Source organism: Hemiscyllium ocellatum, chromosome 4, assembly GCF_020745735.1.
Source record: "Hemiscyllium ocellatum isolate sHemOce1 chromosome 4, sHemOce1.pat.X.cur, whole genome shotgun sequence".
Taxonomy (NCBI): Eukaryota; Metazoa; Chordata; class Chondrichthyes; order Orectolobiformes; family Hemiscylliidae; genus Hemiscyllium; species Hemiscyllium ocellatum.
In genome coordinates this window covers 26,496,099-26,565,383 of record NC_083404.1, presented here as the reverse complement: position 1 = coordinate 26,565,383, position 69,285 = coordinate 26,496,099, and the positions used below count along the sequence as shown (strand labels likewise).

At 39.0% G+C, this 69,285-nt stretch overlaps 1 protein-coding gene across 1 annotated transcript; it reads right to left on the bottom strand.

Annotated features, from left to right (window-relative positions):
* Positions 1-28,153: 28,153 nt before the first annotated feature.
* LOC132811628 (BEN domain-containing protein 5-like) lies at positions 28,154-54,569 on the bottom strand. Its single transcript, XM_060822828.1, has 6 exons — positions 53,969-54,569; positions 50,530-50,669; positions 41,010-41,268; positions 33,177-33,469; positions 32,870-33,080; positions 28,154-29,127 (listed from the first exon to the last, which is right to left on the bottom strand). Exons 1-6 carry the CDS (start codon positions 54,201-54,203, stop codon positions 28,877-28,879), a joined length of 1,389 nt encoding a protein of 462 aa, XP_060678811.1. The 5' UTR covers positions 54,204-54,569; the 3' UTR covers positions 28,154-28,876.
* Between the last annotated feature and the right edge of the window lie 14,716 nt (positions 54,570-69,285).

The window sequence follows — 69,285 nt, the reverse complement described above, 5'->3', positions numbered from 1 at the left end:
CAAATGGACATTAGTGTGCAATTACGTCTTGTGGGTTTGTCCTTCTAATGGGACAGAGCATAACTAGGTATGATGATTGTAGCATCTGGCACTTTATCTCTAAGGTATAATTCAATGAGTATGATTATATCAGCTAGTTGCTTAACTAGTCTTGGGACACTTTTCTGATTTTGGCAGAAATTCCTAGGTGTTAGTGAGGAAGACCTTGCAGGGTCGACAGGGCTGGGTGTACCATTGCCATTTACTGTGCTTTAGTCCACTGCCCTATCTGTAACTGAAGAGTGAGCCTTTCTTTTGTGAGCAGTATGCCACTATGCTCTTCACCAAGTTATCAAGGGCACACTGTAAGGTAACTATTACACTCATCCCACTACTTGGCCTGTTTAAGAATCAGAAATATGCTTTAAACACCCTAATGATTGGGCCATCATGTCTAATATTTAATTCTCACACAGGTGCCAACTGCCTCCTGGATGAACAACTGTCTGTGCATGCACAGCTCCCCTTATAGTGCTACAAATGACACATGTATCCTGTACACGCTCTGGCCAAAGGATGGGGAATGTGTCATTGCATTTAGGAAGGGGGTAATATGAAATTGCTTCCACTTTCAGCCATGGGGCTTCAAGTAATGTACTTATTTTCTTTGCTTTGCATTCAGATGATTTGTGAGAGTGAAGAGCAAAGAATGCCGATTGATTGAGACACAACAATGTTTTCAGCTTCCTTACAAATGTACAAGTAGATGGGAGCCCTGAAATGAATTGCCATCAGACATTAATAGGAAAATTGTCCAGTAAAGTGAGCATGATATGAAAGCCAAAGGAAAAAAATAATACTCCAAGAACAATTTTCAGACTGCTGGGGTGAGACTCTTGGTTTCAGTTGTGCCCTTAGTGTCCTCCTGACATAAATCACGTCAATACCAAGTTACCAGTGTCATCAATTATTAGACTAAGTGGCTGAAGAAAAATAATGACATAATGGTAGAAAATTATTGATCTCCATTGACTGCAATGAAAGGCTGATGATGAGCTTGAGCTTTTTGTGGGTTAGGTCTGACTATCAACGAAGTGTCAAAAATTGCATTAGTAAATTATGGTTTGGTTCAATTAATGGCTAAATCACTTAACTCTTTTGTCTCCTAGATCTTTTTAAGCATTAATAATAGTGGATGCTGTTAATCCATAACTAGTATGGTGAAACCACCCAGCAAATATAGCTCTGTAAGGGTCAACAGTCCTCATCGAAAAACCCCTCTTGCTGGGATTAGGAATATGCAACTGTACTCATTTTAAATAGATGCCAACAACATTATCATCTAGAGCAGTAAGGTACCTATGGGAAGGGACCACATTGATTGAATACCTATGCCAGCTGTATTCTCTCAAAAATTCTTCTTTTGTTGTTTGCTATTACTTCTCAGTGAGTCTCAACCTGCCCAGCTGACGTGGAGGCAGCCTGTGTCTACTACAGCCTGTGGCCTGTGATAACTTTAGCCGGTGTCCTTTATGAGTTACGGGCCTGCAGGGCCTTGGTTGCTGAGTGACTCCAGCAAGTTTGGGAGCACCGCCTATGGTCTGACCTACTGGAGGTGATGGGATCACTGGCAGAGAGAAAGTGGAGGGGCAGGACTTTTATGAGATGGAGTCTCTGAGGTATCTGGCTAGCCCTCCTATTTGCTTTGCATGTCTGATGGCATCTCCCTGGCTCCTTGAGCATGAGGGACAACTGAAGGGAGGTCAAAGTGCCTTTTTGCCTCTGCACCAATGCTTATAGTGATGGAGGACAGACCTGATAACAAATCCAGCAACTCAAAGGCCTTTCCCACAGAGGCAGCTGAAGCACTCACATGGCAGAGTAATGACAGTGTACAGAATTTTGACAGACTCCTCCAACCTACAGTCTCATCTCCTCTTGCTTCTGATGTTCCCCTGTCTGTCTATGCATCTCCTGGCTAAGTACAGAGGCACAACATCTACATGGAGATCAGAAGGGGTCTGGTCTCTGGGTGTCCTCTGAGGGTCACAGTCCCCAGCTGTTGCTTCCTCCACTGGTTGTGAACCCGTGTCAGTGATGTGCTCACTAGGTTTTCTCTCAACCTAGTCCAGATAGTGTAAGCAGTCTGACATGAATAATGAAGGGTGCAGGCAGATGCTGCACCGGTGCTTCCTGTGAGGACTGGGAGACATCATTGTTAGAGGTACTGGTGAAACTGGACCATGAAGATCAGTTAAATATGGAACAGGGAGAAGGCTGCTTCCTTTTCTTTTTCTATATGTCTGGTCACTAGCACCTTAAACGGAGAAGAGGAAAAATTAGCTGCTTGTCAGCACACACCCTTATCTAAACAATCTGTCACACTGCCTACACATCTAACCACAGCAGATTGGAGGCATCCTGTGAAAATCCTAACCTTCTTTCTATGCAGGCAGGGTAACTGCCTGTTTAGTGACTTGAGCCCACCCTAGTAAGTGAGATTTACAGACACACTGTCCTACAAACAGAAGAACATTGACAGCAAGAGTTTGCTGCCCCCCCCATACATTGCACATACTTTATTAGGTGCCCAGGCTTAGATTTGACATTCTCTGAAATTCCTCCTCATCCAATAGTTAAACTGAGTGCCTGTGAATGTCAGTTTGCAATGAACAGATGATATGCCTTGCTCTTGAAGGCAGTTGTTTATCTTCTTCCCACCCTGGACTCTTGTGAGTACAAAAGCTCTAAGCTTCACTGTTACTTCCAACTGTTCTGCCTTGTTCAGACAAGATGGACTTCTGCTACCATCCCTGGGAAAAATAACCTACTGCATTTTCGGGATTGCTGAGACAACTTTCATCGAGGGCCCAATGAATCATGGGGCCAATGTCTGTCGGGCCTGCCACATCTCTAGAGGAGCTAGAGGTGTCCTACAGACTACGGAAGATCGTGTCTTGAGTGAGTGGAGAGTTGAACTGATACCCGTTAAATATGGTACTTTCTATCATTCACCCCCCCCAGCAGATAAAGGTGAAAACATCTGCCCAACAGCTGTACAAGATACAAGATTGCTGTTCTTGCTATGCATGTGTAGGTAATGAGCTAGGAATAATGTGATTGTGTTAGATTGTGACCCACCACAAACAGAAACTCTTACCACTTTCAGTTCCATGCCCAACACTAACCTAGACTTCATAGTGAAAAATTCTGCCTAAAGTAAGAGATGTCAGGAAGTCATAGACTGATTGGTGAAATGACAGGAATTGATACAACTGTTTAGGGGGAATGAAGAGAAGTAAGATGACTAAGTGAACAAGTTCAAAGCAGTCTGGTGTCAGGACAAACTGAGAAAATTGTTAGAAAAGTATGTGATAAGCATATTCTATGTGAATGTAAACAAAATTTACTAAAGCAAGCAAATTACATTAAGTCTTTACTAAATTTTAGTTAGATTTCAGTAGGAGGTTGTTTAATCCTGGGAACCATGTTGGAGGATATCAAAGCCTTAAAGGTCATGTAACAGTGTCATGTGCGTGATTATACGAGGAGACTGGAGAAGCTGGTAGTGTTCTCCTTAAAGTAAAGAATGTAATGAAGTTAATAATGGTGGGATGATTAAAATTGGAGATCCTCCAGGCCAGAATCAGATGAGAACAGATCCAACCAGTGATCAAATTCAGATGATTTAACATAGAATTTTAAGATCTGTGTTCCAGTTGTGGATTCACAGGAAGGAAGATCATCAATGAATTTCCAATGCTCTGGATTAGGCCAGAATTTTCAACGTGATAGAGAATTGCACTGATATAAATATATGTTTTATCTGCATCATGCAGGAACAGGAACAGGAAAAAAAAAAGAGGATTTCAAAGTTAAAACTACTGAGCCAGGAATGGGATGTTGGAGATCAGAATATTTCTGGTTGGGTGAGATTATGCTAGGCATCTCTTTATACTTGTACTGAGATGTCTTCAGGGAAAGTTTTAGATGGGTGAAGTACCAGTGTGAGCAACCTCCATATATGTTTGTATCCATTTCACCCAAACTAGTGCAGTTATCTACCAGGGATACAATGTTAAAAATCACACAACACCAGGTTATAGTCCAATAGATTTAATTGGAAGCACACTAGCTTTCAGAGTGACACTCCATCAGGTGATTTCAGGGACAATCACCTGATGCAGGAGCGTCGCTCCGAAATCAAGTATGCTTCCAATTAAACCTGTTGGTATATAACCTGGTGTTGTGTGATTTTTAACTTTGTACACCCCAGTCCAACACCAGCATCTCCAAATCAGGGATACAATGCATCAGTATGTCAGTGAGAGTGTACTGGCAAAACTTTGGAAAGCAGACATCTATCTTTAATTTCCAAATGTCCCTTGCATATGGTAAAGGTGCACAAAATATCAGCTTCTAATTGATTGGTTAGGGATTGAGGGGCTAGTTCTCAAGTGGTACCTGGAACCTACTAAAGTAGAACTCTGTGTTACTTTCAGCATCAACGTGAAGGAATGTGGAAACTGGGAATAAGTATCCCATTATTTCAGGGGCAAAATTTGTGCCATGACAAATGAGGAGAACATTCCTGCATGAATTTGTGTTCATTGTATTGTGCTCAGTTGGGCTGGTATCTATGACTGGGATATAGCAAATCATGCAATTTCCTCATGTTTTATAAAACTTTTTTGTACAATGTGATCATTTTTTTTAAAGATGGAAGCATTGATTTGTATGATGCTTGGTCTCAGAGCAAATGCAAACTGCTGTCTTGGAAATGCATTGCTTTAAGAATGGGCTCATGGTCTATTTGAATCTGCTCAGAACGTTTTGGAGTACTGGTCTTCCTTAACAATAGATTTCCAGACTACAGGAATTACAGTAAATTGGAATATTTTGAAAGAAAGAATTCAGAAAATCTAAAACTTTCTAGCCTGTTTCCTAATTTGTTCCAGGTCCTGCTCAGCCATTAACCTTGACCTACATTCGTTCCCAGTTCAGTGACACATCAATTGTAAACTCCTATCCTTGTTTTCAAATATTAATGTTTTAAATTTCCCTATCCAAGTTACGTCCTCCAGCTCTATAACAATCCAAGATCTCTGCCCACCAGCAATTTTGGATTCTTGCACGTCCATGTTTATTTTTTGCTTCATTCTTGATGACAGTGACTTTAGCTGTCAAGAACCTAAACTCTGAAATGTCCTTCCTAAACATCCTGGCCTTGCCATCTCTCTTTCATCTTTTAAGGCCTTCCTTTAAACCTTTACTTTTTGACCAAGCTTTTGTCCACCTGTCCTAATAGCACTTTATATGGCTCTGTGTCCAATTAAAATTAGTAACCATTCTTGTGAAGTGCTTTAAGGTGGTTTAACATGTTATGGCTGCGATATTAATGCAAACTGTCGCTGTTAATTTTGGCAATGAGAACCAAAACCCTTTTTTGAATGGAGATACTGAGGATAATAGACAATTCCAATGTTGCACGGCAATGCCATGTTTGCAAAAGAATATCCAAGTGTCAAAAATGTTTGAAGTGACGCTGTGCTTGAATTTAAACCTCTGACTTTCAGGAATAAGAGTTGGAAAATGCCATGGTTGAAAAGTGCAGTTGAAGCACTCAAAATACTGAACTATCAACAATATGATGGTTGTACTTTTGATAACTGAAAAGTTATCTGCAGGTACGATGCACAGCATATTAATTAATTTGGATAATTTAAAAAGACCTTTTAACGAAGTGGGGGTGGTTAAGCTCACGAAACTTTAACTTTAATAGAAGTAATATTGAGAATACTTTTGCTAGCATCTTTTTGGTTTTAATTGCTTTGACTAAATAAGTTATTAATTCAGCATCTTATGCCGATAAATAACTCTTTGAGTCCATTGCAGTTCTCATGTCAACACTGGGTACTGATGAAATTAATTTGTCAAAGCATTGTCTTTGAATAACCTACCTTTCAATTATTCATGGGAATTCTTTTGTTCCACTGCTACTCCTATTATTCTATCAGCTCAAGTGGTTGAACAGCCAGTTTGTGATACAGCGTACTATGAACAGCATGGGCTCAGTTCCTGCACCATCTGAAGTTACCATAAAGGACTCTTCTTCTCAACCTCTCCCCTTCCCTGAGGTTAAACCACCACCAGCTTTCCTCTCTAATCAGAGAACAGCAGTATGACCTAGTAGGACTATAGTGACATTATCTTTACCCTCATTATTGCCTTTAAAACAAAAGAAGTGTTGTACTAAGCCTTGTATTACTTGTAGTAATGTTTTTAACTTGTGCATGAAGAGTCATCTTTTATTTAATAATACAAGTGGATTTCTAAACACTGTTTCATGCTCGCTAAAATTCAAAGGCCACTGATTTGATCAACAGGCTCCAAAGGAGAGCATTCAGTGCAAAGTTTCACAATCACAGATCCATACTTTTAAATTCCAACACCACCTTGGAACAGAGAGTGATAATTCATAATTACATTTGAAGCCATTTACACAATGTAGCTCAAAGCATCGAGTTTCTACATCACATTGGTAAAACTCTCAGACCCATAAACCTGGGAGGATAGTGACAGAATTCAATAATACATTGGCTGGTGGAATTTAATGCAGAAACGTGGTGCATTTTGGTACGAATGATAACAGGCAGTATAAGGAACATAACTGTCATGGATGCTAGAATAGAGATGTCCATGCTAAAACTGTTGAATGGAGCAGGGAAGGTTGAGAAACAGTAAAAAAGTCACATAGGATCATGGCCATGATTTTCCCCTCCCTCGAGAGGTGGTGAGAAGGGGAATTAGTAGGACAAGTTAGCTCTGGAGAGACACACATGCTTTTCTCTCTGCCTCAGCTATCAAATACTAGATGAGATGGTCAAGAGGTGCATTTCTCAATTCGCCAGCAATTTTGCATGGTCAATTATTAGCCACTTAAGAGCTTAAAGTCACCATCTTCCCAGTCACCCATGTCTATAGTGGTTGAGAAAGATGGCTTATTTCTGAAATGGGAAACAATGATCCATCAGGAGATTTGATAGAAGTGTTCAAAATTGTGACATCCGGACCTAAGTGATGTTCCTATTAAGGAAAGAACCAGAAGTGACCAAGTTAGGGTTTTAGGCAAAAGAACCAATAATTGAGTTAAAACTTTTAAATATAGCAAGTGTTTGAATTTAGAACACAGACTGAATGTGTGATGGAAGTAGATACATTAAAGGCTCCCAGATAGGAATTCATTGGATAAACATCTGGATAGAGAAAAATAAGTTATAACTGGCATGTGGGACAAGTTTAGCTTGGGATTATATTCGGCATGGACTGGTTGGACTGAAGGATATTTTCTGTGCTGTAAGACACTATAATACATGCCTTTAAATGTGAGAGAATTGATATAAGGTTGCCTAAAAAGCAAAGAAGTGCAATCCAAAAGGACTTGTGAGTCTTTGATTGTAAGTAACTCAAAGTTAGCATGCAGGCGCAACAAGCAATGAGGAAGAAACATTCTACGTAAGCCTACATATTGTAAGAGAATGTGAGTGCAGGAGTAAAACAGTCTTGTTGTACCTTTGTGAGATTGCACCTGGAGTATTTTAGCTCCTTTTTCAGGAAGGTTATACTTGCCTTAGAGAGGGTGCAATGAAGGTTCACCAGACCGATCCATGGAATGGCAGGATGGTCCTGTAAAAGGAGACTGAGAAATCTGGGCTGTGTCCTCCAGAATTTAATTGAATGAAGGATGATCTCACTGAAGCACACAAAATTCTTATGGGGCTGAACAAGGTAAATAAATGCAGGATGTTTCATCTTTTTGGGTGGGATGGGGGAAGCAGAGAAACAGGGAATATAGTTTTTGATTAAAAGGTAGGCCTTTAGGACTGAGATGGTGAGAAATTTCTTCACCCAGACTCATGATTCTTTGGAATTCTCTAATCCAGAGAGTGGTGGAGGCTCAGTTTCTGAGGATGTTCAGTCTACATTTCTATTTATTAAATATATTGAGGATAGCAAGACTGGGAGAAAACAAAATTGTGGAAAAGCAGTCATGATCTAGTTGATTGGCTGAGCTAGCTCAAAAGGGGAAATATGCTAGAGTCATACAGTATGGAAATAGATCCTTTGTTCTAATCACTCCATACCGATCATAAACAAGTCCCACCTGTCCGCAATTGGCCCATATCCCTCCAAATATTTCCTATTCACGTACTTATCCTAATGTCTCTTAACATACCAATCACCACTTCCTCTGGGAGTTCATTCCACACATGAACCACTCTCTATTGTGCCCCATGTCTTTTTAAAATCTTTCTCCTCTCATTTTAAAAATATGCCCCCTAGTCTTGACATCCCAGTTCTAGCTTTTTTCTTTTTTTAATTGAAGTACCAACTGGGTTACTGATCTTGTGTCCAGGAATTATTGGGATGGGACTTCATAAGATAACTAATGGCCTTCAGGGAAGGAAACCGCCATCCTTACCTGGTCTGGCCTGGATGTGATCTGAGAACCATAGCATTGTGAATGACTCTTAACTGCCATCTGAGCTTTTAGGGATGGGCAATAACTATTGGTCTAACCAGTGACACCCACATCCAGTGACTGAATAATAAAAAGAAAGGAAAGTGATTTTATGAAGCAATAAGCTGAGATATTCATCCTATAGGCATTGGACTGAATGAAGTCAATATTAAAGCTGAAGATTAAACCATGAAAATATTTCTACAAAGTTAATAGAAGCCTTTTGTACATGCAACAGATTTCAGTCAATAATTCAATTAGCAACCTCTTTGACAATTATTTTAATTGACAATTTCAATCCCTCAAGTATGAGAATATATATGACAAATATTAGTTAGAAATATTATTTGACAAAATATTTATTTTCATTTGCTATACCTTTTTTTGAACTGACTCTAGTTTAATAGGATTTTACTAGTCATTCTCAAAATCCTCAGAATAAAAAGCTATTTCCATATTTACTTAAAGTCATGGAGTCATAGAAATGTACAGCACAGAAAGAGAACCTTCAGTCCAACTTGTCCATGCTAACCAAATATCCTACAATAATTGAGACCTACTTGCCAGCACTTGGTCCTTATCCCTCTAAACTCTTCATATTCATATACCCAACCAGATGCCTGTAATTTTACCAGAATCCATAACTTCCTCTGGCAACTCATTCCATACATGCACCATGCTCTGCGTGAAGAAAGTCAGCCCTCATGCCCCTTTTAAATCTTTCCCCTCTCACCCTAAACCTATGTTCTCTAGCTCTGGACTCCCATACACCATGTCTCCTTACCCTATCCATGCCCCTCATGATTTTATAAACCTCCAGAGAAAACAGGCCCAGCTTATTCAGCCTCTCCCTTTGGCTCACACCCTCCAACCCTGATAACATCCTTGTAAATCTTTTATGAACCCTTTCAGGTTTCACAACCTCCTTCCTATAGGAGAGAGACCAGAACTGCACAGTCGCTCAGTTTTTGTCCATGCTCAGATTATTCCATTATCAGTGCCCAAAGCAATATGGGTAGCATCAGCGTCTACACTTTTAGTGTCACACTCTGCATTTTCAGTTTGTCATGATAGTCTACATTAGAAATTCTTTTTTACTCAGCAATTTCCAATCCAATGATCCTACTCAGCTCTTACATCTTCAGGTGCTTTTTATATGTCGTTCAATTGCACACAAATTGTTTAATGGAAAACACAGTTGACTTGGTGGTAGCATTCAATAGATGAAAAGTACCATGGGTGATTTGCTGGTGGGAAAAATAGTCATTCAGTTATGCATGGGAGTATTTCTAGATTTTAAGAAAAAAGACTTTATTTAGTCATTCCCATAAGAACATGCTTTGGGTCAGGTAGCTTACTTAAAGTTGGCAAATAGACATAATCATTTGTGCAAGGAGGTTCTTTTTTGTAGCACAATATTTATACATTTCTGATAGGCTGCCAGTATTATAGTCAGAGTCTGCTTCATAATTATGATGAACATTGTAGACAAAAGCTCCTGGTCACTTGCAGCAATGGTTCTTCCTGCATTCTGTTGCTCCGTGTGAATTTGTTTTATTTTTTGCCCGCTTCCTCATCTTTCCCTTCTTAAATTGCTACATATACGTTGTGACTACATTTTGCCTATTTGCTTCAGCTTTTTCATTTTGCCTGGCTATGTGCTACCCATTACTTTCCCGTTCCAAGAAATAATATGTATTATCTCAGAACATAGCCTGAAATGAACGAAATATGAAGAAAAATACACAGGAAAGCAAGTCTTGCAATTATGACGTAAAGTTATCACACCCTTCTTGGATGCAAAAAATGCTCTGATGGAAATCCACCCAACAGTTAAGGCGGTTAGATGTCAGCTCTCCTACAACTTGCTCTTTCTCCAAAGGTATCATTAACAAAGTTTGGTTAAGATGAGCCTAGGGACCTCAGTAGATTTTGCCAAGGCAGACAGACTGATATTTTGCTTTCACATGTAGATCATTGTATCTAAATGATACATTTCAATTAAATGTCTGAGTAATACCCTCTAATAAATGTACTTTGATGCTTTATTTCATTGAAGTCTGGTTTTAATGTTTCTAATATTGCACCTTTTTTGTCTCCTAGGGCACATCTTTTTACTTTCTTTTCTCAGATACACTCCAATTTAATCCCATTTGATGTAGGACATTGTAAATTTAAATGGCTAGCATCTATTCCCATGTGACAACTGTTTAACAGTGTGAATACATATTAAATATATATAATCTAAGCTCTTATTTGTTCTAAATATATGAAACTCTAAACTCCTGCACTGATTAACTAAATATGGCTATAACCTGAAGGTTTAAGAGCAGGCACTGCTGATAACTAAAGATATTCAAAAATATTAACAAAATTTAATTATTTTAAATTAGCATTAAAAATTGCAGCAGTTTTCTTTTCCCTATGACATTCAATTAGACCTCCAAAGAGAAACTTCTATTTTCTGGCAGGACGGCATTCAAAATAAATTCAAAACTTGCATCCCCATTCTAAGTGATTAACGACTTAACAGCAATCTAGGTTTGTTCAATACATCACATCAGTTGTATGACACTTTGATCTATTACTAAAAATTTTGTGTTCTATGATCCTGCCCCACTAGCTACCTGATAAAGCTCTGTAAGCTTGTACATTCAAATAAACCTGTTGGACTATAACCTGGTGTTGTGTGATTTTTAACTTCAAAATAAAAAGTAGTTCTACAATTAAGAGGATCCACTGGCATTTCACTGCTACCTGCTGGTAACAATTATATATTGCAGTTACAACTCACCCTACTCAAAATATTAATTTGAGAGCTGGAATTTAATATTTAACAAAGATCATTATGTTCTCAAATTATGATGTATTTTCTATTTAAATATCAGAAATCTAGTTGCGCCTTATTCTGAGGGAGAATGGTGGAATTAAAATGTCAGAATCTCTTAACCATTACCATATCACCTGCTGAACATTTCCAGATGTTTTTCTCCTGTATCTTAACTTTTAGTTACTGACTTAGTTCTATTCTGTACTCAGATTAAATATCACTGAAGAATGCAGATTTCCATTTTGTCAGGAAGCCATTTGCTGATGAGAGTGCTGCTATTTCTCCAAAAAAGTTTGTGCTGAGGCAAAATTAAAACATTTATTTATTTAGGCAATCTGTTTGCTCAATATTTTTGACTCAGTTTAATACTGATGGCAACTTTTTGGACTTTGGTCTCTGAATGATAATATTGCTGATGAAGTAGGCAAATTCTTGTAGGCTGGTTTGAGATAGGTGGTAGAATTCTTGTTTCTATGTAAAAGGAATTTGGTTCAGATTCTATTCGATGAGAGTTGAATGTTGACGCTTAAGTGCAGAACTGAGTGAGTGCTGTGTTGTCTCATTGATCTAAAACCCCACCGTCTTGTTTAGACAGGTGTAAAAGATTGCATGGTACTCTTTAAAGGAGAGCACAGAATTGCATTAGCTGATATTTATCTGTCAAGTAATATCCTTGGAAAGTCTCATTTAGTTTCAGTCTCATTGAGTGTCTCATTTACTTTGCATAAATTATCTGCAACATTATCTAAATTAAAACAATTACTACACTTCAAAAGTACTTACTTTGCTGCAAAAAGATTTTGGGATGTACTGAGCACTATAAATGCAAGTTTATTTTTAGTTTCCATGGATCGGTAATGAAGTAAAATGGATTCCTTAAAACATGTATAACTGAAGACAAAATTGCAGCAAATAAATGTGGAGATTTTATAGTTTATATAGGTAAAATCAAGGTTACTAAATATGTTAGACTTGTCTACAAGAAATACTGGTTTCCAAAGTTATTAACATTATAATCTTTAGTAAGAGATGGATTTTCTCTTGTATTGTAATCAAATATGCAAGCTCAGAAAAGGAAAGATCAATCTTTTTATTATCAACATTAATAGTGATAGTCCATGAGGAAGAAACATGTAAATAGATTAAGGAAATGAAGAGCACCCATAGAAAGAACAACCATAGGAGTTATCAATTATCATTAATATAATGGAACAAAAAGGGTGACCAGGGTAGGGAATAGAGTTCCATTAATGTGTAAGGTCTCCTTCGAACCCAGTAAGTGAGAAACCAAGGAGGATTCAATACTTGATGTGTTAATGTGGAATGAATCAGAACATCTGAGAGAAGGAAAACTCAGGGAACATATCGACAATAATGCAGTTAATATTCTTTAGATTCTTAGTTGACATGGATGGATGTTAGACAAAGGCCAGGGTAACAGAGTATGAGAAGCTGACTTTTAAGTATGGAGAATAGATCATGGTAAAATAAGGACCCAGATGTTCCACTAGCCAGACAGTTATTACGTCAAGTGTAGTTAGGAGTTGCTGCACTGTATAAATCTCATCATAGCACACTCTAAAGGAATTACTCAGGAAACTGAAGTTTCTGCTAAGTGTGTGAAAGAAGGAGCCTGGGACAGGGAGTCAGCAGCACTGGAGGAGCGAGAGAGGTACAGAACTCTCACATTGCCGAGACTAATATTGTAGAGAATTGTATAACTGGATAGTGGAACAGAGGTTTAAACTTAAGTAATGGTTGGTGGTGACTTCAAGTGAAGGAAGATATAGTCAAGGCCAACATTTAAAATACAATAAAGCAGAGTATAATTTGGATAATGAATACCAAAATGCAACAGGAAAAGGCCAGAATATGAAAATATAGGATTGCACCAGCAAGTAGAATTTAAAAATAGTTTACAAGAATCCGAACTTAAGGCTGTACCTGATTACACACAACTTGTAACAAAATAGACGAACTGTTAGCGCAGATAGCGATAAATATCTATGAATGGGTAAACATTACAGAGACATGATTGGAAGGTGACCAATGCTGGGACCTGAATGTTGGAGGGTGTTTGACACAGCCAAATGATATGAAGCTAGGAAAAGGTGGCAGCGTAGCTCTTTAATTAAGGATGACATTAACTTGAAAGATCCAGATGTAGAATAAAAAAAAGATGCTGAAAACAGCTGCAGATGCTGAAAATCAGAAACAAATCAGAATTTGCTGGTAAAAACTCAGCAGGTCTGGCAGCATCAGTGGGGAGAAAACAGAGTTAGTGTTTCGGGTCCAGTGACCCTTCTTCAGAACCAAGTTGAGTAGAGACAAGAAATCATATAAGTAAGAGGTCACTTGTGGGAATTGTTTAAATAATGTGTTTAATAGTAGTTACATTGGAGGACAGAGCATACAGGAGTAAAGAAGATCATGCATGTCATTAATTTATATTTAGATTGGGAGAATCAGATTGACAAAGGTAACCTGGAAAATTAGTTCATGAGCAAAGTTCCATCTAATCAATTTTTTTATTCTGCTGCATGGTTTTCCAGGGTCTGCATGTGGCAGTGGCTTCCAAAACCAGAAGTCAATGCATGGAACAGCACTGACACACCGATCAGAGCGTATGGAACCTCCAAGCACAGCAAGGCTTCGAGGGAATACAGCTCAAGAGAGATTTTTTGGGATAGTTTCTTAGAGCAATACATGTTAGAGTCAACCAGGGATCAGTTTATCCTAGATGTGGTAAGTGCAATGAGACAGGGTTAATCAACTACCTTATGGTCAGAGAATCTCTTGGTAACAGTGATAACAACAAGATAGAATGTCATATACTGTTTGGAAGTGAGAAATGCAAGTCCATAACTTGATTTCTTAAACCTAAATAAAGGTTACTACTACGAAGGATGCTGAAGCTATTTATAAGTTACAGTAACTAGAAGTTAGGTTAAAAGGTAGGACAGTGGAATTGGTACACTCTTAAGGAGATATTGGATATTAGTAGCAAAGATTTATCCTAGTCATAAAGAAAGGGTCTTAGAGAAAAAAATGCATCATGTGGTTAAATAAGGAAGTGAAGGGAAGTTTTACCTTGTACTTTGAAAGTCACACCACACAAATCTGAAATGATTAGTCAGAGGGTCAGAGGATTTAGCAAACTTTGAGAACCAGGAAAAAAATGACAATGTGCTATGATCCAAGGTAACATTACTACTGGACTAGACAGATCCCAGCCTGAAATCAGGCTTGATAGATCATATTTTATTTTGATTTTAGCAAGGTTGTCTCACTGAGGCAGAAATATGTAATGTTGCAGATTTTGTTTTAACAGGTTTATTTAGCAAAATACATGAATAGAACATAAACCATTCTATTTACTTATAACACAAATTTCAAAAGAAGCAAATATGCAGTAAAAGTGTAATCCCATTAATCTCAAAACACTCCTTCACAAGTTCAAAACAAATCTCTTGTACGGTAACCAACAGCAGTCCTGTACAGGATCACACCAGAATCCCTTTCTCCAAAACCCCAAATGGTTTAAAATAACTAACTTCCACACTGAAATCTCTGGTATTTACTATTGGAGTTGTCATACACCTGAGTTTAAAAAAATACTCAGCCTCCAAAGACCTCTTCAGTGTTTTATCCCACCATTACTGATTTGGGTCAACCCCTTACTCTCAGCTGATGCAATTTCACTGTATTCTCCCCTTCTCAGGAACACTGCTCGATAAATGCACCTCCAAGAAATTTGCCCCATTCCATCTTCTCAAATGTCTAATCATTTTCATTCCTGAGGGTATCTCCATTTTGCAGGACTCTCTGGGTCTTTACTTACCCGATCAGTGCCCACCACTATTAGGGAACAGTCAAACTTCCAGACTGTGATTAGGTTGACAGCAATGGGAGCCTGCCAATGTCCTTAATAGGATGGCAAGTACAGCGGCAGCCAATAGGAAGGTGCTTTGCCACAATGGCTGATAAAAAGTGTAGGCTTGTGACCCAATCTTGACATCCTGAAACCTTCAGGAAAATCCTGCCTCTTAGTTCAGTTTTTCTATCCATAAACCATCCCAGACCTTGACAAAGGATTTCCTCAAACATTCACTACTTCACCTTAAGTAATAATCACAAGATTGTTGCATGTAAGTTCTGCTGTTTCAATAATAAAGGTGTTACATAAATGCACAGTAACGTTATGAAGCATACCAGGACACTTTGTGGGAAGATTAGATTACTTACAATGTGGAAACAGGCCCTTCGGCCCAACAAGTCCACACCGACCCTCCAAAGAGCAACCCACCCAGACCCATTCCCCTACATTTACCCCTTCACCTAACACTACGGGCAATTTAGCATGGCCAATTCACCTAAGCTGCACATCTTTGGACTGTGGGAGGAAACCGGAGCACCTGGAGGAGACCCCACACAGACATGGGGAGAATGTGCAAACTCCACACTGATAGTTGTCCAAAGTGGGAACTGAACCCAGGTCTCTGGCGCTGTGAGGCAGCAGTGTTAACCACTGTGCCATCCTTATCAACTGGAATTTGACAATCACATAAGGAAGTACGCAGATAGATTACTTATAGCTTTGTTGTGGTTCTGTTCGCCGAGCTGGGAGTTTTTCTTGCAAACGTTTCATCCCCTTTCTAGGTGACGTCTTCAGTGCTTGGGAGCCTCCTGTGAAGCGCTTCTGTGCTGATTCCTCCGGCATTTATACTAGTTTGAATCTGCCGCTTCCGGTTGTCAGTAGCTGTCCGCTGCAGTGGCCGGTATATAGGGTCTATGTCGATGTGTCTGTTGATCGAATTCATGGATGAGTCAACTCATCCACGAATTCGATCAACAGACACATCGACATAGACCCTACATACCGGCCACTGCAGCGGACAGCTACTGACAACCGGAAGCGGCAGATTCAAACTAGTATAAAAAAATGCCGGAGGAATCAGCACAGAAGCGCTTCACAGGAGGCTCCCAAGCACTGACGATGTCACCTAGAAAGGGGACGAAATGTTTGCAAGAAAAACTCCCAGCTCGGCGAACAGAACCACAACAAATCTTCTCACAAACTTTGAATACTTATAGCTTTATCACAGAGGTAAAAGTCTTCTATGGAATATAGACATCAGTGGCTAGGCCAGCATTTGGTATCCATCTCTAATTGCCATTAAGAAGGTACTGGAGCCAGCTTCTAGAACTGCTGCAGTTCATGTGGTATTGACACACCTAAGGTTCTATTAGGATCAATCAGTGAAGGTAGGCAACTGCACCTCCTCCACAATAACACTAAACACTGGACCCCCACCCCGCCAAGGATGTATCCTCAGCCCCCTACTGTACTCCTTGTACACCCATGGCTGTGTTGCTAAATTCCTAATGAACACCATCTATAAGTTTGCTGATGACACTACTGTAGTAGGATATCTAACAATGACAAGTCAAAATACAGAAGGGAGATAGAGGGCTTGGTGACATGGTGCAATGAGAAAAATCTCTCTCTCTCAACATCAGCAAAACTAAAGAACTGATCAGTAACTTCAGAAAGAAAGGAGGAGAACATGCCCCCTTCCACATCATCAGTGTTAAAGTTGAGAGAATGGAGAGTGTCAAGTTCCTCAGAGTGATGATAACTGACACTCTACCTTGGACTTCCCACATAGTTATGACAGCCAAGAAGACATAACAATGCCTCCTCTTCCTAAGGTGGCTCAGGAAATTTGGCATGTCCATAATGACCCTCACCAACTTCTACAGATGGACTACTGAAAGTATACAGTCCAGGTGCATAACGGCCTGGGATGACAACTGCTCGGCGTTAAGAAATTACAGAAGGTTGTGTGCACAGCCCAGACCATTACACCTTCAATCCATGTACTTCATTTACACAGCCCGTTGCCATGGAAAGGCTGCCAACATCATCAAAGACCCATCGCACCCTGGCAATGCTCTCCGACAACGTCTTCCATCAGGCAGAAAATACAGAAGCTTGAACACACACACACACAAAGCTTTTCACTGTATTTCTGTACATGTGACAATCAATAAATCAAATCAAAAATCATGCAATACCAGGTTATAATCCACAGGTTTATTGCAACATTTCTAAGTGTGGGTGGTGTATGCTCAGAGGGAGTTTGTACATTTTTTTTCAACATCTGCTTCTCTTCACCTCATGAGTTTGGAAGGTGCCTGATGAAGGAGCGGTGCTTCAAAAGCTAGTGCTTCCAAATAAACCTATTGAACTCTAACCTGGTGTTTGATTTTTAGCTATTGTTTTTAGTAATGTAATTGTTTACTTTACTGGCTGTCAATTGCAGTTCAGCATTAAGGGAATTTACTAAAGATTTTTCGGTCTTTTTCATTTTAATCCTTAACTATTACAATACAATTCATGGGGTAATAATCATATTTTTCCCTTAATATTTTATATTTGGTTGCATTAAATTTCATTGACCATTTTTCTGCACATTTACATACAGTATTGTATTCTGTTAATTTAGCAATCTCTGAGCCACCTTCTTGGACTCCCTCTTAGTTTGGTGTTGTCTACAAAATTAAGCACATTGGATTAAATTTATGAATATAGTGAGTAAAATTAACCAAGATATGGGACATCCAACTTTGTATTTCCTAAAGCTGGACTTTATGTTTTCAAATCTTTCAGTCTTTAAACATTGATTTTCAGAATTAAGATACAGTTCACAGTTTAACTAATGATCTTACTTGTGAAAATCTGTCAAAGTCTTTTCAAAATCATGCTGCAGACATGGTCATTATCTACATGAGCTGTTACATCTTCAAAGTTAAGTGTGTCGATTACTTAGATCTGAATCCACATTAATTTCTGTTTAATAGCTTATTGATAGTCTTCAAATTTATTCCTGCTAACAAATTTCATTACTTTTCAAACTGAATTTAAAACCAATGACTCCTGTCTGAATGTAAATCTAAAATATGCTGATGGCATATGCTTTTCAGTTATCTATTTGATATGGCATTTCTAAAATCTCTTTTCTACCAAACACTCCTTCCCTGCCACCAACTATTTAGAATATCGACATGCATGTTCAATATATGAGTGCTACTCCCACATTTATATACATTTTTTAAACCGCTTGGAGGTGAAACAATAAATATTTGTCAAAATAGCTCTCGTTTCTGGTCTTTAATCTTTATTTTTCAATTGCAACAGTCTTAAAACAGTCATTTGTGATAATATAGGAACTACAAGCAATAGGTTATATGGCCTTAAAACATGTTCCAAGATTAAGTTAAAACATGGCTGAAGTCTATCTCAACTCCACTACCCCATACTATCTCAATAGCTCTAGGCTGCCTGACTGTCTAGGAAGCTATTGATTTTTGTCTTGAATATACTTGATGATTGAGCATCCACAAACCTCTGGGGTATAGAATTGCAAAGTTTATGTGCAAATTTCTCCTCTAAATGGCTAAGCTCTTAATTGAAGTTTGTGGCCCCCTTCTTGCTTAGAAATATCTTACTAGCATCCACTGCCTGAAGACTTGTAAGAATTTTGTATGTTTTGACATCACTTCCCTTTCTTCTAAACTCCATTGAATTAAAGGCCTCGATGACTCAATCTCTCCTTATTAGACAATCCCTTCACCATCGAAAGCTAGTAAATCTACAATGCAATCTTTCTAAGGTTCATATATCTCTCCCTACCTAAAGGCATCAAAATTGGAAGACAGTATTCAAAATTGGAAGACAGTATTCACTGAAGCCTAATATAATTGTAATAAAAGGAAAATTCTGTAGATGCTGGAAATCTGAAATAAAACAAAGTCCTGGAGATACTCAGCAGGTCTGGCAATGTCTGTGGAGAGAGAAAGAGAATTAATGTTTTGAGTCCAAATACTCTTCTTCAGAACAAGAGTACTTTGGTGGGGAGTTTGGACTGGTCCAGCAAAGCCAACTTTAACTCCAGAGAAATTAGGTGCAGATTGCCAAAATCCAGATTTAGGGGCCCTAAAGGGGACACTGTCTGAATAGTTCAATTGACTAAAACAATATAGCTCATTGGAGAAGCTTGTTTGGTTAGAACCATAGGGCTTTTTTTTTAAGCTTTCTTTGGAGCCAAGACTTGACTTTATCACCTCAAAGATACAGTGACTCTAAAGATCTGTCTTACTTCCCTCAAAAGGCAGCTGTTTATTAGTTGTCATAAGATTAATATATGCTAATAATTTATATAGTAGCTTGTATATTGTGAATGAGTACATTTATTCTCAATGTTAACTGCTTCTCAAACCTGATTGAGAAGCAGTTAGCATTGAGGATAAATGTACTCATTCGCAATATACATGCTACTTTATAAATTATTAGTTTATTTATAAATTTTATAGCTTCTCCAAGAATGGGATACTGCATGCTTTCCATTGTCATGGTGTTAAAATGAAGATTCATTGTATAATTTTGTAATCAATATCTTCCCAGCATTTCAAATCCAAGTAGCAGAGCATCACGTTCAGTGCTGCGTTCACCCCCAATATTAAAAAAAAATTCAATTGTGGCATTAGTTACTGTCTGATTGACCTTGTGTTCCCTTTCATAGTTTTCAGTCTTGGCTTTTAGATGTTACATGCAGAATAACTTTCTAATGACTTTAAGCCATATCAATAGTTAGACTTACCCCTGCACATTTAGATTTTAGATCCTTTGCATGGCAAGTTACTGGAATGGCAAGAGGAGAGTGCAGCAAGAAAAATAGAACATTTAAGACCTGAATGGGTAATCCATCTGCATCAATGTAATCAAACTGGAGGTCTGTGAAATTAACCATCCCGTGATCAAGTGTTTTTTTAAAGGAGGTAAATTCAATGCCAAATTAGTTTCAAAAACAGAAATAAAGACAGGGGAATCAAGATTGGATTAAGTAAAAAAGAGACAGGTAGGAAGGAAAAATAACAAAAAGAAACAATTTTGAGTCTCAAGCAATTAGAAGTTTGAAGGAATAACCTTTGTAATAGCTGTTTCTCAGTGTCAGAGAGATTGGCAGCATCGTTGTAGAGTTAAAAAGGTACTTAGATTGGAATGGACAACATAGCATTCTGTGGAAAGTTTAGCTTGTATCAGCTGTGGAAATACTTCACACCATTCAATAAGTTCCAAAGGTGAACTAGATAGAAAGTCTTTGCTTTCGTGAAACTAACAGTATAGCACACAACTCAAACAGCTACTTTGGATTTGGAAACTCTGGATGTGCCCTTTGCCTGAAGTTACCACATCGACTGCACACAGTAACAGTAAAGATTATTATCTTGACAAGAAATCTGGGCTCATACCTATTTGGCTCCATTAGTAATATAATTATATTGTAATAAATGGACTACATTTTTAGTGTAGTGTGTAGTATAGTTTAAAAAACAAAATTGAACAAAAATAATTAAGAAGATGGAAAGTGTAAGCCAATTGAATAAATGGATTTTTAATATAATACAATAAATATGAAATAATAGATCAGGCTTTCATGTGATCACCCCAAAGAATCATTCCTTTGTGATCCATCTTTAATTTTATAAATATACATATTTTACAAAAAGAAGCATGTCAGAAAATATTTATTTGCATTTCCTGTATGGTAAGTACAGTAATTTGATAAAAACTAAGTTTCACAGATAATCCCACACAATACCTTTTAAAAGGTGAATCAAAGTAATGTTTAATAAACTTTCAGCATTAAGGTAGAGTTTTGAAAATACCTATGTTCAATATTGCATAAAAAAACTTATCACCTGGTGACAAAATTTCCACTTCCATTCTTAATGTAAGACTTTTCATTGACTGCTAAAGTTAAAATTGAAAACATTTAATAAAATACTTAAATGCTACACACCATCCCTACTTTAAAGTACATAATTCAGAAAATGCAAAAATTACTCATCATAACAGAGTCACCACCTCATGAAACATGGAAACAACAATCGATTCTTCAATTACTTGTTACAAAACAGCTCCTACAAATGTTTGGAAATCATTTAGTGCAAAGGAGCAATATGACTTGTCAACTTTAAAAGTACAATGCATCATTCTTCAACATGATATTGGTATTTGATAATAGTCAAATGGGTTGTACATCTGTAGAAAACATTTGTGATGATCAGCATTCATAACCATAAAAAAAGTCTGCAGATAGCACTGAAGTGAACAATTGAAGTATTTCTCTGTTCTATAACATTAAACATTGTAAGTTGTTGTGCAAACTTTAACCAAAAGTAGTTTGAATGAATCGTTCATTGAATGAATGATTGAGTTAGCTAATCTCAGTAGCGGTTCCACAATTGACTTCAGCACCATGTTAGCAATCTTTGAAGTTTATCTGTGCACTATTGAAATACTTTCCTCATTTTCCATACTTTCCCATTCTTTTTGATAAAGACTGCTATACTAATGTCAGATCAGGCTCAGTTTTCTATATAGGTCACTAGGAACTGTATTATGACAACCAGATTATTTAGCAAATGATGTGACAGATGAGAAAATTAGTCATTCAACCAACAGTTCAACTTGAGGATTGGGAAGTACCAGAAATGAAAGGCTATCTTGTAACCCATTGTACCATCAAATGCCACATAACTACTGAAAAACAGCATCACTGCATGTGACATTGAGTAATACAGAAGAGAGTCCAATCCTTCTGGCTTGCTGTAATTGAGCTAAAACGTGAAAAAGTATTTGCACTGGCATGGGTGTTTGGAGAAGAGAGAGAAATACATTAATAAGCTTAGTTTTTCATTGTAACATTCAAGCCAGTCTGGAGCAGATATAATCTCGATGAAAACAATGAAAGGGAGAAATAACTGAACTGCCATTTGTTCATCTCAGAATGTGATTTGAAAGAAGGAAAAATCAGAGGGCAATGTAGATTTTTAAGAAGACTTTGTTTAAACATCCATCCTTTTAATTACTATTTGAACCAGAAATCAATTAACTGGACTAATATGCATCTAAGATTGTAGTCTATTCCAGTTAATGTCTCTGATCAATTGATTACTTAGTTTAGCCTGTGACTTTTCAGATTTGTAATGAAGACTTCACATTATCATTATGCAGTTTTGCACAAAACATTTCTTCACATTCACATTACTGATTTCCTTCAGGGATCATCCAGAATTCCTTCTCTTGAGTTTATGAAAAATGTTTATTAATTAACATTTTCAAGTAGAATTGCATAAAGAGACAAGCACAGCCAACAACCGACCAATGACAAATCAATTAGTGCATTCCAATGTCATACAACATCAGGGATCAGAGTAGATGAAGACAAAAAGGATCAAGAAGTTTTTGTGACAAAGAGTCATGTACATATTATAGCACCAACTGGCAAATTCATTGCAGAGTGAATACCAGAAAATTCAAGCAATTATTGTGATTTACAGAAAATGCAGATACTCCTAGGGCAGTTCAAAAGGGTGGAATAAATTACTTCAAATGGGTATGAACATTAGGTTTTCCTTTTGTTTACAGTCTTATTACTATCAAGATTGTGGACCAATTAATTTGTATAAAATCCCCACAGTGACATCAATATTTCAGCATTCAATACAGTTACATAGAAGTTTTCATAGAATCCTACAGTTTGGAAACCGGCCAATAGGCCCAACAAGTCTCCACCGACCTTCCGAACAGTGACCCACCCAGACCCATTCCCCTACCCTACATTTGCCCCTAACTAATGCACCTAACCCACATATCCATGAACACGATGGGCAATTTTCTTTAGTCAATTCACCTAACCTGCACATCTTTTGGACTGTGGGAGGAAACCCATGCAGACATGGGGAGAATGTGCAAACTCCACATAGGCACATGAGGCTGGAATCAAACTTGGGTCCCTGGTGCTGTGAGGCAAAGTGCTAACCACTGAGCCACCGTGCCGCCCCAAGTACTGCATGAAGTACAGCTTGAAGTCTACACTCGCAACAGAATATGATCTTCCTGAAATGTGTAGATGCAAATTGAAGAAAAGGATTATGGAAAAACATTTTCAACGGTAGAAATCCATGACTGAAAATCAGAATATCACCCAAAGACTTGAAACTTCTTAAACTCTGCACTTTATATTGCATCTAGAAAACAAAAGGTGATGAACTTTCCTTCAACTTATTATTTGAGGAAACAAAACTCGGCAGATCTTGTAGGATCTGTGGAGAGAAAACAGAGTTAGGTTTTCAGTGCAGTGCCTCTTCATCAGAACCCCAGGAAGTGGTAATTTTGTAGGTTCACTTAGACTGAACTTTGGTTTCAATTGAATTAAAAATGGTAAATTGAAGTCAAGATTTAAAATACATATAAAGCACTATTGCCCTACTCTTGGAGGTTACTATACATTCAACTCCTCAAAAAAGCTGTTAAGTGAAAATTCCAAAGATTCTTTCAATGATTTTTTTTGTATATTTAAAATATATTGTGATGTTTCAAAGAGAAATGGAAATGTATATTGAGAGGTGGACTTGGCCATTTTCAAAATGCGAATCCATAATTATTCAATATGATGAATTATTCAATATGATCAATTGAAACCAAAGTTCAGTCTAAGTGAACCTACAAAATTACCACTTCCTGGGGTTCTGATGAAGAGGCACTGCACTGAAAACCTAACTCTGTTTTCTCTCCACAGATCCTACAAGATCTGCCGAGTTTTGTTTCCTCAAATAATAAGTTGAAGGAAAGTTCATCACCTTTTGTTTTCTAGATGCAATATAAAGTGCAGAGTTTAAGAAGTTTCAAGTCTTTGGGTGATATTCTGATTTTCAGTCATGGATTTCTACCGTTGAAAATGTTTTTCCATAATCCTTTTCTTCAATTTGCATCTACACATTTCAGGAAGATCATATTCTGTTGCGAGTGTAGACTTCAAGCTGTACTTCATGCAGTACTTGGGGCGGCACGGTGGCTCAGTGGTTAGCACTTTGCCTCACAGCACCAGGGACCCAAGTTTGATTCCAGCCTCATGTGCACTCAAAGCCAATGACAGTTGCTCCAAATCTATAAACCGCACAAAAAGAATACATAACCAAATGGTAGTGAACATGACACTTGTTGAAGTAACACAGGTTAACCTAGTTCATGCAGAAAAGCAAGCATTGGAATAACAGTTAAAAGATGATAAATAGAAATGACAAAACATCAATAGTATTTATATCAAAGGACACTATTGATACAAGGATTAATACTTTCTTTAATCTGAGCTTTCAAAACCGGTCTCATAAATATTGCAGTACTCTATTTTTGTGGAAAATAATGGAGTTGGGAATGGTGTTGTCCCTTTTGTGAAGAATGCAGCAGAAGAGAATTGGAAAGTTATACACAAACTATTGCAAGAATGGTTAGAATATCAGAGAATGTGTGTAGAATTTGTAGGCACAGCATGAAGCCATCTGGCAGAAGTCTATTTTTCCCACTCTGGAATAACACAAACAAAACCTGGAAGTGCTGATATTTCCTGGTCCATAGTCGATAGTGGTAATAGTATGTTAATTACATTATTGTTAAGGATAAATCAGCAAAGGGCATAGATTAAGTCTTTCAAACACATTAAAAAATACTGCAGTGGTTTTGTGGTGTAGTGGTAGTATTGCTGCTTCTGGCTCAGTAGCTCTGGGTTCCAATCCCACATCAGGATTTGTTTGCCATGGAAGATGCGCTCATACCACAGTTCATTGTATTGATATTTAACTCAAGAATTCTTCCACCACCATCCTATTATTCATTGGGGTGGCCAGCTGACTCAGTTGCGTAGACAGTTAGCATGTGGTTCAGAATAGTGCCAACATCACAGTATTGAATTCGCAAAGCATCTGGAGTAGACTTACGGCTTATTGCCTTGTCTTGCCTGGCAACAATATCATGGGATAAGCTATAGTTCTGCAACCTACATATAACTGAGGATGCTATCTGAAGAATACACAACAATACATAAACAAGATCACTGCATCAATCCTGATAATCTTATTACCTGTATGCTTCTGACCTTTTGCCATGCCATGCTGAGCCACCATGATCGGTTCCTGGGCCTGGCCAAGGTGGCCATTAAAACAGGTTCAGGCAGCAGGCTGCAGCTGTGTTTGTTAGACACACCTGCCTATTTCTCTTCTGTGAGTACATCTTTTTTTTTAACCCATGGAGAGGAAGATGCCGTGCCCCTGCACACTTGAATCCTTCTGTAACTGGTTGGAATTGCAGGGGCTGTGTCATGAGTTCTGGAAATTCTACTTTAATTTACATCTATTATATTCCAATTTGAATATTTGACTTTTGTCACACAGAGTCCCTTTGAAGGACTATCACTCACTTATTTAGTCAATTAATCTTGCTGTTTTCCAAAGAGCGTAGAGATGTCAGAAGTTGTCTTTGGCACAATGGTAGCATCCTGTCCATGGGTCAGAAGCTCCAAGTTCAAATGTCATGACAGGCAGAACTTCCTGATCACACAAGGAAAACTGATAATCAGCTCTGGAATTGTTATACCATTTCAGCATTATTCTTGGCGTATTGGGTGGCATAGTTGACTGGATGGTTGGTGTGAATGAGATTAGTGCCAATATAACAGAGTTCAATCCAGAGTTGGCTTGGGTGGACGTGAAATCTTGCACCATGTCCTATGCATGATGGGGGTGGTGTTACTATGGGTTGGACCTGCTTTCAGACAGAGAACTCAGATGTTGACAATTTTGTAAACATTCTGGGGGATATTAGTAGATAGAAAGTGGTTTGATAATTCAACATCTGTCAAGATTCATTAAAAAGGAAAAATTGCCTCAAGGTCAAGATGGAAATTAAAATTTCTTTTCAGACAGGAGATTGCGATCTAAATTTTGATAAGAATGGCTAAAACTAAGTTCAGGCAGTCAGGAATTAGTTTCCACATTTTTTCTGATCCTGAATCTTATATCAATGGAAAAATGAAGTGGATACCAGTCACATCCTTTGGCACAGTGGTTTCAAACAAAAGTTGAAGTGCAAAGTATCTTGTGAACTCGAGACCCATTGGTCGGGTACGGATAAAGTTCTTAATATTGGAATAAACTTCATTCATGAAATTTAAAAAAAGCTGATTTATACATTTGAGATATAGACTGTGATCAAAATTTAGAATGATGGAAAATTCCTCATTGAAGAAATATGTACATTATATAATTGACTGGAGAAACTCAGTTTCCTTATTTGTACACACCCACAATTTGTTGTATTGTGCTGAAGTGGCACACATGGATAGATTCCTGCGTTTAAGTGGAGCTAGTTTCTCATCAAGAGACAGTGCTTTGGAGCAGATGTCTGATGCATTTAAAAAAGTCCTGCCACAACAGTCATTTTATGGTTCAGGGAACCATGCAACGATGCTGTAGAATCCATTTGGGTGGAGTTGAGGAATAGTAGGGAAAAACGTTACTTTTGGGAATGACTTACAGGCCCCCAAACAATAAACACAATGTATATCAAATTATATGAGAATGGTTGGGTTCTTATGCTAGAGGGACAGCAATTATCATGGATGACTTTAAATTTACACAAACTCGAAAAATCTGATTGGTAGTAGCAACCTTGATCAAGTGTTCATAAAATTATTTTGATATAATCTCCAGAGTCATAGAGATGTACAACATGGAAACAGATCCTTTGGTCTAACTCATCCATGCTGACTAGATATCTCAACCCAATCTAGTCCCACTTGCCAGCACCTAGCCCATATCCTTCCAAACCTTTCCTATTCATATACCTATCCAATGCCTCTTAAATGATGCAATTGGACTAGCCTCCACCACTTCCTGTGGTAGCCCATTCCACACACGCACCACTCTCTGCGTGAAAAAGCTGCCCCTTAGGTTTCTTTTATATTTTTCCCCTCTCACCGTAAACCTATGCCCATCGCAGGGAAAAGACCTTATCTATTTGTGCTATCCATGCCCCTCATAATTTTGTAAATCTCTATAAGGTCACCCCTCAGCCTCCGATGCCCAGGGAAAACAGCCACAGCCTATTCAACCTCAAGTCTGACTATTTTCAGCTGCTTCATGAATAACCTCCTCTCCATCATAAGGTTAGAAGGGAGGTTGCTTGCTAATTATAGAATTCATCTTCACTGGCATTTCCTCATAATAAAGAGTCTAGGTCCACATGTAGCAATTTCTGGATACCACAAATAACTGGCTGCATGCTGTGAATGTTACATGCTGCTTAAGTGACTCTCCAAAGCCTCCACTACACCACAAGGCAAAAGTTAGTAAATATATTTAATTTGCCTGGATGTATTGCCATTAATATTATCAAGATGCTTGGCACGATCCAGATTGTAGCAGTAATTTGACCAGCATCCTAGCCACCAGCTTAAAAATCATCTCTATGGCAGCAATGTTTACTACTTGCAGATTTGCCAAAGCACTTTCCCAAGGCAACTCCCGCAGTTCTACCAATGTCATAATTTCTATCACTAATAAGAAAGAAGACAGCAGGCACATGGGAAAACAATCACCTAAAAATATCCTTCCAAGTTGCACAAATCACCCCAATTTAAAAACATATTGTCATTCCTACATTGTCACTGTACCAAAATCTCAAAACCCTCTATCTAACTGCCTCATGATAGTACCTTCACCAGATGAGCCACGGCAGTACAAAAAGGCTCACCACCATCTTCTAGGGATCAGCGATAAATGCCAGATCTGACAGTGAAGGTCAAATGCAAAGAATGAATAGTTGATAAAGTTATATAAAAGAAGTATACAAGTTTCTATATTTTATAAATTCCAACAATGAATACAAAAGCAAAGGGGTAAGGCTTAGACTATACATAATATTAGTTAAGACACACTTTTAATTTTATATTTGGATTTTTCAACTTACTTTGAGGACATCAAGGTCACAGTCAGAGTACAGAACAGATTCACAAAGATCATACCAAATGTGGAAAGATTTAGTTATAAGGCAAAATTACAGTCTTTCTTAAGATCACAGCCAATATCATGATGAGATCTTTTTCAGTATAAAGAATAATGAACTTGGATTAGGTTAATAAGGAAAACGATATCCAATTAATTGATAATCTATCAAATATAAGATTTAAATTTATCATAACCAAAACAAGATCAAGATAATTATTTACGTTTAAATTCAACTGTTAGGACATGGCAATAGAATCTTTATTAGATGTTAACAGGGAATTGGATAAATGTTTTAATTTAAAAGATACGGAAAAAGGATAAGCCATGGGGAAGAACTAGAAGCTCTGAGATACACCATAGATGTAATGAGCTAAATGGCTTCCTTGTGTAGAATTCTACAATTTGCTTAATTATTTGTACATTTTCACTGATTCAACATTGAGATTTAAAACTTGACTGCTACACAGAAATTAATAGGAAAATGCTTTTTGCAGCACCGTTTTATGGTAAATAAGTGACATGAAAAACAAGCAAATTTCACTATAATAAAATCAAATAACAGTTATATACTATTAACAGCCGGAACAGACATGAACAGAATTTTCTGATCATACAACGTATTAGTTGTCACTGGATTATTCATAAATAAAGGTTTCAATCTCTTCCTTGATGGGTACCTCAGATCTCTCACAATGTGCATGAATTTCACATTTTAATCCTATCTCACATTCACAGTTCCTAAACTTTGATATGTCTGCTTTGGCTTTGCGCCACTGCTTATTAATGTCCATTATTTTTTCCCCAATGTATCGATTAACTTTATTTAGTCGCTTGTGAATCTCATTGTCATCTTTGGCATCTTGTCGTATTCTGTTCAGTAATTGTTCTGTCGAGGAAACAGAATTTTATTTAGTTTCATTAACAAAATAAATACGATATTCAAAAATATTCCTCTAAAGCTGTACATCTTGGGGACTAATTTACTTTTCAGAAACTTAAATATACTCCAGATGCTTGTTGTTGACTGAAGATGAAGAGTTCAAGGCTTGGCCCAGGACTACAGCACATAATCTTGACTGACAGTTCAGTGCGTTCCTGAAGGAGTCCTGTTTTGTCGAAGTACTACTTTTTGAATCGGCTGAGGTCCCATCTGTCTGTTTATACGGTGACAAAGATTTATGGTTCAGTTTAAGAAACAAGAACATTTTCCTCGTATACTGCCTAACATTAATCTAACAATGATAAAAATAAATTCACTGGCTTGTGGGAACCTGTGCACAAACTGGTTGAATTCGCCTACATAACAAATATTGGATATACTCCAAACATTAGGGCAATTGGGACCTCCTGAAGTCCTGAAAGGTGCAATGTGAAGTTAAGTTTGATTTGTATTGGAATAGGTACAGTAACAAAATAAGCAAAATCTTCCTAATTCACTGCAGCTTACCTGCTGTGGTGATATTTACTGTGATGTCAAAGGGTGATTCAGGATTTTGACCCAGTAACAGAGAACGACCAAGGATATTGTTCCAAGTCGAGTGATACGGAGTATGGGTAATGTGTTTCCATGTGATTATTGCCCTTGAGACATGGTAGAATTTATGGCCTCAGCAGGTGCTTTCAAATGTGCCTTGGTGAGTTGCTACTGTGTATCCCAGATAGTAATCATTAATGGCATTAAGGAGAGATTCAAGGTATTGGATGGTGTACCAAACTTTTTTGGATTATGTTCAGCTTCAAGTATTGTTGGAGCAGCAATCTTACAGGCAACTGGATAGCATTCCATCATCATTTTTACTTATGCTTTGTAGATGTTGGACAGGTTTCACCAAAGAAGAGCTGACGTGCTCACCACAGAATTTCAAGCATCTAAATTTGCTTATGTAGCTGCTGTATTCATATGGCTGGTCAAGCTCGTTTCTGACCAATGGTAACTCCCCAGGATAAAGGGTGGGGTGGTGTAGGGAGAGTCGGTGATGGCAATGCCCTTGGTTGTGGTGATCTTCTCTGGTTGTGGTGGTCATTGACTTAGGTGGCAAGTAACCATGTCTAGGTTTTGCTATATATGCATACAAACTTTGTCAAGATCTGAGGAGTTACAAATTGTGCTGAACCTTGTGCAATCATCAAAAACATTTTCACTTCTGATTTCATGATGGAGGTGAGGGCATTGATGAAGACAGATGTAACTAAGTACCCTGAAGAACTTCTCAAACATTGTCTGTAGCTGAGGGATTGACCTCCAGCAGCCACCACCTCGGTGTTAGGATTGACTTCATTTCTGTTGGGACACTAATACCACAGAATGTTCTGAGGGAGGGTCACTGGACCTGAAACATTGACTCTGCGGTTTCTCCAAAGTTGCTGCTAGACCAACTGAGTTTCCCCAACAATTTCTATTTTTATTGTAATAGTAGAGTAATGGGGCAGTAACTGACAGAATTAGATTTGTCTTGCTTTGGGGTCAGGACATACCTGGGAAATTCTTCACATTGTGGGATGGATGACAGTGTTGAAGCTGTATTGGACCAATTTGGCTACAGAATTCTGGAGTACAAATCTTCGGTCTGACTGTTGGACCATTGCAAAGGCTATCAACACAGACAATGTTATTGAGTGCCTACAACCATTTCTTGATATCACGTTGAGTGAATCAACTTGGTTGAAAACAACTTGGCTGGAGATGACAGAAGAGGCCAGATAGATAATGTACTTGGCACTTCTGGCTGAAGATGCTTGGTCTTTTCTTTTTCATTAATATGCAGGGCTCCCCCCAATGGGAATATCTGCAGAGTCTTCTCCTCCTGTCCACTGCCATATATCACTGCATGAAAAGACTTTTAAAAAATTAATTCACAGATTATAGGCGTCGCTGGCTATAACATTTATAGCTTCTCGCTAATTGGCCACAGGGCATTTAAAAGTAAACCAAATTGCTGGGAGTCTGGAATCACATGTAAATAAAGACAGCAGTTTCCTGCCCTGAAGAACATTAGTAAACCAGATGGGTTTTTTTCCAATAATCAAAATGGTTCATAGTCATCATTAGTCTTTCAATTCTGGATTTTATTGATTTCAAATTCCACAGAGTTCTGATTTGATCAATTAGTATGGGGCCTCTTTGGTTTCAGTATTGCACACTGCTTTCATTATTTGGCAAGCATATAGTATCATTATAATCTCACCAGGTTGGCACTGCTTTTGGCACACCCTCATGCATTTCATTGAATTGATTCTCTGGTTTGATAGAAATAGTAAAATGACGGATATTACTCTTAAGACAACAGATTGCGGTTGAATGCAATTCTGCTATTGTTTAACAGTACACGATGATGGCCAGTTTTGAGCTGCAAGGTCTGTTCTTAATTTATCCTATTTAGTACAGCAGTAATGCTACATTACAGAATGGAGGGTATCCTGAATGGGAAAATAGGATTTCAACTTCATAAGGACTGTGTGGTGATCAGTGTTACCAATGTGTCATGGATAGATGCACCTGTTATACAGATTGGTGACAATGAGCTGAACAGCTTCTTTCTCGTGTTGGCTATTTTAGGATGTGCCATAAACTCAGATTTGAAGCTAAAACATATAAAGTAGGTGCTGATGTAAACCATTCAACCCTTTGACCCTGCTCCATTGTCCAATAAGATCATGGTTGACCTGTTTGTGTTTTAGATTCCACATTCCCATCCAACTCAATAACCCGATATTTTCCTGCCTAACAAGAATTTATTGATTTCTATCTTAAAATATTCCATGATACTGCCTCCACCACCTTCTGGGGCAGTGATCCAAAACAACTAAAAGAGAAAAAAAAATTCCTCTTATCACTGTCCTAAAAGGGTAATTCCTAATTTTACAACAGAGAATCCTAGTTCTGGACTGACTCACAAGAGAAAACATTCTTTCCATGTCCATATTGTTAAGACCATTCAGGATCTATAGGCTTCAGTCAAGTAACCTCACTCTTCTAAACTCCAGTGGAAGGAAGTGCTTCTGAAATATTTCCTCCACAGTGAGTCCATTTTGTCATTTCAAAACTGGCATGTCCCTAGAAATGTTAACCAAAGCAAAACCATAGGATAGTAATATTCAATATTTAATTATTAAAGTTCACACTTACATGCAAACATACATCATTTACATACAAAAACTTGTGCTTTTAAACTATTTTTGGAAATGGTTATCATGGTCTCAGGGCTTATCAGTTTAGTTCCACTTCAGAGAAGTACTACATCAATGTGGAATTCTGCAACCTACTGCACGGAGGTCCTTTCTCACCCCAACCTCTCATCCAACTCTTCACCATGATTTTGCGATTCTTGTCACCAGGTTAGGCACTCACAATGATGTTGCTTTGCTTTACTGAAGTGAAAAGTAAACTTCTCTTTTAGAATTGCTTTAACTTTGCAAAGTGAAGAAAAAAATTGTAAAATTTTACAAAATGAAAATTAGCATTCTTGGTACAGCAGAATTCTGATACTGTCACTCATGATGCAAGACTCAATGCAATATCTGTAAATTTTGTGGGTAAGCAGGATGGGGAGAGAAAGGACGATTCTAAGGCATAATAAATACACAAAAATAAATGAAACAATTTGTTTTGGAAATGTTCCTGAGCTCACCTTTAATAATCTGTACTTTATAAGGGGAAAGAGGTGGCTTGGGTGACGACTTTGTAGAGTTGCATGCAATTCCAGTGACACTTCTGTCCTTCAAAGTGTCCACTCCCCACACAGCTACAGCCAAGCACTTTGTAAACCTTGAATCACTTGGCTGGCGTTTCACAGTTTCCCACTTGTCCTCATCAATCCATATATTAGCTCCAATGTGAACCTATATTTACAAATTGTATTAGAAACCTGAGATTGTAATTTCAGCTGGTATATACAACACATGGGAAGTATCTCTCATACATAAAGCTAAGCTCACCTTTCCATCCTGAACTGAGTAAATGTTAGGCTGAGTCAAAGCAATTGCTTGGGTTGAAGTCCATGGACATGGTACCATGTTATTCCCATTTTCAATCTGACTCTCTAGATGATCAGAGGTACTTGGAGTTGGAAGGAGAGCATGTGGACTTTTCTTGGAAGGATAAACTCTTTGTTGCATGTTCAAATGATCTTGCAGAATAGAAGTTACTGGAGTACTTGAAATCATTTGATGTGTTGATGTGTTGTCAACCAGCTCCTCCTCAGGATTTGACCCATGGTACTGTTCTGGTACTGAAAATGTGAAATATTGAAAATAATTGAAATGAAAAATCAAAAGGCTAATTCATGAACTAATGTTAGTATGGATTGCAAGATTTTAAATGTCTGTGAATAACCCTTCCTATGCAAGCTATCAAAGTCCATTTATATTTTAGGTTGTGCCATCAGCTACCAGATCACTAAAATAGCAGCTCGTGCCCTAACATTAGTTATAATACTGAAACTTTTAGTAAACATTTGGAAAGGAACAAACAAGAAACAAGTCAATAACACAGAATAAGAAAAGACAACTGAAAAATTTGTTCAGCTATAGTTTTACAAAACGTAACCTGAATGATGCCAGCATTTGAATAGGAAAGTCATTCTGGGTAGTCAAGTGTGCATGCACAATTACATGCTGTAAAACTAATTTCCCCTTGAATCCAGGTGCTTGGATTCCTTCTATCATTAGATTAGATTAGACTTACAGTGTGGAAACAGGCCCTTCGGCCCAACAAGTCCACACCGACCCGCCGAAGCGAAACCCTCCCATACCCCTACATTTATCCCTTACCTAACACTACGGGCAATTTAGCATGGCCAATTCACCTGACCCGCACATCTTTGGACTGTGGGAGGAAACCGGAGCACCCGGAGGAAACCCACGCAGACACGGGGAGAACGTGCAAACTCCACACAGTCAGTCACCTGAGTCGGGAATTGAACCCGGGTCTCAGGTGCTGTGAGGCAGCAGTGCTAACCACTGTGCCACCGTGCCGCCCATGGCATCAATGGAACAAGGCCTCAGCCTGTTATTATGGATTGCAATGTGGTAGCCTTAAGTGGTCACAATAGAATTTCTTACACCAAAAAATATTCCTCAGCCTGTGTGGGACATTTTCCATTTTTATTTTGCATCTAAAGCAACATTGATTAATCAACTGGTTAAAGTAGGTCTTCTTTTTGGTGTAAAAAGTTCTATCATGACCATTTAAGGCTACCATACTGCAAGTTAGCACACGTGCCCCCACCTCCCAATTATTCCTTGGCAGCACTCATCAATAGAGTCAATTATAAAGCACAAATACCTGTCTGTGAATAAGTTTTATACAGCTATATGAGTTTTATTAACACTATTACCTCTAAGAGTATATATGTACTCCTAAATATAAGGTAATTGAATATGGTATCTCAAAGTAAATCTGTGCCCATTAGTCTTTGCTTAAGTCAAACCATTTCATTTATCATAGGGTCTTAAATAAGAGGCAACTTATTACAATATTTAAAAGTCAGATTGCTGAGAAATTGAGTTTGGTTTGTCTGCTTTTGACAGTAGTTCAAAGGTTGTTAGGGATATATTCCATGAATGCAAGTACAGAAAACCTAGGACACAATTTGACAAGAGCCAGAACTTTGGTAATCTTCACTGCAGGGATATTTGTTGTACTTAAACAGCAAAATTTGATGAAAGCCAAACAACGTTATCTGTCCAAAGAGAATTAAGACAGTGGTAGAAGATTAAAGCAGAAGAATTTCAGCCTCCAAGTACAGTCTTAACTCTATAATTTTAGATCTTTTTCATGGGATAGACTGGACATTAAATGTCAACAGTGTCCTAAACTGCAGGTTCAAGGTATTGAGTCTGCCAAGAATCAACAGGTTTCAAACTCCCATTGTTGTGGTAAGTCATTTTGGAGCCAACACTACCCAAGTATACCCTACAGATCTTTCTCTTTGCAGGAACATCACCATTAGATATTAAGTGACTGGCACAATTAATTTTGAGTCTTGGTTACGCAAACCACAGATATGAGACACTGTGGGAGACATTACAACTCACTGAGAAAGTCTAAGCATATTGCTATCACTCTGCTGACCACAGAAAGGGAGCACAGACCTTCACACTATTCACACCATAAATTGGTGCCAACTCTGAGTGCATGATCCATTGGCTTAATGTAATTTTTCCATCTAGATGTGTTCTTTGCCATCCAATCAGTAAAGGTGTTAAAGGTGAAAGTTTCAGAACCCATCATCTTCCACTGAAAATAAGGCTTTGGTAAATTGATAAAACTAGAAGTTTAGATTAAAATTTTATGATTAGTCACAGTAAACATTGTAAAATTTGCATTTATTCTATGACCAATAGTGGTGCTCTTATACAATCATGGAGTAATGGCACAGTTTGCTTTTGTCCATTCTACTTCATTGCAAATCTCAGCCAAATCATTACACAAATATTCTAACGAGAGGCCAAGTGGTTTCTATCACAAGGGAAAATTATGAAATTGGGCCATAACCTCTTTTTCCTGGGGCTACCATACAGCAAAGGTATAGGTGGCAATCTCCATTCTTTAAAGTAGTACACAGGAAGAGAAATAAATCCAAAAGATTAGATTAGATTCTCTACAGTACAGAAACAGGCCCTTCGACCCAACAAGTTCACACCGACCCTCCGAAGAGAAACCCACCCAAACCCATTCCCCTACCCTATATTTACCCCTGACTAACGCACCTAACACTGTGGGCAATTTAGCATGGCCAATTCACCTGACCTGCACATCTTTGGATTGTGGGAGGAAACCGGAGCACCTGGAGGAAACCCACGCAGACAGAGGGAGAATGTCCAAACTCCACACAGACAGGCGGGAATTGAACCCAGGACCCTGGCGCTGTGAGGCAGCAGTGCTAACCACTGAGCCACCGTGCCGCCCTTGAGGCTGGATAACCAACCTCAAAAAAGTTTTCTTTTCACACCTGTACCCTCATCTTATAACAACCACACACGGACACATAATTATGTGACCATGAATAACCAATTGCTATTAGCTATGTCACTGGAAATTGCCCATTACAACATAATTAGATTAGATTAGATTAGACTTACAGTGTGGAAACAGGCCCTTCGGCCCAACAAGTCCACACCGACCCGCCGAAGCGCAACCTACCCATACCCCTACATTTACCCCTTACCTAACACTACGGGCAATTTAGCTTGGCCAATTCACCTGACCCGCACATCTTTGGACTGTGGGAGGAAACCGGAGCACCCGGAGGAAACCCACGCAGACACGGGGAGAACGTGCAAACTCCACACAGTCAGTCGCCTGAGTCGGGAATTGAACCCAGGTCTACAGGCGCTGTGAGGCAGCAGTGCTAACCACTGTGCCACCGTGCCACCCCGTGACTGCTTTATGATTGGATCATACAGAACTTACAATAAAATGATGTTTATTTTTGTTTATGAATGCTGATGAGGAATGACTTTACACAATATCAGTTCCCTTCGGATGGCCCTGCCCACTGTCTAGGGGCATACAAACTTGTCAGTTACTTCATTGTGCTTGAGTAGCCATGGCACTACTCTCTTCTTAATCTAATTCCTGTTTTTTTTTTGATGGGGGTAGGTTGGTGGAAGTGGAGAAGCAGCTGGAATTCAATAAGTAAATGTGACAAGGACATTGCAAAAAAAAACTAATAGACTCTTAAATCTGTGATAAAATGAATTCAATACAAGTTTAAGTAAAGCCTAACTACAGAACACTTTGATGAAGTTGAGAAACAATAATGCAGCTTCACTTGCATGCTATCTGACATGAGGGAAACTCAAATATCACGAAAGATTTTAAATACTGAGCAGAAGAGGAGAGAGATTAATTTAATAAATTTTAAAAGGAATGAGATAGAGTAAATAGAAGCAGATTCTGGATCAGTGGTGCTGGAAGAGCACAGCAGTTCAGGCAGCATCGAACGAGCAGTGAAATCGATTTCGATGCTCGTTGGATGCTGCCTGAACTGCTGTGCATTTCCAGCACCACTGATCCAGAATCTGGTTTCCAGCATCTGCAGTCATTGTTTTTACCTAAATAGAAGCAGACCCCGTACCCATTAATTGAAGGAGCTGGAATGAGGGCATAAATAAAAATATTTAAAAGAAAGGTTTAAGGTAAGACTGTAAACATAGACAGAAGTATGCTGTTCAGCCCAGTGAGTCAGCTCTGCCATTCAATGAGATCATGGCTAATTTGATAATCCTCAATTCCACTCTCGTCTTTTCCCCACAACTCTTGATTTCTTCATTGATTAAATATCTGCTTCATTGAGTTACTTTCAATTGGGTTCAAATTTGAAGAAGATTATTCATCTTGTCCTGGATTATCCTTTGACAGGATGATTAATTCCACTTACCCGGTCAGGATCCTATATTATTTTAATCAGCTCTATGAGGTCATAAACAAACACAGAATGCTGGAGAAGCTCAGCAGGCCTGGCAGCATCTGCGGATAAAGAAAGAGTTAATGTTTTGAGTCTGGACTCGTCTCAAAACTGAAAGGTTTTTGAAATACTTTTTAAAAGTACTTTTGGCAGAGGCAGAGATGCAGTGCAAAAGGGTTGTTAATGGTGGAGAAAGCAAAAAAGAGATGTAAAATGGAAATAAATTAAGGTGTAAAAGGGAGCAAATGGGTAATTTCCACTTACAGCAAAGTAAACAAGGCAAAGCTGTGGGAGGGACAGAATGTAAGAAAGATGGGAGAAAAGAGCTAACGTGGTCACTTTCTGAAGTTATTGAATTCAATGTTGAGACCTCGAAGCTGTAAAGTGCCTACACAGAAAATGAGATCCTTAGTCCCTTGAGCTTGTTTGTGCTTCATTGAAATTCAGTTAATAAAAAAGAAAATAAATATTGGAGGTGGCCTAGTATAAGGCTGCATCTTCAGAATGGATGCAACAGAAAAACAGGGAGATTGAAATGGATAAGAGTTTTTTCTCAACCAAGGATTCCACCCAATTGCGACTGATAGATTGGATATGGCCAAACATCCTATCATATGCAATTCTGTCCTCATCTTTAACCAAAATGACAAGTTTCCACTTCTTCACTTTCCACCCTCCTAGTCTCTGCATTCAAAAGATCGTCCTCTTTCTAAGCATTATTTCTAATGCCTTCCAGCAAGTCAGGCAACATCGGAGGAGCAGAACAGTTGACGTTTCGGGTATAAGCCCATCATCAGAAATGTGGAGGGGGAAGGGTGCTGGGAGATAAATTGGGGTGGGGGTGAGGTAAGGTAGGTGGGTTGGCAATAAATGGATACAAGTGGGAGGTGGGGAGGGTTTGTCGAGTGGATAGGAGGGAAGGAAGATGGACAGGTAGGACAGATCAAGACAACAGTGCAGAGTTGAAGGACTGGATCTGGACAAGCTGGTGGGAAGGGACATTTGGAAATTGGTGAAGCCAAAGTTGATGCCTTGTGGTTGTAGTCATACTGGATTTGAAATGTTAACTCTGTTACTCTCTCTACAGATGCTGCCAGATCTGCTGAGTTTTTCCAGCATTTCTACCTTCTGCAATTGTCCTGGAATGTGCCATGGTGTTCTTCCTCTAGTTGGCGGGTGGTTTTGATTTGACGGTGGAGGAGGCCCAGGATTTGCATGGCTTGGTTGGGGTGGTAGTGGTGGTAAATGGGTGGGGTGTGCTTATGTGTGTGAGGGGGAGTTGAAGTGGTTGCCCACAGGGCTGTTTGGTGTGTGCAGACCAGAGATATTCACTGAACCGCTCCACGAGTTGGCATCCTGTTTCCCTGACGTAGAGCAGGCTACATTGAGAGCAACAGTAAATGAGGCGGGTAGTTGCGCAGAAGAACCTCTGCTCAACTTGAAATGATTCTTTATGGCTATGGACAGAGGTGATGGGGGAGATGTGAGTGCAGGTTTTATACCTTGTGCAGCGGTAGGGGAAGGTAGCTAGTGTAGAGAGTTGGTGAAGGGAATTGAGGAGGGAATGGTCTCTGCAGAACGCAGTTAGGGGTAGGGAGAGAAATATATTTTTGGTGGTGGCACCTGACTCTCCATTACCACACTAGTCTAGTCTGCCAACACTCCTAATGCTTCCTCACTCCACTATGGCACATTCCAGGACAATTACAGAAGGTGTAACACTTGCCCATTTGCCTCCTCTCTCCTCACCATCCAAGTGCCAAAACTAATCTTCCAGGTAAAGCAGCATTTCACTTGTACATACTTCTATCCAGTTTACTACATTTGCTGCTCATGATGCAGGGTCCTTTATTTTGCTAAGACCAAACTCAGACTAGATGATCACTTTGCAAAACACCTCTCCTGCCTGTATGAATGACCTGACCTCCCAGTTGCTTGCCATTAAATCAACCATCTTCCTATCATGCTAACATTTTTGGCCTGGGCCTGCTGCAGTGTTCCAATGAAACACAAAGCAAGTTTGAGGAACAACTTATTTTCCATTGAAGACATTCTACATCTCTGAGGTCTCACTGTTGAACTTAATACAATCTGCTTCTGAAGGTATTATGTATGTTCTCCATTTTTCTTACAATTGCCCACAAACCTCCCCACCAGCCAAACGCAACCACCACCACCCTATCCTACAACCTTATTTTGTTTGTAACAAACCCAGGAATTGCTGGATAAACTCAGAAGGTCTGGCAGCATCAGTAGAGAGAGTAAGAGAGTTAACATTTCAAATCCAGTATGACTCTTTTTCAGAACTGTCAGCATGGTCTGAAAGATGGCAATGGACTTGACATGTTAACTTTGTTTCTCTCTCCACAGATGCTACCAGACCTGCTGAGTTTCTCCTGCAATGTATGTGTTTGTGTCAGATTTACAGCATCAGTAGTATTTTGCCTTTATCTTGTTTATGTCTCATTTGCTTTGCTCTTAAAAGGGTGGTCTCATTTTTTCCATTTCACATCTTAATTTACACTAATTTTGCATCACTTTTTCTCTTTCTCTACTATTAACAAACCCTTTGTCTTTTCTACTGGGTCTCTGCCTGTCAAACGTGTGTGTGTGTGTGTGTGTGTGTGTGTGTGTGTGTGTGTGTGTGTGTATGTATGTGTGTGTGTGTGTGTGTGTGTGTGTGTGTGTGTATGTATATATATATATATAAAAACTTTTTCTAACCAACTTTCAGTTCTGAAGAAGTCATACTCTTGCAAAATGTCGATGCCGTTTCTTTTTCCACAGATGCTGCTAGCTCTGCTAAGTTTCTCCAGCATTATCTATGTTTAGTTCAGATTTCCAGCATTCGTAGTATTTTGCCTATGACATCATACCCTGATCAGTTTGAGATATCCCAAACATTAAATTCCTTAAAATTAATTCAGCCACATATGAAACAGGGAAACTATCCCTATAAACGAAATGGCTACAGCAGTTAAAGGAACTGGAAAGTTTAGAGCCAAAAGTGTTAATTTATAAAGAGATACATTATACTTATTACAGAAAACACTTTATGATCATTAGGTTAGCACAAAACTTTGGGTACAAAAGAATTTGAATGATGGGTTACAAACTCAAACTATCACAAGTTAACAACATAATAGTTTAGCAAGTTAAACTTGGAAAAAATGAACATACAGTAACAAAGTCAACTGAATCAACTTAAACATTCCAGTTAGCTAATTAATTTTAGTAAGTCTCCTACTAGATTATGACAGAGATTTGAAGTAACAAACAAAAAAAAATGGAAACACCAATGTCATTATTCATTATTTTAGCATGATGTGGAATCAAAATTTGGAAAGAAGAAACTTACATCTAAATAACTTCAATAGCAGTGCATTCTGAAGATCCATATTAAGGTCCCTCAGTCGCTGTAGTTCAGATGCCAAGTGTTCATATTCTTTTTGCTTTTCTTCAGCAAATCGAAGTTTTGTGGTAACCTTTTTAAGTTCCTGAATCAATCTTTTATTGTTGGCCTTGGCCCGAGAGTATTTATGTTTCAGTTCATCAAAAATCTTTAGTGTTTGGTCATCATCATCACTGCTATCTTCAAAGCAGGAGGTACCTTGTTCCTAAAATAAACAAAATAGTTTGCAGCAAATAATTTGAGGAAAAAAAACTAATCTAAATCTCTATTTTGATGGAGAGAAAAGATTTTGTGTGCGATGTCTAAATCTTGTGAAGACTATAGCAAAAAGTCTACTACATTTCACAAGTAACAAATTATTGAATTGCACAACACAAGCAGTATTGAATTTACACTGAAAGACCAATACAAAAAGTGATTGCTTATGAATTGAAAACAATATGCACATGACTCAATTCTGCTGACTTTTAATTTTCTATTTCTGATTTGTTGGGAGATTTCACTTACTCAACTCACCTATATGACCAGAACATACAGCTGGTCATTTTTATAATGCCACAGATAATATGGGAATATTGCTATTTCTTTTTCCACCCTCACCAAATGGTAACACACTGGCAACAGTCAAACTTAGAAATGGTGAAAAAACTGAAACTGCTGTCCAGAAAGCAAATTATGTACTTCCAATCTATTACTCACTTAAAATTTAAATGGCTGAGCCATTAGGCAAGTGGAATCCATTTTGTTTTGGAGTATGATTTTAACCTGTGCTTAACTATTTGCAAGGATGGCAATTTTAATGGTTTCTTGGATTAAAATAAAAATGCTTAGGAATGGACAAAAACAAACAGTCAAAGGAGAAAGAACAAGAAGAAATCTTAAATGTATTGACCGGCTCAGTTGTTCAATTTGCAACTGAGGGAAACAGATTAGAAACCCTCTAATGTGACTCCTGGACTATGCGGTTAGCTCCACATCAGGGCTGTGGAGATTTTGGTGATCTTACACCTTGTGCTTGTGAAAACGAGACAGGAAGTATTAGCTGGTGTTCTTCATTCTGATCACTATTCAGGGATGCCTTCTGTCACTCAAGATTATACAGTGCATAGCTCCAAGAGCTTCTCCAGGTTCTCAGTCTTTTGCGTAGTTACAATGAATGACGAATTAGGGAAATCAAGACCCAAATTTCAAAAACCTTAAAGATGGGGAAAACATGCTGAAAATAAAACTGTAAATAAAAAAAAGTTGGACTAACTCAAGCTGTATAGTTTTAAAATTAGAAGCCATATACATGAAACATCCACAATACTTCAATCTTGTATCCTTCCACCACTGACACAGTAGTAACAGCATTGAAAAGAATACACTTCAGAAAATTACCAAGGTTCTTGAGACAATACTGTCCAAATCCACAACCTTTACCATCTAGAAAGACAAGATCAGCAGATACATAGGAACGCCAGAAATTGCAAGTTCCCAGCCTAGCCACGAACCATCTTGACAAGCAAAAAGTATTTGTTCCTTTACAAACTTTCTCCCCAACAATCTTATGTGGCTTTCAACATTAAATAGGCTGAGGGGCATCTCACAGTTTCAGATGTGGATGAACTGCCAAAAGTAGCAGTAAATGCAGACACAGTTACAACATTTAAAAGACATTTGGACAGGTACGTGAATAGGAAAGGTTTAGTGGGATATGGGCCAAATGCAGGCAAATGGGACTAGTTTAGCTTGGGAAACGTGGTCAGACGATTTGGACTGAAGGATCTGTTTCCAATCTACATCACTGCATGTGACTACACATGACATTGAATAGAATTAAAATTGTCTTTTATCTCCATCTCATTAAAAACCTGTTTTTCTCTTTTCAAACTGTTTTGTGCCAAATTTACAAAAGAATGACCAAGAAATGTTCACAATTGAAGAAATAGGAAGATTGCTTGGCCTGTCAAGCCTGCACTGCCATTCAACAGAATGCTGGCTAATCTTCTCCCTCAATCTTTCCCTGCCTTCATCCCATATCCCTCGAGACACCAAAGATTAGTTGGTCTTGCCCCCAGGATATGAAATTTCAAATGTTCACAACAGAATGAAGGAACTTCTCATCTGTCTCCTAAATGAATGGCCCTTATCCTGAGACTGGGCGTCCATGTTCTACATTTCCCAACCAGAATAACAACTGCTCAGTGTCTAACCTATGCAACTCTTCAAAACTTGTCTATTTCAATGGATCACCTCTCATTTCCCTAAACTTCAAGAAAATGGTTTCAATTTACTCAAATTCTAATCCCAAGGCAACCCTCTCATCCCAGGGACCAAATAGCTTTGCTATTGCACCTCAGATGCAAAATATCTTTCCTTAATACAGAGGTGAAAGCTTTGGTGTGGTTTAATTAAAGACCATTTCAAACATAGCAAGACTTAATTTAAACCCATTGTAATAAAGGCCAACACATCAATGTTTTTCCTAATTGCTTGCAGTATCTGCATACAAACTTTATGTTCATTATACATTCTCACTAAAGTCCCTCTGAATATGTATATTTACACACTCTACAACTTATAGAAATACCGTTTTTCTGTTCTTATGAATAAAATTAATAACATTGCACATCACCATATCCATCGGCCATCTTGTTAACTACTCATTTAAAAGGTCTTTACCCTTTTGCAGCCTCTCTGTCATCATTACAGCATGCATTCCCATGTTGTGCAGCTAAAGGGGAACTTTTAACATTTCATGTCAGGAGTTTTGTTTTAACATTGTGTCACACTTGGCATGAAACAGAGTTGCACAGTCCAAATGGATACTGTTTTGGTGCAGCCTCTCTTGCATCCTGATACCTCTTGTCTTCTGCCAGATTTTGCTCTCACTACCTCTTGAGCTTCAAACTTACCTCAAAATTCTGCAACCTGAAACTGCTCTCATTCTGAAACTGCTCTGCCTGTCTATCACCAATCATCTCCCAAGTCCTTGCTCACAGCAAGGGTTCAGGACAGGGAAACAGCAAGTGGGAGGGATTGATAGTAAAAGGGTCAAGAAGCAAGATGTGTGGAAACTGTAGTATACACCACTGATGACGACCAGGGAGGTTGAAGTGTTGGGGACATTGTGAGCGGGAGGTCAGCAAACAAGAGGTACATAAGCAGATTTAGCTTACTTCTCTTTCATGTATCAACTTCATCAACTTCTCAAGTAAATGCCTTTTTCTTTTGCTGAGAAAGAGTGGTCCTATAGAACCTAACTATAGCTTTTACATTGGTTGCAATGGCAAAGTTGCATATGTTTAATGTTTCATTTAAAATGTACTTTCAGAAACAACTAAAATGTTAAGTGAGAACTTAGTGTATTGTATTCCTGAAGAAGGGCTCTGGCCCGAAACATTGAATTTCCTGTTCCTTGGATGCTGCCTGACCTGATGTGCTTTAACCAGCAACACATTTTCAGCTCTGATCTCCAGACCTCACTTTTTACTATTGTATTGTTTCCCAATTTTAAACAATCTTGTGGCCACCTTTCATTGGTTTATTAAACACTTTTAATCTTCAGACTTGCTATTATATTTGAAACACTTTTTTTAAATCTAATGCTATCCTTAAGTTGTATAGTAAGCCACAAATAGATCTTTATTCTTGCAGAAAAAAATTAATTTGTTTTGAAAATTTCACTTTCATCAAGTCTGTAATGAGACCTGTAGATCAGTAGGTAGAGCTCAAAGCCAGTGTAAGTGAGCTGGTTACAGTTGAATAAGTTCTGTTTAATATCACTATCTCCAATACCTTCCATTACTTTATTGATGATTGAGTGTGGCCTGTTGTTGTGATAACTGGCTGGGTCAAATTGCCCCAGTTTTGAGGACAGGACATTTCGATAATTGTAACGGAACAGTGGTTTAGGGGCACGGCTAGTTCTAAAGCACGTCTTGGTTGTCAGATTCTGTAGCCATTGCAAAATCCAGCTCTTTCAGTCATTTCTTGATATTGTATGGAATAAATCAAATTGGCTGAAGACTGACATCAATATGCTTTGGACCTCAGTAGGAGGCTGTGATCATTATCAACCTAGCACTTCTGGAAGCAACAACTTGCAAATGCTTCAGCCTTGTCTTTTGCACTGACGTGATGGGCTCCCCCAGTGTTAAAGATGGGAATACTTGTACAACACCATTCACAACTTAGACTTGATCCATTAGTAGAGAGCTCTCTCAGCTCAATATATTACATGTTGATCCCTCTGCTTGACATGTAAGCCCTGCTGCAGTTTCACCAGATTGACAACTCATTTTCAGACTTGCCTAATGCTGTTTCTGCCATTCCCTCCTGCACATTTCGTTGAACTAGGCTTGGTTCTGTATTTTGAATTCCGAAGAAGAGTCACTTGACCTGAAACATTAACTCTGATTTCTCTCCATAGATGCTGCCAGACCTGCTCAGCTTTTCCAGCAATTTCTATTTTTGTTTCCAATATTCTATATTTCAGTTCAGCAATTTTTCTCCACAAAACATGCTCAATGCTCTTGATGATTAAGTGGGTGTGAAGTGTAGATTAGAAGAGTTCCAATTGCAAGACCCACAATATGAAATCTGGTTTGTAATGAACTGCAAGATGATAGCATGCATGGCAACGGATGTAATAATTCACATCTAAGATCAACAGTAACATTAATGCACGTGAAATAGCATGCCCAAGTGTTTCCTGCTCAAGGATAGAGTAGTGGATTCAAAAGCAACATTCAGCGAACACTGGAAGTCTTAAAAACAAAATGCTGGAAAATTCAACAGATGTGGGGACATCTGTAAGAAGAAATTCAGTTAATGCTTCAGAACAATTCCAATAAAATGAAACAGTTGTAAAGTCACTTTCCTCAGTTTTTGATAATTTTCTTTCTTGATTTACTCATTCATTCATTTGCCAGAATTACTAGCCAAGAATCCTGATTGCCAAAGGTCTTGTAAAAAGAGAATTAAAAAGACTTTTTCCAGATAAAAGTTAAAAGGTGATTTATGACCTATAACTGATTTATTACCTACAGTCTGCCTTAGTAAGATTCTTCAATCGTCTTCAGTGGAAGGAAGTATGCTGTTGCTTGCCCTTTTCACACAGGTTCCAGGTCTCCTGCAGAGGGCATTGCACTGAAACAAATCTTTGATTAAGCTGTGCAAATGCTCAGAAAATCTCTGAGCAGCTGTAACTAAAATGAATAGTGAGTACCATTAGTTTACTGCGGACCTTAAAATATGGGTCAATATTTAACTAGGTAATCCAAAATGGTTCAGAGGTAAATTAAAGTTGTAGAGATGTAACGGACCCTTTGGTCCAACTTGTCCATGCCGACCAGATGATATACTAAATTAATCTAATCCCTTTTGCCATCACTTGGCCCACATCCCTCTAAACCCTTCCTATTCATATACCCATCCAGATACCTTTTAAATGTTGTAACTATACCAGCCTCAACCACTTCCTCTGGTAGCTCATTCCATACACGCACCATGCTTTGCACGAAAAAATTGGCCGTAAGGTCCCTTTTAAATCTTTCCTGTCTCACCCTAAACCTATGCAGTCTAGTTCTGGAATCCCCCAACCCAGGGAAAAGACTTTATCTATTTACATTATCCATGCCCCTTATGATTTTATAAACCTCTATAAGGTCATCACTCAGCCTCTGCACTCCTGGGAAAACAGCCCCAGCCTATTCAGCTTCTCGCCATAGCTCAAACCCTCCAAGCCTGGCAACATCCTTGTAAATCTTTTTGAAACCTTTTAGGTTTCACAACATCCTTCCGATAAGAAAAAAACCAGAATTGTACATGATATTCCAAAAGTAGCCTAACCAATGTCTTGTACAGCCGCAACATGACCTCCCAACTCCTATACTCAATACTCTGGCCAGTAAGGGAAAACATACTAAGCTTGTTCTTCACTATCCTTTCCAACTGAGATTCCACTTTCAAGGAAATATTAACCTGCACTCCAACGTCTCCTTTTTCAGCAACAACTCCCAGGACGTTGCCAAAGCATCTTTGTAAACCCAACTTGAATCTATGACATACACATTGACATTTACATAGGAAACAAATTCACCTGCCTTTCACCACTACTGTTTGTATATATTTGTGCAAATACAATTTGTAATTAGATTAGATTTCTCTACAATGTGGAATCAGGCCCTTTGGTCCAACAAGTCCACACCTATCTTCCGAAGAGTAACTCACCCAGACCCATTTCCCTCCAATTAATGCGATATTTGTTGCATGGCATTGCTGACTAAGAAATCATTCAATGACCATCCTTAATTGTACTGATGCTGCTGTGGTAAGCTTCCTTCTTGAACCTTCTTCTGATGTCCTTGCCTTTCTGGGTATACTTCAACTCTGTTAAGCAAGTTCCAGGATTTTGACAGAGCAATAATAAAGGAATGGCAATATGAAACTTGAAAGGGTTCAGAGAAGATTTACAAAGACGTTGCCAGGGTTGGAGGGTTGTGTTATATGGAGAAGCTGAAGATGGTTCACTGGCTGCATGACTTGTTGGGCAACTGGCAGGTAGTATTATTGACGTGCACCCCTCGCTGCCCTTTCAGAAGGTGTTACCAAAGGAGCCTTGGTGAGTTACTGCAGTGCATCTTCTACATGGTACACACTGCTGTCACACTGCGCTTGTGGTGAAGGGAATGTTGAAGTGGGTTCAACAATGGTTTGTTAATCAAGTAGACTATGTCCTGGAAGATACCTAGCTTTGAGTGTTGCTGGAACTGCCCCGAAACACTAAGTGAGAGTATTCCATCAAGCTTTCAACTTGTGATTTATAAATGGTGGGGAGGCACTGGAAAGACAGGAGGTAAGATACTTGCTGCAAAATTGTTGCACCTAACCATCTTCCATTGCCATAGTGTTTATATGGCTGGCTCAGTTCAACTTTGGATCAATAGTAACCCTCAGGATGTCGATAGGAGGATTTCGCAATGGAAGTACCGTTAAACATAATGGTCATGGATAAATTCTCACTTGTGAGAGGAAATTTTTATCTGAGACGTGTATGGCACAAATGTTCCTAGCCACTTAATAGCCCCAAGCCTGGATGTTGTCCAGGTTTGGCTATAGATGGTCACAGTATCGTTGTCTGCATTTTGGAAGTCCATTTCCCTCTGTTGGCTGGGCAGCTGGTTTAGACAGTGTGAGGCCAACAGCATGGATTCCGGATGAAGGACTTATGCCTGAAACGTTGACTCTCCTGCTCCTCAAATGCTGCCTGACCTGCTGTGCTCTTCCAGCACTGCACTTTGCACCTCAGGTGAGGAGCGAAGTTGAGAATGTCAGTGACCTTCAGGTTAAACTCACCACCAGTTTTGTTTCTCTGTTTCTAATGAATGAGCAGCCCTAAGGTCCTCAGGGACTATGGTGACTTTACCTTGATATTTTTGAATTAGAGTCATTGTACAATCATCAAAATTATTCCCTCTTCTGACCTTATGATGGTGGAAAGGTCTTATTTTATATCAGATTATGATGGCTAAGCAGCCGACACGATCCTGAGGAAGTCTTAGTGATGCACTGTGACTGTGATGATTCATCTCCGAAAACTACACCCATTTTCCTTTGTGCTAGGTATGACTACAACCAACATTGTGTTTTCCTTCAAATTCCACTGACTTCAGTTTTGCTAAGATTTGGTCAAATGTTGTCTTGATATCAAGGGCAATCACTCTCCTTTTACTTCTGGAGTGCAACTCTTTTGTTCATGTTAGACCAAGGTGACATAACACAAACTGAGCACTAATGAACAAGTTATTCCTGAGCAAATTCTTTTTTGACTGCACCATTACTAGATGATCAAGAGTAGGAAGATAGAGTAATACATGGAAGGCTAGATTGGACTTATTCTGCTTTTTGTGGACAGGGCATACTTGGGTAATTTTCTCATTGTTGAGTAGATGCACACATTGAAGCTTTATTGGCACATGTTTCACAAATGAGAACTTATTAGCATTCTTATTAATTTGATTATTATTTTATAAGCACACAACCTGAAAAATCTGTATAAAAGTCATAAGGCAATATTTGAAGCAATGAGAGTTTCCTCAATTCCTTGATTAATGTTTCTTGTACAACAAAAAAAAATCAGAAATAGACTATTTGCTTGCTCTTTGTAGGACATTGCTTTATGCAAATTAATTACATTTGATTTCATAGCTTTTCAAAAAAAAATTTTATGACCCCTGTGACTGTCCTGCAAAAGTAATCTGAGGGTTGGAAGATATCGTGATCATGTAACTTATAAGATTCTATTCAAATGAGGACAAGTATGGAGCAAGTATATTATTTCTTCAGTTCACAATTACGTGTTATTACATAAAATTAATCCTACAAAACATCTGAATGAACTACTGAAATGCAAAACCTTACTAGCCTGTATCACATTTATAAATTCCCCAGGATATGTTCCCATATTCAGTTATAATAGCAATTAAATTCTACTCTCTCCATAGATGCTGTCTGGCTTGCTGAAAATCTCGAGCATTTTGTTTGTACTCTAGATTTCCAGAATCTGTGATATTTTGTTTTTTTTTTCCCCAAGTACCTTCTAAAATAAAAGTGTACTGGTTTCCAATCATCTACTAAAACTGAAATATTTACGTCAAGCAAAGAATCTTTGAATTTTCAGGTCGTGTGAAAATGTAAATGTGTCACGTTTGTACTATTAAATCATGGAAGGAAACAAGGAAGCTTGTAAGAATAGTGTATTTTCTGTCTTCAATATGCTCATCTCCATTATTTATGGCAGGCTTATAAATATGAAGGAGGCTGAATTGTGCAGTCTAGTTATTATCTCATCAATTTCACCATTAACTGAGGTACTAGTAATACACCTAAAGTTTCAGCAAACTTTGGTACATGGCATTTCTTGAAAGGACATCAATCACAATCTAAAAAGCGGTGAAGTACTCAAAATTGTTATTGTATTTAGTGCAGATTATGAGAGACCATTATAATTGTTACCTATAGTACTGGAAATGTTTAGTTCCGTTTGCCCAATATTGTTGACAGTCCTGGGTTTGTGGGCATGGTGTTAATGGTGAGGTATTGAATCCTAAGTTCCAAACTCGATGCTGGACTTTGTGAACTGATTTAACTCAGGGTGGTAATAGAGATGGATTTTGCATTTGAGATGGTCTCAACTTGGGACAAGGGAAAAGAAGCCACAGTTCAAATTTTTGAAAAGCATTTAATGAACATTATCAGAAGGTGCATGCTTGTTTGTGGCAGAGCTTATTCTAAAGAACTTGCAATTACATTGGTCATTACAGTTGGATGAAGTTTTGTAGGGATATGAACAGCTGTGGGATTATACCTCCGTGTTTGTCAGCCTTTTCCAAAGAGAAGGGGGTAAAAGGGAAACAAGTGAAACAGAAAAACATTGTTCTAATTTAAAAAAGGTAGCAGATACCCAAACATTATTTAATACCTGGATATTGCTGAGTTGATGCACTTCATCTTCAGTGCTGTTACCATCTTCTGATTCAGACACTTCAACGAAACTTTCAATAATTTTTGGCACTTTGCACTTTTTCAGTTTCAAAAATTTCTCCAGTTCTTGTCTGCTATCTAGGGAATTGTTAACAAATGAAGAAAATAAGATGAATCAAGAACTTTATTGCTGCAGGACATATTTCACCAGACATTGCTTGATTGGAACAATCTAGGCACTTAAATCTGAATTTACATTACTATGAATGTAGCATAAACATCTGAGGGCTTCAGAAAAAAACATTGACATGATGGATGTTTGACAGATTTAATTTTGTTAAGGCTTAAGTAAAAAAAAACTAAATGAGGCAGATCATTTTATTTATTTTATGCACCTAATGTACAAAACAAACTGCCATTTTGACAGGAAGAAGCATTGCTAAATATTTTAAGAGTTTCTAAACATCAAAAACAGTTCACTCAAAAATGAGAAATCTGTTATACAAAATTCCTATTTCTAAAATAATAAAAAACTCAAAAGGAATACTTTCCCGTGGATTGTTCTCAAGAAGTTCAGAGATTGAGATTTGATGGCGTTACTCAAAATCATTAGCATTCAAGACAGGGTAGAGAGAAACTGTTCCCACAATGAAAACAGAAGCAGCGGACACTGATTTAAAGTGAGCAACAAAATAGTCAAAGGCAGCATAAGGAAAAACATCTTTTGATGCTAAGGAATCAAGAAGGCGTTCGCATTTGAAGAATGCAGACTCAAGTTAAAAGGCAACTGGCTAAGTTCCTAACATATAGATGATTTGCAGTTGGGGACCATGTGTAGTGTGTCAAAGTTTGATGATACTAAGGTAAGTGGCAGAGCAAAGTGTGCAGAGGACTGTAAAACTTTGCAGAGGAACATAGATACTTTAAGTGAGTGGGCAAAGGTCTGGCAGACGAAATACAATGTTAATAAATGTGAAGTCATCCAGTTTGGTTGGAGTAACAGTAAAAAGGATTATTACTTGAATGGTAAAAAGTTGCAGCATGCTGCTATGCAGTGGGACTTGGGTGTCCTTGTGCATGAATCATAGAGGGTTGGTCTGCAGGTACAAGCAATTAGGAAGGCAATTGGAATTTTGTCCTTCATTGCTAAAAGGGATTGAGTTTAAAAGCAGGGAGGTTATGGTGCAGCTGTACAGGGTGATGGTGAGGCCACACCAGGAGTACCGAGTTCAGTTTTGGTCTTCTTACTTTAGAAAGGATGCATTGGCACTAGAGGGGGTGCAGAGGAGGTTCACTAGGTTGATTTCTGAGTTGGCTTATGAGGAGAGACTGAGTATATATTCTTTGGAATTCAGAAAAATGAGGGTGGATCTTATAAAATTATAAGATAAGATAGAAGTAGAGAGAATGCTTCCACCGGCAGGTGAAACTAGGACAAGAGGGCATAACCTCAAGATTAAAGGAAGCAGATTTAGGATTGAATTGAGAAGGAACTTCTTCACCCAGAGGATTTTAAATCTCTTGAATTCCTTGCCCAGTGAAGTTGTTGATACTACTTTAGTAAATGTTTTTAAAGCTAAGATAGATACTTATTTTGAACAAAAAGGGACAGAGTAAGAGCGGGTAAGTTGATCAGAGTCCACAAAAAGATCAGCCATGATCTTACTGAATAGCAGAGCAGGCTTGAAGGGCCAGACAGCCTATTCTTGCTCATGGGTCTTATGTTCTTCTGTTCTAACCCCACATTTAAAATGGCTAGTCCACCTAGCCTGCACATCTTTGGACTAAAAAGCTAACTCCTGTTGTATTATTCAGAATTAGGTCTGGCAATGTGCCATGATTTTTTTGAACGGTGGACAGGCTCGAAGGGCCAGCTGGCCTACTCCTGCTCTAATGTTCTACTCCTTGGTTGCTGCCTGACCTGCTGTGCTTTTCTAGCATCACACTCTTGACTCTGATCTCCAGTATCTGCAGTCCTCACTTTCTCCTAGGATCTAGGTACAGTTAATGGTTTACGGAAAGTACCCACATGTCAGGTGGGACAACTTGTTTCAGCATCCTTGAGTGGAAATTCCATGGCTAATTCACTTAGCCTGCACATTCTTGGTCACTATGGGCAATTTAACATAGCGAATCCTGCAGGTCTTTGGACTGTGGAAGGAAACTGCAGCACCTGGAGGATACACATGCAGATACGGGGAGAACATCCAAACTCTCTATTGACAATCATCCGAAAGTGGAGTTGAACCAGATCCCTGGCTGTGAGGCAGCAGTGCTAACCACTGAGCCACCATGCCACCCATCATGTATTGTATACATATAACGGGTTAGCTGGTTTGTACATATCCAAGTGACTCCCATTATAAAAATGCATGCATCATTTGCATGGTTTCCTAAGAACATAACCCCTAAGATGAGCAGGACTTAACTAGACAGTTTTCCTATTTAAAGCCTTTTTAAGAAAATTACATTTCAGAAAAAGAAACACCCAATGTATCCCATTCAACAGCTAATAACATGCCCACTTATCTTGACTGAGAGTTATTAGAACAATTTGTATCCATACACAAGACATGATTGCTGTTTTGCTACAGAGCAATGACAAAGTATAGGATGCGTATGGAACATGCTTCATCTTCTTCAAAAGTATCACAGTACTATAGATTTAGGATAAATTTTGCTTTGGGAGTCACATGGCAAAACAAAAGCTATCAACCAAAAGATATGCTTGAATGGGAAAATTGATAAGTGGTACAATTACCACCTTATGAGTTGCATTGAGTGGCAAGTGGGTAGATCAGTAACACCAGTATTTAGAATCACTGATAGATTTACTACTTGTTCAAGTTACTTGCATCTTGCAAAGTGAGCCTTGCACCTCAAACAGCAATTTGGAAATATTTTTGTTTCTTCACACTAGTGCCTCAGCAAATTTTTTTCAAGTTACGATGTTTTCAAGCATTTTTCTTACTAAAACTTAATTTAAAAATAGGCAAAATCTATTCGTATTAACTGCAAGACCGATCATCAAACTATAGCCTTACAAGACAGTGGTGTATTCCATTGTAATAATTATGTGCTAAGAGGGAAAAATAATAGAAACTCAAACCTAGCTTTTTCACTGCACTGAAGTGAACAATAAAGACGCGGGAGATACAAGAGTTTGAAGTCACCAAATGAAGTGGTTACCTGAGCGAAAACAACGTACAGGTATAATTACTAACCACCAGCATTGGTCGAAGACTCACCCCTCCTGCCCAGCAACAGGAGCATTTGGGGTCGCGGGGCATATATTTCAACCAATTGCGTTTTTTTTTCTGGGGGAGGAACATTCCCATCTCTCATTGGTCTTTCGTTCAGAGCCTAGCAGGTTGGGTAACACTAAACAGTCCTACGTTTCCCTCCCCTCCTTGTTTCCGGCCTGGGTTAGTACCTACCTCCCAGAGCAAGAATCTGGGCCTTCCGGCAGTGCCCCCCCTTGGTAATGGTGCTTGTTTCCGTTTCGCCTGCCCCAGGCCCTGATCCCGGTGCCGGACCTGCTCCCGGCAGCGCCAGTCGATAAACTTGTTTCTTGTTGAAGTCGCATTTAGAGGTGGGGTGGAAATTTTTAATGTGGGACACGGGTATGATATGATGCACTTGGTCCTGCAGGAAGCGCACGCAGGCGAACATGTTGAAAGGCGCCGCCACCACCTTTTCCCTCCTCCTCCTCCCCGCAGTACGGCTCCGAGTAGAGCGGAGGAGAACACAAGCCGGATCTCAGGCTCCACCGCGAACCCCCCAACCAGCAGCTGGCTGCGCCTGACGTCACCGGCAGAGGCGCACCGGCGCCAGCAGCAAGAGGCAGATTCGGATTGTACCCCAGGGCAAACGGCATAGAGTCAGAAACCTGGTGTTCTCACTGGGTCCAAGCTCTGCGTTATGTAAAATCGACGTGGTCAGCAGTGAATCACGTTCCACACAATCCCTGTTGAAATGTATCCAATTTGTTGCAGCGTACCCGTTTCTATCTTGATTATTGTTCATGCATCTTTGCAGAATGGGGTTGTTCTGCATGATGGACAAGTAGAATGAGGCAAAAGCACATGCAACTGACCAAAGGTAAAAAGAGCTACTTAACACAATAAGCAAGATTCAGGAAATAATGAACTTGGCACACAGATCATAACGCAGCGAATAACCGAGACGAATACCATACAAAGAAAACTTTTAACGGGCATGACATCGATGTAAATAGTAGTTTAGCCTCATGGTTTAAACCAGTCAATTTTTAAATATAAATCTTTGGACTCTGAGACAAGGAAAATTAACATTGGAAAATTTGTCATTCTTATTTTGGGAATTCAAGCATAACAGCAGCCGAAAGACAACGTTTTCTCTCTTTTCAGAAGAGCACCCCTACTTGTGAGTCCGTGTTTCCTTTTCGCACTACAAAATTAATGATCTCTTAAAATCTTTTAAATTGATACCCATAACAAGTTATTGTCATGCATTAGTCAGATTTCTGCTGAGGGAGTACAGATATATAGATTAAGAATTTTTAAAAATCATTGTTTATTACTCTTTAATATCTCTAAACGTTGGTGAGGCATGTAAGGTGGGGATTTTGATGACATTGGATGAACAGTGATGTATTTACGAGCTGAGATGGTATGAATTGAGGGGAACTTAGCAGGTAGTGGTGTTCCAAAGTGCCTATTGTCTTTTTGAGCAATTAAGGTCACAAAATTAGATAATGTTATTGAAATCTTGATGATTGCTGCAGCAAAAGATTGCGAATGACAGAGGAAATTTTGTACAAACACATTTATTGAGGGGCATTTACAATCAGAGGTTTTTAGAATGTTACTCTAGGAGGAATTCCAAACTGGGTTCCAGCTCAACGCACTGAGTTTCTTTGTTTTTTACTTTGGCATGGAAAATTCTAAAACATTCAAATTGTGTGAAGTATGTTGAATGCATGTTTTTGTGCATTATTATTTATTGTATGCACATAAGCAATGCAAGAGCTTGCTGTACCAAATGGCAATTAAAATTTATTGAATGCACTAAATACTACAGATGGTACTTATGAGCTGAAAGTGAACATACTTTTTCCTTTAAAACAGTGATCTCCAAATGTAGATTGCAATCGATTGGTCAATTGGAGAGTCTCTAACAGCTGGAATCACCACCGGCTGTTCACTTGCCATGTGCACATCGGCCATTTTTCACTGCCTCACAGCTTGAACAGTGCAGGCTCGTCAAACTTGTTGCATCATGTTTCAGTTTGACCCAGATGCTGGGTAAAGCTTTATGGGGAAATACAACAAATGAACAATAACTTCATTTGGAACTGATGTGTGAAGTCAGTATCTTACTGCACGAGAAATACAAGAGGCTATTCAGTCTTGTCAAGTCCATGCAGACTCTCAGCAAGAGCAGCTGAGCTAATCCTCCTCTGCCTGTTCTCTGTTGATCATTCTTCACCTGGTAACCATATTGGATGAAGACTGATCATGGGAATGCTGCTGTTTCCTCACACCAAATATCAGAGCAATGAAAGCTGACCAGATGCCCCGGAAACAAATCACAACCGCAGAAGTGGTTACCCATGCCTTCACACCTGAAAGCAGCCATCAATGTTCTAGATGTTCCAGGGGCCTACCTGCAGGATGACCAGGAGCAGAGTGACGTCATAAACCAGAAGACAGAGCAATAATGATGAGCGATGAACCTGGAACACCTAAGAAAAAAGTCAAGAAAATGAAACTTCCAAAGGACTGGGGAAATTAATTTATGTACATAACTGTTAAAGCTAAGAGTCATAAGAGATGTACAGCATGGAAACAGACCCTTCGGTCCAACCCATCCAAATATCCCAACCCAATCTAGTCCCACCTGCCAGCACCCGGCCCATATCCTTCCTAGCCCCTCATATTCATATACCCGTCCAAATGCCTCTTAAATGTTGCAATTGTACCAGTCTCCACCATTTCCCCAGGCAGCTCATTCCATACAGGTACCACCCTCTGCATGAAAAGTTGCCCCTTAGGTCTCTTTTATATCTTTCCCCTCTTAACAAAACCTATGCCCTCTAGTTCTGGACTCCCTGACCTCAGGGAAAAGACTTTGTCTATTTACCCTATCCATGCCCCTCAATTTTGTAAACCCCTATAAGGTCACCCCTCAGTCTCCGACGCTCCAGGGGAAACAGCCCCAGCCTGTTCAGCTTCTCCCTATAGCTCAAATCCTCCAATGCTAGCAACATCCTTGTAAATCTTTTCTGAACCTTTTCAAATTTCACAACATCTTTCCGATAGGAAGGAGACCAAAATTGCACGCAATATTCCAACAGAGGCCTAACCAATGTCCTGTACAGCTGCAACATGATCTCCCAACTCCTGTACTCAATACGCTGGCTAATAAAGGAAAGCATACTAAACACCTTCTTCACTATCCTATCTACCTGCGACTCCACTTTCAAGGACCTGCACTCCAAGGTCTCTTTGTTCAGCAACATTCCCTAGGACCTTACCATCAAGTGTATAAGTCCTGCTAAGATTTGCTTTCCCAAAATGCAGCACCTCGCATTTATCTGAATGAAACTCCATCTGCCACTTCTCTGCCCATTGCCCCATCTAGTCAAGATCCTGTTGTAATCGGAGGTAACCCTCTTTGCTGCCCACTACACCTCCAATTTTGGTATCATCTGCAAACTTACTAACTGTACCCCTTAATCTCGCATCCAAATAATTTATGTAAATGACAAAAAGTAGAGAACCCAGCACCAATCCTTGTGGCACTCCACTAGTCACAGGCCTCCAGTCAGAAAAACTACCCTCCACCACCACCCTTTGTCTTCTACCTTTGATCCAGTTCTGTATCCAAATGGCTAGTTCTCCCTGTATTCCTTGAGATCTAACCTTGCTAATCAATCTCCCATGGGGAACCATGTCAAACACATTACTGAAATCCAGATCAATCACATCTACCGCTCTGCCCTCATCAATCCACTTTGTTACTTGTCTTGCCTTTCCAAATACATGTACATCCTGTCCCTCAGGATTTCCTCCAACAACTTGCCCATCACCAACATTAGGTTCACTGGTCATCTCAGATTGATCTCTTTCTTCACTATCTCCCTGGGTCCCAGCCTCCCCCACCTTACTAGTTTAAATTCTCCTGAGCAGCTCCAGCAAATTTCCCTGCCAGTATATTAGTCACCTTCCAATTTAGGTGCAATCCGCACTTCTTGTACAGGCACTTCTACCCCGAAAGAGATTCCAATGATCCAAAGATGTGAATCCATCTTCCACTGGCCCATATTTCTCTCAACTCTTCCTAGTCTTGTACCAATCCAGATGCCTTTTGGAGGCTGTAATTGAACCAGCCTCCAATGGCAGCTCATTCCATACAATCACTACCCTTTGTGTGAAAAGGTTGGCCCATGGGTCCCTTTTATATCTTTCCCTCCATACCCTTAACTTGTGCCTTCTAATTCTGGACACCCCCAAGCCAGGGAAAAGATTTGTCTATTTACCCTGTCCATGCCCCTTATGATATTATAAACCTCTATAAGGTCGCCCCTCATCACTTGACGTTCCAGGGAAAACAGCCCAGCCTATTCAGCCTCTCCCTGTAGCTCAAACCCTCCAATCCTTGTAAATCATTTCTGAACCCTTTCAAGTTCCACAACATCCTTCCTATTGAGGAAGACCAGAATTGCCCACAATATTGTAAAAGTGGCCTGACCAATGTCGCAACATGACCTCCCAACTCTTATATTCAATGATCTGACCAATAAAGGAAAATATACTAAATGCCTTCGTCATTATCCTATTGACCAGACACTCCACTTTCAGGGAACTATGAATATGCACTCCAAGGTCTCTTTGTTCAGCAACACTCCTTAGGACCTTACCGTTAAGTGTACAAGTCCTGCCCTGATTTGCCTTTCCAAAATACAGCATCTCACATTTATCTAAATCAAACTCCCAACTGCCTTCTATGTCATCAAAGCATTTTGACATAAAGGGAAATTGTAATGACATCACACAAAAATGCACAGCAAAATTAAAGGAATAGAGTGCTTTGGACAAAAGGAAGTTGACAAGCTAAAGCCTGTTTTGAAAGCTCAGTGGTTACTTTTTCCAAACCAATAGCAAAAGGGAAGGTCTGCACCAAAACATCATTTTGTATTCGTTATCTTTTGGAAAAACATAAGAAATAATTCATAGATGCTGAAACAATTAAAGAAGCAATGTGGCCACTGACTCTTTATTCAGACATTAAGAACAAAGCAGAAATAATAACAGTAAACCAAAGCATGTCACTTAGTGCTCCCCCAGTAGCAAGACGAGTATAATCTTTGTCTGAAGAACTTTTTCAGCAACTACAACAAAAACAAAGTTTGTGAACTCTCCTCACTGCAATTTGACGAATTCACTGATATAATCGACACAGAGCCCAGCTGACTGTTTTTGCACACACAGTTTTTCTTTGCGCACACAATGACTAAAGAGGATCTTCTTACCCTTTTTCCCCTTAAACATGGGTAGGATATCGAGTCATACAGATGTACAGCATGAAAACAGACCCTCCAGTTCAACTCATCCATGCCGACCAGTTATTCCAACCCAATCTAGTCCCACCTGCCGCGCCCAGCCCATGTCCCTCCAAACCCTTCCTATTCATATACCGATCCAGATGCCTTTTAAATGTTGCAATTGTGCTAGCCTCCACCACTTCCTCTGGCAGCTCATTCTATACACATACCACCCTCTGCGTGAAAAAGTTGCCTCTTAGGTCTCTTTTATATCTTTCCCCTCTCACCCTAAACTTATGCCCTCCAGCTTCTGGACTCCCTCACCCCAGGGAAAAAAACTTAGTCTATTTACCATATCCATGCACCTCATGATTTTATAAACTTTTATAAAGTCACTCGTTAGCCTCCAACGCTCCAGGGAAAACAGTCCCAATCTACAGTGAATTTCAAAAGATATCTACACATCAAATTTAAAAATCTTTGCAGGACCTTCTCTCGATTTAGCTATCACTGATCAGCATGGACGCTTCGTTCACTGTTGATAAGAGTTTGAGAAAAGATGTAAACAAGCGTTGCAGAGATCTTGCTCACATCGAATTCACACCTTAATAGTTACATTACATGAGAAAAGTCCATAACCTTACTCACTAATGTTTGCTGGTAGATTATACAGTGATAACTTAGAAAAACCAGGATCATTTCTGCAAAATGCAACAAAACCCGCATTTACGGCAACAAGGTAAGAGTGCACCATTCATTTTGATGGAAACCAATTTCTTGATTGGAATGTTTTTGTCAAGCAAGTGCTCTTGAATTTATTGCAGGAACCCATCCATGTTATTTCTTTCAGAGAAAGATCCTCTTCATTATCTTAAATCAAGGAATGAACTTTGCAGTAAACTGACAGACCATATGTAGTTGCTTGACTTAAGGTCGCTTACAGGCATAGCGTTAAAACTGAACAAGATGAACTGCAGGGAAAGGATAGAGAATATGACCAGTGCTGTGAAAGCACTCAAATAAACAGAACACTGCAACACTAGTCCAGTTACAATCTTGCAAAAATATTAAAGAAAAAGAATCAGAGAAAATGGTACTACCCAGAAAATCTCTGCGTGCACTTGAGAAAGTTAGCAGAAGAATTCAACAGGCAATTTCAGGAACAACATGTGATGGAACAAAGTTTTATGTTGGTCTCAAATTCATTGCTTCAAATAAACATTGGTGGGTTGGCTGCCAAATTCCAACAGATGCTTGATTTACAAAGCAGTTGAGTTGATAATTACTGTGCAAAGTATCAATGCGCTGAAATGTCAAGATCAAAGGACAGTGATGTTTGGAGATTCCTAAACAGAGAAACCCACCACTAACATCCTGTAGTTTTAAGGTAAAAGCTTACTTTGACTCCAGGTACCTCTGCAAATTAATGTTCCCCAAAATAGAGATAATTAAATCAAATTGGATCCACCTCACAAATACCCATATAGTTGGACTGTAAGTCATAGAGATGTACAGCATGGAAACAGACCCTTCAACACACTCTTCCATGCCGAACAGCTATCCCAATCTAATCTAGTCTCACTTGCCAGCACCCAGCCCATTTCCTTCCAAACCCTTCCTATTCATATACCCATCCAGATGCCTTTTAAATGTTGCAATTGTACTAGCCTCCACCACTTCCTCTGGCAGCCCATTCCACACACTCACCATCCTCTATTTGAAAAAGTTGCCCCTTAGGTCTCTTTTATATTTTTCTGCTCTCACCCTAAACTTATGCCCTCTAGTTCTGGACTCCCCCACCACAGGGAAAAGATGTTCTTTATTTACCCTATCCACGGCCCTCATGATTTTATAAACTTCTAAAAGGTCACCCCTCAGCAGATGACAGAAAAGAAGGTTACGTCAGATTACAACAGGATCTTGATCAGATGAGCCAATGGGCTGAGGACTGGCAAATGGAGTTTAATTTAGATAAATGTGAGATGCTGCATTTTGGGAAAGCAAATCTTAGCAGGACTTATACACTTAAATGGTAAGGTCCTGGGGAGTGTTGCTGAACAAAAAGACCTTGGAGTGCAGGTTCTTAGTTCCTTGAAAGTAGAGTCACAGATAGATAAGATAGTGAAGATGATGTTTGGTATACTTTTCTTTATTGGTTAGAGTATTGCGTATAAGAGTTGGGAGGTCATGTTGTGGCTGTACAGGACATTGGTAAGGCCACTTTTGGAATACTGCGTGCAATTCTGGTCTCCTTCCTATCGGAAGGATGTTGTGAAACTTGAAAGGGTTCAGAAAAGATTTACAAGGATGTTGCCAGGGTTAGAGGAGCAGAGATAGATTCTTGATCAATAGGGGAATCAAGAGTTACAGGGAAAGGGGAGGAAAACAGATGTGAGCCATGAACCGATTAAATAGTGGAGTAGGCCGAAAAACTGAATAGCCTACTCCTGCTCCAATTTCTTATGGTGCCCAGGGGAAATTTCCTGGGGCACAATTTGACAGATTTCTCCAGGCTGAGTGAATAGGCTGCACTGGCCTCCTCTTGGTGAGGCAGCACAATGTTCATGTGCAAACGCAGCCAGTGATGTCATGTTCAAGCAATTGCTAAGGTAATTAAAAAAAAAGGAGCAACAAATAAAGGTCTGTGATAGGGGAAAAGGCAGTAGAATTAATTAACAAAGAGGATGATAAGGCAATGCAAAAGAGATAGCACGGCAGAAGTAAAATCTAAAAAAGGGGTCACAGAAAGTGCAAACAGAAAAGCATGATTAATCACTATAATTATCATGCAAAACAACTGATCATAACCAAAATTGTTGAACTTAATACTGTATCTGGAACACCATAAAGTAGAAATCAAAACAAGAGCTGCTGTTCCTTTTTTAAAAATTAATTTGTGGGATGCAGGTGTGGCTGGCTGGCCAGCATTCATTGCCCATCCTGACAAAAAAGAATAATACAGTACAGGTACAGGCCCTTTGGCCCTTCAAACCTGTGCTGAAACATTTTTGCCCTTCCACACCAGGATTGTCTTCACTTCACTTATAGGATCCATATCCCTCGATTCCTCTCCTATTCATGTATTCACTCAGGTGCTGCTTGAATGTTGCTGTTGTGTCTGCTTCCACCACCACCTCTGGCAGCAAGCTCGACACACTCACCACCGTGTGTCTGAAAACTTGCCTCACACATCTCTTTTAAACCCCCTTCCCACCAGCAGTCTCTACAGCCAGACTTCAAGGCACTGGCAGATAACATGTAGTCATGAGTATTCCATGAGTAGAGGACAAAATGAATAATTAAACACTTTGGCTTAGATTTATATTGCATTAATTCTATATTTTCTTCAGAGTAGATCATAGTTTGCATTTACATTCAAGAAATGATCTTGTGCCTAAAAAAGGTTGGAGACCATAGACTTAGGGGAACTATTAAAAGGGACAATCTGCTCTTAACATGTCTTTCACATTCACCATCACCCCATTACCCTCCATTGGAGTAGAGCACAACCGCATTTAAGAGCCCTTTGTAAGGAAGAATAACTCACCATTTTACAAAGGTAAGAGGATTCCAATGCCAAAATTTGAATGATTTACAAGAGAGATAACAATGAAAAGGTACACTTTTAATGAGTCTGTTGAATGTCAGATGCAGCATTAACAAATGAGTTTTGCAGATTTTTTTCCCTAATTAGAAGTTTAATGTTGTGCTAAAAATTCCATTAAAAAATGTGCTGACCTCAGACAAATTTTCTACTGTGGCTAAGATTTTATTCTACCTCAACCTGAAGTAAGGATTATAGTATGGAAAGTCCAGCCACAAAACAAAAAAGAATTTGGACCTCTTCTTTGTGTACCCTAATATCATTTCACACCAATGTGCATTCCACACCACTGGACTAGCAATCAAGAGACAGAGACCAAATCTTCTGGGGACAAGGGTTTGAATTTCATCATGGCAGATAGAATATGGAACCTTGTTGCAAAGAAGCTGACCATGATGCCATTCTAAACTAATCTCATCTGGCCGCACATGGTTCATATCCCTCTATTCTCTGCCTGTTCATGTGTCTGTCTAAATGCCACTTAAACATTGCTGAGGTATCTGGTTTTGGCACCTCTCTTGGCAGTGCATACCAGGCATCTACAATCCTCTGTGTAAAAAAGATTCTTCTCACACATCTCCCTTAAATCTTTCTCTTCTCACCTTAAACCTATGGCCCTTGTATTTGACATTTTCACTCCAGGAAAGAGACTCTGACTACCCACCCTATCCATGCCTCCCATAATTTTATATATTCATCGAGTCATAGAGGTGTACAGCATGGAAACAGACCCTTCAGTTCAATTCGTCCATGCTGACCAGATATCCTAACCTAACCTAGTTCCATTTGCCAGCAATTAGCCCATATCCCTCTAAACCCTTCCTATTCATATACCCACACAGATGCCTTTTAAATGCTGCAATTATACTAGCTTCCAGCATTCCATACACGCATGAAAAAGTTGCCCCTTGGGTCCCTTTTATATCTTTCCCCTTTCACCCTAAACCTATGCCCTCTAGTTCTGGACTTCCCCACCCCAGGGAAAAGACTTTGTCAATTTATTCTATGCATGCCTCTCATGATTTTATAAACCTCTATAAAATCACTCCTCAGCCTTCAACGCTCCAGAGAAAACAGCCCAGCCTATTCAGCCTCTCCTTATAGCTCAAATCCTGCCAACCCTAGCAACATCCTTGTGGATCTTTTCTGAACCCTATCAAGTTTCACAACATCCTTCTGCAACATGACCTCCAAACTCTTTTACTCAATACTCTGAGCAAAAAGAATTGAATATGAATCTGCACTGCAAGGTCTCTTTGTTCAGCAAAAGTCCATCGAATCTAACCATTTAGTGTACAAGTCCTGCTCTGATTTGCTGCAGGATAGTCCAAATCTGGCCTAACTAAAGTCTTATTCAGCTGCAACATGACTTACTAGCTTTTATACACAATGATGATGGCAAGCATGCTGTACTTGTGTTGCCACTTCCGCAGATTTATGGACTTGGCCCTCAGCATCTTTCTGTATGTAAATGCTAAGGGTCAAGCCATTAACTGTATAATTCCATCTTGCATTTGACCTCCCAAAATGCATCACCTCACACTTGTCCGGATTAAATTCCACCTGCTATTTTCCACCCAACTATCATTCCATTGTCAACTGTTGGAAAAACCTAACTCGCTCACTAATATCCTGCAGAGAAGGAAATCTGCCATCCTCATCTGGGTCTGTCCTTCATGTAACTCCAAACCCACAGCAACTCTCAACTGCCCTCTGAAATGGCTGTGCAAGCCACGGAGTGGTTCAAGAAGACTAGTCAACATCACCTTCTCAAGGGTTACTGGGGTGGGCAATAAAATGATAGCCAGCCAGCTATTCCTACATCCCACAAGTGAATAAATAAAATCTTTCAAACTGTATCCGTCTTCACCATCCACAACTCCTCCTATTTTTGTGTCATCTGCAAACTTACTAATCGTACCACTGACATATTCACCCAAATCATTTGTACATATTACAAATAACAAAGGCCACAGTATTGATCCTTGTGGAGCACCATTGGTCAGACTTCCAGTTATGAAAACGCCCCTCCACAACTCAGATAGACAAAGACAGAAATTGATGGGAAAACTCAGCAGGTGTGGCAGCATTTGTGGAGAGAAATCAGAGTTAACATTTTCAGTCTAGTGGCTTTTCTTCATAACTTTTGCACAACTACCCTCTGTTTCCTCTGACCAAGCCAATTTTGTATCCAAGTTGGCAACTCACCATGGATACTAGGCAAATTCATCTTCTGGACCAGCTTACCATGAGGGATCTTGTCAAATGCTTTGGTAATGTCCATGTAGACAACATCCACTGACCTATCCTTCATTATTTTTGTCACTTCCTCAGCAAACTCAATCATGTTTGTGAGACAGGGCTTCCCCAACAAAAGCCATGCTAACTATTCCTACTAAGTCCATGCTTTTCCAATTGTGAGGAAATCTGTCTCTAATACTTCTCTAATACTTTCCTGACCACTGACAATAAGATGGTGTAATTTGAATAGAGTTTACAAAAAGGATAGCCTGATGCTGAGCATGTTACCACTGTCAAGTGTTGTTAAAAAACATCTACTGGTTCACGAATGTCCTTCAGGGAAAGAAATCTACTACCCATATCTGGTCTGGTCTGGCCTGGCCTACACGTGACTACAAATCCACAGCAATGTGGATGACTCCTAACTGCTCTCTGGGCAATTAGGGATGGGCAATAAATGCAGCCTAGCCAACAATAGCTATATCCAACTAAGAAAAAACTCCAGAAAATTTTGCAAAGCTTTGGTGCCTATTGGAAAATGGTACTAAGGACTATTACATGCAGACATTGGTGAAATTATATCATCATGCTCAATGATTTGCAGCTGGGAGGGAGGCCATATTGACCTCCTGAATTTCAGCATTAGAAAAACCTCCTCTAAATTCCTACATTACTTGGTCTAATTCTGAAACACAAAAAGGTTTTTCTTGTGATTTCTTTGAGGTGAAGCTGACTATGTTCATCATTTGGGATGTTTGGTAAGATTCTGTTGCTTCCATAAGTGACTGTGATAATCAACCTCCACTGAGCTGGTTGCCGAGAAAAGGATAAGACCATCCAAAGGACTGAGGTTTATACAAGTTGCTGTTTCAGGATTTTGTTTCCTTATATTTTATCTCTGCCTGTGACGTGTGCTTACTGTTGAAGGAAAGCATGCTGCTTTTTATAAATTACTTGCACTGGGACACAAAGTTATAGAGTCATACAGCATGGAAACAGACCCTTCGGTCCAATCAGTCCATGCCACGTTAATCCAAAACTTTCCTAGTCCCACCTGCCTTTGCTTGGCCTATATCCCTCCAAAGATTTATTGATGTACCTGGAGAAATGTCTTTTAAACATTGTAACTATATCCACATCCACAACTTCCTTTGGAAGTTCATTGTACACATGAACCACTTTGTACAAAAAGTTGCCCCTCATGTGTTTCTGAAATCTTTCTCCTCTCATCTTAAAAGTATGCCCCCTCGTCTTGAAATCCCGCACGCTGGGGAAACGATCATTCATCTAATCTATACCCCTCATGATTTGTAAACCTCTATGGTCCTATGGTCCAGTGAAAGAAGTCCTAGCCTACCAGCCTTTCCTTATAATACAAACCCTCCATTCCTAGCAATATTCTGGTGACTGTCTTTTGAACCCTCTCCAGATTAATAATATCTTTCCTATAACAGGGCAACCAGAAATGGACACAATACTCCAGAAGAGACCTCACCAACATCCTGTACAACCCCAACATAACGTCCCAACGCCTATATTCAAAGGACTGAGCAATGAAGGCAAATGTGATAAATGCTTTCCTAAACACCTTAATTATATATGATACAAACTTCAAAGAACCAATAAATCACTGGTGTCCCGGCCATTATATTCAAAGCCTCTGAAGACTATAATTACTTTGCCAATTCTTGCACGTCTATCATTGTCAGCTTGAGAAAGTATGATGCTGAGATAAATGAACTTACCCAGTGCTGAGAGATTCTGGTCACGGATAGAACCCTTGGTCATGACGCATGACTTTCCTAGAATAGACTTGTACATTTGTTCAGACTTTGTCAAGTTGATCCTACTACTAAAGTTGTTGCATGTATTGGAGAACAGGCCCTTGCTACATGCATCTCTAACTCTGAATTGGCAGTTAGTGCACAATAATCACCAAACAGGAACATGTTGATGGATAAGTCAGTCTTTGGCTGGGGTCATCTCAGATTGAGGACTATCCCGAGAATGTGTATAGGTATGAGCAGGTAGGGAAAGAGTTAAGTTTTGAGTTTTATGAAACAAGAGGTTCAGCTGAGCATGACTCAGATCAGATAAGAACTTGCAGTTAACAATGGGGTGCTAGAGGCAAAGGTAATGGGTGAACAAGGCGGAAAAGCATTCATTATGTGAGCCATTTAACAATTTTAGAAGCATTCAGTATGCAAGGTCAGATTAACAAGGTGAAAAGTATTCATTATGTGAAGCCAGTTAAGGTTATGAAAACTCATTGTGTAACAGCGGATGACTTAATCTTTACTATTGACACTCGTTGATTGTAATGGTTACCCAATTAATATGTATATTGCTTTATCTGGATGCTCCTCCCTGTAAAGTGATTATATAATTCATCAAGAAACTGCTGTTCCAGAGAAGACCGAGAACTCATATCTCTGTGCACATGGACGATTGTTCCTTCTCCCTCCAGGGTCTGGAATAAAGACAAAGGAGGCAAAACTATACAGTGTCTCTGAGTGTTTTGTTTCAATTAAGGCAGGAAATGAGGCGACAGTCCCAACAATATGGTTTCTGAATTTGATGCCAAGATTGCCATCATGGAAGGCATCAGATAGCACAACAGAGAAAAATATGCCATAGAGGGTTGCTGCCAACACACAGTCCGGTTTAACCCAATTACGTGATTTGGAATTGGTCCGAAGACTCATCATTATCCAGAACACAAGCAAACATGCTGAAATAGAACTGTCAAACAATTGTTATCAGCTTCATTACAACTGAAAAACTTGGGTCTGTTGCTCACTTTCCACATAATGAATGGCAAAATTACTGCTGTTGCTACAGAAAGAGAAACCTATAGACGTTTGTATAGACAATTTTATTAATCAAAGAAAAGTGACCTTCTGAATATACATTCCAATTTCTTTACATATTCAGAGCTGTATAGACACAATTTGAAATAATTGAGAACTATTTTTACATTTAAATAGATTACCAAAATGATGGGTAAAGACAAAGTATCAAACATTTGCAGTTAAATACATAATGTGGTTATTATAGCGATATGTGATTCAATTATCTTATTGTAGACTGGGATTAATAATAGGGTAAAGGGCAAAAACAGGACAGTTATTCCTCACGTCCATATAAGAGAATTTTCTTGCTCAGCATATTCCCAGAAATATTACGGTAATCATCGCTCAAATCAATTCTTTGCAATCAAGTAGGTGAACTGGAGGATATTTCAGTAGGGCAGCATTTGGTTAAACCATCATATCATCAGATTTGGAACAATAATGGAAGGCACAATCAAATGTAAAAGTATTACATTATTTCAATGGCTTGAGAAGGTATGAGGCATTGAGAGCAGCATGAAGCTTTCCAGATAAAGTAGTAGTTATCAAGGGTGATATTATGCAGCGAGCAGCAGATACACCCATCTCAATGATACTTATGAGTAAATACTTGTTTTTCTTAAAGGAATTATTAAAATTCATATGCAACACTTTCGTATTGTACCATAATTTAGAAAAGGAAAGGTGTATGATGACTAATCTATTTGAAAAGATTCAAACAAAATTTTTTTGCAAATGTGTGAGACAAATTGAGAATTGCAAATGTTACACCCTTGTTCAGAAAATCGAACTTATCCACCTTATGTGGATAGTAAGGAGATTTCAATCCATGATAACATTAATTATGACTCAGAGAAAGTACAGACTAACAAATGAACATCATCATATGTTTGACAAAGGCAAGTTGTTTGACACGTTATTTGATGAAGCAGTGAAGAGGTGGAATGTGGAAAGTGTAATATGTATATCAATTTCTAAAAGGCATTTTAGAAAGTACCATAAGACTTTTTAAAAAAAATTAAAACCCATGGGATTAAAGGGCAGTAGTTACATAAGAACCATCTGGCACTTCCAGCCTGCTCTGCCATTTAATAAGATCATATTGATCTTTTCATGGCCTCAGCTCCACTTACCTACCCTCTCACCATAACCCTTAATTCCTTTACAATTCAAATAAATTATCTTAGCTTTAAAACATTCAATGAGCAAGCCTCAACTACTTCACAGGGCAGGAAATTCCTCAAAATCATACCCCTTTTGATGAAGAAGTTCCTCCTCAATTCAATCCTAAATCTGCTCCCCCTAATTTTGAGACTATGCTCTCTTTCTAGTTTCACTGACCGATGGAAACAACGTAGCTGCTTCTATCTTATCTATTCGCTTCATAATTGCACCTAGCTACAAAATCTCCCCTCATTCTTCTAAATTCCAATGCATATAATCCCACTCTTCTCAGTCTCTCGTCATTAGTAAACCCCCTCAACTCCAGAATCAACCGAGTGAATCTCCTCTGCACTCCTTCCAGTACCA

Coding starts and splice junctions, on each gene's coding strand:
- LOC132811628 (XM_060822828.1), bottom strand. CDS start 54,203: ATGTTCGCCTGCGTGCGCTTCCTGCAGGACCAAGTGCATCATATCATA. Junction 50,670..53,968: donor CCAGATTCTTGCTCTGGGAG/GTAGGTACTAAC, acceptor ACAATTCCCTAG/ATAGCAGACAAGAACTGGAG. Junction 33,470..41,009: donor GCTATTGAAGTTATTTAGAT/GTAAGTTTCTTC, acceptor TCACATTTTCAG/TACCAGAACAGTACCATGGG.